Raw genomic sequence first — 72,089 nt, forward strand, 5'->3', positions numbered from 1 at the left:
TGAACAAAAATTGACTGACGATCGATAAGTGTCCGCTAAGAATTTTCCTCAATTTATGTAGTTGTAACTATCAAAGTGACGACAACACAGCATTTAACCAAATTTAATCTAAATAATTGGTCTAATTTTATTGTTTTAAAAGGTTGTGATTTTTGAATAAATATTTGGTGCCACTTATTTCATATGCAATATGTTTTAAAAAATCACTTCACCTAACTATATAACATTTCTGTTTTCAGCCACCTCTCCAATAATTTTTATTTTATTACAAAAAATTTTACATATATCTGTTTTTTTTTTTTATTAATGAACTTATTTCAAGGCATATATGTCGTGTCATCTTCGTTATCTTCTCGATCTTCGTAAAAACGTTAATACCATTCATAAGTTTGTCGTTATGGCATATGTAGGGACATCGGCAAATACATTCCTCAACATTTTGAATACTCTTTTGTACTATATGCCGTTTTTAGCACAACATTTCCATCTCTCTAATCAGACATACGGCTACACCAAAAATCGCTTTATACTCTATAAAGTACGGCTTGTCCATGAGCTCGGCAAACACAAACTAAGCATGGTAGCTGACTAATGGTTACCATGTATATTACTGAGAGTGCAACCAATAGACAATACTTTCATACATAGTTTCGACTCGATTCACAAGATACAGCTCACATATTTTCAAAATTCTTGTTACTGTTTTATTGCACTCTGCATTCGAAGTCTGTACCGAATTGTTAATAAATTTGCTAGGAAAATTATCACAATACCTAGCTTAGTGCTGCGGTATTCCATGTAAATTTATGAACTTCAAGTGCCCATGTGGTCTACGTGAAAAGAAATTCAAAGCTGAGCTTAACTCATACAAATTAATGCAGCAATAAAAGTATCTTCCACAACCACCACTTTCTAAAAAAAAAAGATAAAAAAAGATTATGTAATTTTAAAATTAAATAAAAAATGCACTTTTCCTAAATTTTATTGCTAGATATTTCTTATTGTTATTGCTATTTATATATATATATATAAATATAGATATAATTTTCACATTTATTTTAAGATTTGTGTAGTACACAAGTATGTTTATTTAAGAATAATATAGACTATGTGATAAACATATAGCCAATATGTACGAATATCTCTAATTAGTTTTTGGTTAATTATCTATACAGAGTGTTTTGTACTAAAGTGCTAGAAAGTACAAAAGAAGGCAGTTCTTGGAGGCGCGAAAGGACGAAAGAAGGGACGGGTAGGGAATAGGGAAGTATGGGCTCATATACCCTTAACATCATAAATATGGTTTATATGAATATTTTAAATTTTTACTACTTCATAAAATATTCTTTAATTTGATACATTATGTTTTCTTTTATATTAACTTTTATGTGAAAAAGTTATAATAGTTCATATATGATTTTTGATATTTTCCTAAAATATTTGTAAAAATTTTTTGTTGCTTGTTTTTCGCTTTCAACTTTTCAGAACCCTAGTATCAAGGATCTAACATAGTTCCTCTTATGTGGGTACCGGGACATGAAATATCAGACACTTTAGTAAAAGAGTACTAAATGCATGTACTTCTTTTATTGTTCCAGAGCCGTTCGGTGGGACTAAAAATAGCTTCAAAAATAAAATAATATGTGAACAGCACAAACAAAGTCTACTTAAACACTAGAGAACCCAAACGTGGACTGGAGTAGCTTGAAAGCGGCATATTGATCCCAAATCAAATAGGTGAAATCAAGCTCACAACAATTACGAGATTTTTAAATAGTTTAGAATTGTGTTACTTGGGCTTTAAGTCGCGATAGATCTTTTAGGTTGGAGTGCATTCATAGACTGTTATTTAATAATAATAATAATTATTATTATTTTCTGGCCCCTATAATATGACTTACTTCCTTGCTTTGGAATAAGTCTCAAGAAGACTAAGAAACATACCTACACGAAATGCTACGAAACCTTGGTGCAGTTGTGTTATTATTGACGTGAATAAGACTTCTAAAAATCAACTAATTGTTTGTAACTAAAATTTTTTGGAACTTTAAAAAATCAAATAATAATATGAAATAATAATAAATAAACTCTTTGATCACATGATTAGATTAGGTTGAAGTGACAGCCTTATGCACCAAAGCTCATTTAAATACATTTAATAATATGTTGTGATACCACAGATAGACACCATCTGAAGAACCATTTAAAGAAAGAAGTTCGTTGTAGCGTACAAATGGCATTCTACTTCATGTTGAATTTATAAGCTTGTCTTTAATTTTAACGGGTGACGGCTCTATATAAGAATCTTGAAAATTTTGAATTTTCTTCTAACTAATGATTAAATAACTCTAAAAAAAGCTGTTAAAAAGTAAGCCAAGCCTTCTTCTTTTTCTTATTCGTACAAATTATGTCCAGTTTGAAACATGTGAGTCTTGTGATTTGACAGAAATCTTTATTTACCCAGATTTTTATTAGCAACTCTATTAATTTTTGTTTAAAAGGATTATCCATAAATATTAAAGAGCATCGTACCCGCGTGTACAAGTTCGTCTACTTTACATTTTCCGAGAATGTTTCTGTGTCCAGGCATCTACATGACTTTAATAACATATTCTAAACTGTTAACAATGCTCTCCGAAATAAAATCCATTACGAAATATGTTACTACTTGTTTTAATATCGCTTTTAGTAGTTTTATGTAAACTTTGTGACTAACACCCTTTAATTGTGAAAGCTCTCCAAAGCACGGCCAGTGAGATCTTATCTGATTTGAACAACCCTGATTTTAGACAAGAAATTTTTTTTTCTTTACTATTTTTTTCTAGTTTTTTGAAGCCAATAAATGTTATGGTCTTTTAGCCCAAAGCAGTCTACAATAAAGAAATGTGTAAAAAATATATCAATTTGTTAGTTTGATAGCTTAGACCCAAAACATAAATTAGATTCTAGAGAACACAGAAATGAAAAAAGTGGCTTAATAGATAATATTTAATTATGGTACTTTTAGGCAGTCAATTTTAGTCATTAATTTGCAATCTATTTGGCATTAGTTTTGTGGGTGATTGTGATTTTATATTGAATCTGAAACGTATTTTTTTATATATCAAATAAAGGGTTTTTTTAAACAGTAGTGAATTACAACAACAAAAATTATTATTATATTATTTTAATTAATTGATATTGGTATTGCTAATTGGTATAGGTAATAATTGGTATTGCTAAATATCCATTATCAGTTTCAAACAGTAGTGAATTACAACAACAAAAATTATTATTATATTATTTTAATTAATTGATATTGGTATTGCTAATTGGTATAAGTAATAATTGGTATTGCTAAATATCCATTATCAGTGGTGTTGGAAATAATTCCTGTGTTTAATTATTCGTAAATAAATGTAAAAAAAAGTTATGAGTTATTGTCTTTACTTTTGATAGAGGAATAGAAGAAACGCATTCCGTTTCTTTGCTTTTGGTCTAAATGAGATATAAAGCTGGGGTCTTAATGCTAAGTAACTAGCCACTTCATTTCATAAAAATTCTTTTCAAAAATACAAAGAAAAACGAGAATAATTAATTTGTGCTCTTTTAAGAAACTCATTTGAATTCTAAAAATGTAGCCCACAAAGGCGGTGTATAGTGGTCAGCATAATATATCTTTTTTTTTGTTATTATTTTTGAAATAGAATACAAACATTGTTGGAATAACAAAACTCGTATTCACACCCGCAATAGGGCAATGGTTTTGTTGTTGCTGTTGTTATTGTTATTGTTATTGTTTCAATGTTTATTTACAGCTTTTAACTCAAAACAAACTCAAGTTGTTAAGAAAATTATTAAAAAAAAAAAAATAAAAAACAGCATTTGCTTTGAAGTCAACGGCAGTTAAAACGCATGAGATATTCGTTTTCGTTTTTATCTAAACAACTTTAAGATTTGAGCCACAATTATTACACATATTTAGATACTTGCTATGCTAACATATCTACGAGCGAACAAACGAACAAACGAACGAACGAACACTGCTACCAAGATACCAGATACAAGATACAAGCTAACATATATGATTTCCCATACACATTAGTTATGTATAAACACAAGTGTATCTTTTTATCTCAAAGTTAACGTTTTGATTTTTTGTTGTCTTATTCAGTAAATTTTTTAAATTTTTTTTTTATTTTTTATTTTTTATTTTTCATTCATTTTCAATAGCCAAGATTGTTAACTCAAAAACTCAATCATGAGCAACGCGTACGCTTAACTGCCACCAACTTTGAGTACTCGAAGCGCTGAACTCGCGGCGGTCTCAGTTCGAATTGAGCCGTGTTAATAAACGTAGCTGAAAGATACGCGACAACGAAGCAAAATCAAATTACGGATTGTTTTTTTTTTGTTTTTTTTTTTGTTGAAAATAATACATAATGAAATGATTTTAAAGCTGAAATCAAAGAAGTTTTTATGAAATATATTAAACGAGCGAAAATCGAAAAAAAAAATTTTATTCTAAATGCAAAACAAAAAATTATAAAAAATATTAAAAAAGTTTTTCAACAAATTATTAATTAGAAGTTAAGTGCGAAAACGAATAACTTTGTTTTTTTTTCCCAAAAAAAAAAAAAAATTTTTTTTTAAACCTAAAAATGTGCAGTGCTTAAGACAATTGTTTACGATTTCATACGAAATGAAAAATAAATGTAAAAGTATCTCTTCAAAGCTTGGTATGGTACTTAACAAACGAGAGTAAAAGTTACAAACATAAATAATGTTTTAATTATTTTTTTTATAAATTACACTAATTGTGTATAGAAGTCCAATCAAATTTGTATAAAACATCGAACTTTACATAAATAATATTTTATTAATTAATAATATTTTATGCCAACGAACTTGTATCTTGTATCTTGTATCTTGTGTCTACATTCAACATATAAGTTAAATATAAGAAAAAATATTCTTATACATATACAAAAATTAAGCGTGTTCGAAGCTTACGACCTTGACTTATACAAAGTATAAAAATTACTATATAAAAAAAAAAGATAAAATTAAATTAAAAGATACATTTTATAACGAAAAACATTGCAAAAATTGTGAAAAAAAATCTTAGTTTTTAAAGAAAATAAAAATAAAAATTAAATCAACAAACTACAACGCAGCCTAGTCATTTTAATCGAATTTTTTTTTATTATTATTATTATTTTTTTCTTATTTTAATAATTAAAACTTAAGTCTCAAAATCGAACAAAAATTAACCGTATCTCTCACAACGCTACGCCCCCTTTTTTGTAAATATTTATTAACTCTTATACTTAATTTGTGGGTGGATATTACGCAAAAAAGAATTTATTGAAAAAAATTTTCAAAGTTTAATAAGCAAAATTAAAATATTAAAAATATTGTTTATTAATAAATCAGTGCCATAAAAAGTTGAAAAATGCTTTTCTAATTAATAATCAAATATTTATTGTTTCCATTCTCTTAAATAATTCATGAAGCCGAAGCCTATGTGTGATCAATATTAAAATATTATAGTAATTATTATTATTATTTATTATTTATTACTTCTGATATTCTTGCTGTGATTGTTTTTAAAATATCCATGTTAAAGTCAAAATGTTTGCACCACGTAATTCATCACCCGTTGCCATGTATGGCAAGGAGGATATTGCAGCTTATGAGGTAAATACCGGATACTTGCAGAAAATAATTAAATATCTACACTCTTATATTTTATAAAAAATATTTAAAAAATTTAAATTTCTTTAAAGAAACTATAAAGCACTGTTACAAAAATTTTATTATTATTTATTAAAGAGGTTTTTCGAACAGTAGTAAACTACAACAACAAAAATTTTATTTTTTTTATATTATTTTAATTAATTGAATTTTTGGCTGACCATACAGCTGTTGCGAGTATTGCCAAATACCCATCATCAGTGGTCTTAGAAATAATTCTTTTATTTAATTATTCGTAAATAATTATTTTTGAGACTGCACGCACCAGGAATCCAATTCCTGTCCTGCCAAATGTGAAGCTCAGAATCAACGCACCTTAACCTTATTTTATTATAAATTTTATTATTTATTAATTTAAAGAAATTCGTACAGCATTTATAAAAAAAAATTACAGAATTTTTTTTTTTATAGTTTTAAAAAACTAAACGGACAAAAACATATTTGTTTTGTGTCACATTTTCATATAAAAAATATATTACTAACATTATTATTCATATAAATATTATTCAATAATTAATCTTCAGTAGTTAGTTAGTTAGTTAGTTGAAGTGAAGGGAGAATATCGCTGAATGCATTAAAGCAGAGGACCACAAAAATCTAAGCCTCGTTCTGGCCAGACCTGGACACAGACACAACCGGTGTTCTGGTATCCTTTCCTCGAGAGTTGGTTCTTTCCCCATGCGTTGCTGGAGATACCACCGGGTAGATCGAGTCTAGCTCCATGCCGTCCTATGGTTAAGTGTGCTATAAAAATAGATATTAACCTAAAAACTTAACATAAAACATTTTTCATTTAGCAAGGCTTTAACTTCTTCTTCAGACAGAAGTGCTTTATCCAAAAAAAAAGACGTCTATATTCTTCGAAAATCAGACATACACCATTAATATAATATAAATATGTATTAATATTTTTAACATCAATAATAATACAACGATTACACAAAGAACAATCACATTCAGATATATTAAATTCTCCGGTGTTCAGTTTAAAAAGTCCATCTTTACAATAAATAAGTACGCTCGTTAGATGTTGAGTGTTTTCGTAAGAAAAACTATGAATAATGTCATATTGCAGTTGTAGGTACATAACATATCATTAGTTTTCGACCTAGCGATAAAGGAATCGTGTTTACTCCATTTATATATAGTTATAATATACTGGTTATTGAAAGACCCAGTTTTAAACACATATTTTCCCAAACTTTGGCCTAATGTAATAATTCAAGATTTCTACTTCAAATATTGGTTATTATAAGACCCAGTTCTAAACACATGTTTTTCCAATCTTTGGCTCAATACATGCGTTTCTCAATCGTAAGTTCAGCTTGTATTTGAGGAAGCCTTGTGGAGGGAAGATTACAATTTTTTTTTTGTATAGGCGATATGTGTTTGTATTGTGTCTGCAAGCTACGTTGGTAAGATCGCGGAGGCTATATGCTCTACTTAAAAACGGTCTTCATAACACATTATTATACACTCTGGCATATTCTCTGATTATGTTATGCAGCAGTGACGAGCAGACTCCCTTTTTTTTATATTTGTAACAAACGATATAAGTTCCAAATTTTTTGTTCTTTATAATTTAGATTTGACAATATTTTTGGATTTTCGCTATCTTTCGTTTAAATTGGCTTTAATCTAAATGGAAAACTTATCGATTGATAAACGTCTATAATTATTTAATTGTTATATCTGTTAAACGACACAAATATATATGCAAAGCTTAGTCTATCACATATAAATAATATATGTTATATAGCATGATCCATATTTTACCTAATTTATAAAAGTCGTCTTAATTTCGGCATCTAAATCAGAGTTTATTTTTCAAACAACAGAACTTATCTGCATCTTGTATCCTTTTAAACGACTCTTTAAAATATCGGGCTTTGAAGATAAACATTTCGGCATGATAGTCACCAGATGGCGCCTTAATTTTTATTTACCCAAGATTTGTATAATCAATGTAAAAATTGTCTAGGCTAGTTGACACTATTGTGTGTACTTTTTATGTGTATAATTAACGTAGTTTATCATTTTCAAACCCGATACCTCGAGAAGATATTCGCATATAGTGTAGTGGGAATATTCAACACTCAAATCCGTTAACCAATCAGCGTTTCGATATATTTCACTGATTAATATTTGATATATATCTGTCACTACAAAATTTGTGCTATCTAATCAGGACCACGAAATTGACCTGTATTGACTGTATGCATTTATTTAAGTATTATGAAACGGAGAACTCTCCACATCGCGTCTTAGGTGGTTTTTTGTGATAATCCTAGATATTTTACTTCTTTATAAGACTTTTAATTTTTTATTTTATTCAAATACTAATCTCATTTTGTCCTATAAGTCTGTCAAAAGACCTGTGAGCATTTTAATATTCTATCTGCTGAATGCATAAACTCTATTTGTCATTTATTTAAATGGTTTAATGAATTTCTTGGTCTATTTTTGATATTTACTGTTCAGTTTATGTGTCTTCTTACTATTGTGCAGGTACAGGTCCAATAATTGACATTGGAATCGTCTTTTGTTAAGAAAATCAGACGTTTTGTTGTCTTTGTTTCTGTTATATCCCAAGACCCCTTACAAAGTAACGCAGTTGGTTTAACTTCACTTAATGTTAGTTGGTTCAGTTAATTCAAGAGCGATTGAGAATTGTTCAGCATTTTTGTATGAATTTCATAATAATTTACTGGGTTTGTTACTATACTATACATAAAGGACATTTCCTGAACTATACTGAGAAGCTTTGCTATACATAAAGGACATTTCCTGAACTATACTGAGAAGCTTTGCAAATATTTCTGTGTATATAGCATTAATGTGTAATTTATTACTTCCTAAGTCTTACAACAAATATATTGAATATTTTATATCGAAGTCAAAAGTCAAAGAGGTTTTACATTTATGTGAACAACAGTGTATGTATGTAAAAGTTTTGACTAACCATCCAGCAATTTTAGATACTGCTAAAGATTTGTTAACCGTAGTAATAAGTTATCAATTTCACGTAACTGTAACGTTTAAAATTGATAGTTTGTGTCACATCATCGTCATTTTCAAAAAAGTGGAAACCCATCAGAACTCCAAGTCCAATATTTACGTTTAAAATGATAGTTTGTGTCACATCATCGTCATTTTCAAAAAAGTGGAAACCCATCAGAACTCCAAGTCAAATATCACATAATATCACATAATTTTGTGGACGCAATAGTGATCTCTCATTGCCTCTCTGCCTAGATGCTTTAACTTTGTTTGCTGAAAATGAGCCTTACGAGTGAGAAAAATTCGATGTACATTATCTTCACAATTTTTATGCTATTTTTTGCAATTATAACACGTTCTGAGATTGTTAAACGATAAATATTATGAAATGGCAAACGTTGAACTAAGCATGTAATGGCGTAGATTACAGCTTTGTTTGATGAATTGTATAACAATTGTATAACAATTTTACCTATACATTTTTAGATAAATAGTTTCATTATTGTTAAAATCATTCAAAATATTAAGGGGATCCCTGTTAAAGCAAATATCTATGCATCTCCTCTCAATAAGTACTTAATGCTTTGTTGAAGGACAAGACACATTGAACATGTGTTTATGATAACTCTCTCGTTCCCCTGGCATATGAAAGCCTTAACGCTTCCATAATCTCTAAGTAGCTTCCACAAATGAATTGCTGTGCACATTAACTATTTATGCATATTTAATTGCATTGTTGCAATGTATCGCATGCAATATATGAATATTTCTACCTTCGTATCATCATGAATATATAAAGTAGTGCAGATATAATTTGCAAGGCAAATATACTCGTACGTTCATTAAATATTTGGCAAAACTTCCGCTTCGAATGACAAATTCGCATGCATATGTACTATACTCGTATGAAAGCACAACTCATCACTGCTGCTCTATTGTATCTTTGTATCTATAGACGAAATTTTCAGTACATTCATTTACGACTATACTTCTGCATATTTGGTCTCAGTTGGTTTGTACCACTTTCCTTTCCTTTTCTTTCAGGAAAAGAAAAATAAACTTTAATTGTTAATCTTATTTTCTTTTGAGATATACACAAAAAACTAATCACATAATTTACATATTTTTTCGTTAACAAGTGTAAATAAAAGCAAAAGATTCAAGAGTTCAAAGAAAAATATATAAAATAGTTAGAAGAAAGTGTAAAGCAGAAAACATTAAATTTACATATCAAAGTTTTTATAATTCAAGAAAAAAAACCTTCAAAAAAAATTGTAAAAATATAGCCCAGAATTTTGTGAAGTAACTGTTTTGAAAATTGACACACACTTCCAGCTCTCATTGATTATTTAAAACATTTATTTTTCTATAAAAATGAAAGGTTTTTTTATATTTAAACATTTCATTTAATTTATTTTTAAGTATTTTATTTTTTTATCTTTTTATTTCTTTAATTTATGCAAAAATGACACACTTTGCTTAGACTTTTTAGTTAAGTATCTTTTGATTAATTCCAGTAACTGTCAATACATATTTTCACTTCTAATTTTTTCCTCTTACCATAGTTCAACGATTGTATATACATATGTATTGCATTGTTGTCATATATATAGATATAATATATTACATTTCGATCTGTATATATTGTCTGTCCATCCGCCAGGGTGGTACTTTATTTCCTTAACTATTCTAAGCTTTAAATAGAATGAATATATTTCTTTCTCTCATCAAACTTAATATAAACTTAGTTATAAAACATTTCTTTGTACCCTACATTTTTCACTTTCTTAGTTATACTTATTAATATCAACTTGTATCTTCCTTTCCTTAGATCGCCTTGTGCTTTCAACTACCGATATACTTCCTTATACATTCAATATATATATTGAAACATATTTATACTATATAGATAGGTTAGGTAAGGTTGATCCAAGGATGGCGGATGGTGGACGACCGATGATCCAAGGAATCCACTTAAGTCTATAGGCCCATTGTGCTTGGACAAACCTTATAATGCTCTTAAAATTTATATATTTTCTTGGCAAAGCTTACAATGCTATTTATGGGAAAGTCTTACAATTGACCAAGATCCTCAAAACAGAAAACCCCTAAGTGGTAAGACGGCGTCTTCAATGTGCCGGCCAAGAACTTTATCGTTATCGTCATCTTTATCTCAACAACTGCGACAAGTACAATTGAAGGAGAAATTTGATTTGAGCATAATTACCTATATAAGTAAATATTTCTACATATTTCTTTTACCTTTCTTGGTCTCTTTTCTCAGTTCTCTCCTATTCCTAACAATTATTGGCAAATTCTTCTCAGTCTTTGTTCCTCTATTTTCCATAATCATCAGTCGTTTAATTTAATCATCATATTCTTTTTCAAATTACAATCATTTAAACTGATTATTACAATCAGTTTACATGAGGGACTTAAGCGAACTGGTTCTACTTGTAAAATAGGCTACTACTAGCATCTACCGTCTGCCATGTAATATCATATCATTTCTAATTTCTTCTTGATTCTCACTTTATACAATTTATCTTGGTTTCAAATAATATATGCTAAAATTCGCTTGTAATAGAAATTTCAATCAAATTTTTATTTTAATAATATACACCATCTTTCAGATGTCCTCCATGGAACACCTTAAAGTGCTGGACTTTTTAAAGATAATTAAATATCGGTTATATAAATTTCAGTTGGGTAAATCCCTTGATCTTGATAAACGTGAAATCACGCTTACATTAAATTTCTCACTTAGCAAATTTAATACCAGACAATGACAATGTAATATAGCCTTTAGCACGGTCCTGCTAAAGCTACATACCTTCCACATCAATATCTTCAAGAGATTTCGTATTTATGTGCATGTAGAACTTATAGTTGACTGTCTGTATCATACCATTTTTAGTTTTGAAAAAGTACAGATCTATCATATAGAACCTCTCTCTCTCTGATGGTAATTCTATTAAACACATCTCACTAAAACAATGCCGCCTAATCGGAGTTACGAAATGGACAACTATTTATTTTCAAAATGGTTCTTTTATGACGTCGCTATTAGAAAAATCTTCACTGCTCTACAAGAAACTTTGGTAGTGCTTGTGCACTGTGAATGTTGAGCGTTAACTACGGCAACCATAGTTCCTCAAAGCCCAGTCATTTCAACTTTTGTGGCTGGCTCAAAATTTTTGTGCATCTGCGCGGGGGTATTAAGATGTTGGTGTAGTTTGAGAATTTGAGTATACTAGTATTCGAATATTTTGATCGAATATTTGAAACAATCGGAAATATTTGAGCTGGTGAAAGTGTAAGCCTGATTTATTTTAATTTATTTCGTTTTGTTTCATGCGGAAACGTATGAAAGCAAATGCTCTAACACTACCATATATATATATATATATATGATATATGGATGGCTCACTGCACAAGGTTACTTGATCACCAAAATGCTTGAAGTCTCCAATAGCTTGAATAGTTTTTGAAGCTGTATTGGCTATCCTTTTAAACGTAACAACTTAATTACAAATGTTTACTTCCTGTTCTTTTAATTGATTCTTAAATTTTTAAAATTATAGTTTATTTAACTCTCAAACGGCTCTTCGAAATTTGTAGTTATGTTAGATGAGTTTGTTATGAACACAGAAATTTGAAGTTGCTTTTGCACCATGAAAATGTTGTAATTAAAAGTAATGCAAGTGCATTTTTAAGCTCATTTTCATGCTTGAAATTACTCCTACTTCGCATGCAATCATCAAAAACTTTTCTATTATTTTTCTTTTCAACAATTTTTTTTTCCTCAATATTTTTTCAACAATTTTTTTTCATCAATTTTTTTTTCAACAATTTTTTCAGCAATTTTTTCTAGTCATAATGAAGTAATTAAGTGTGTAAATTTATCCCATTTGAAAAAATTAAATCATACAAATGTGTTGCAATTAAGCTGATAAGAAACACAAAACGTTTTTCCAAAGAGAGATTTTTAAATTAAAAAAGAAATCTGCTATTTTAGGTTGTTTTTTTCAAGGCAGTAAGTGAAAAATACAAAATGATTTACTGAAGACGTGAATATCAATAATTAGTAGTTATACCATCTTACATTAATGATGTATTTTCTAAAAACTGCTTAGGCACAAAGCATGTGGAAAAACATTTGCAATTTAATAATCGTGTTCTACATATTGCATTTTTTTGTAAATAAAGATATTACAAGTTTTTTGCAGATACTAATTAAAATTACAGGATGCATAGACTATTAATTGTTTAGTTAGAAACTTTGGAATTAAATGTAACTAACCATACTTACAATGACACAATGATTTGGCTTAACTTAAATTTAATAATGATACATAGATCATAAGTACAATGTCTAATACGACTTCTTAGGTCGATACAATTACGATAAGATCTTCAAAACACCCAACTGTGATGAATACTTTGGACTGCTTTTTTTGCAATCTCGCTTAAAGCCTCAATTTTATAAAAAAAAAACAAAAAAAAAAAAATAAAGATACTGCTATATGTATCTTTATTTTTTAGTATAATTGTAGTATATTTAGTTATATACACGGTTGCCACTTATGGTACTTTAGTACCAAAATTGGTACTTTTTTTTTCCGTTTGGTACTCTGGTACTCATGTTCAAAAAATGGTACATTTTCGGCGACCCAACTTTATTGTGGATATTTTCAATTAATTTTTTTTATAAATGTAACTTGTATTGTTTTATACTTTTTGTACATTTTATATAATTTGTATTTTCTTATAAAAAGACAATAGAAAAATTTTGGACCTTTTTTTACAGAAATGGTACCTTTTTAAACCAATTTTGGTACAGAAAAAAATTTTCAAGTGGCAACCGTGGTTATATATTTTAAATACATATATTTAGAATACAATGTTTTATTTAAAAAAAAAAAAAAAATAAAAAGAATTATATGAAATATATTTGTAGTATCTACATTATTAAAATTACACCATTTGCTACTGGTCTAACAACTTCTACATTCCGTGCAATTTGAACTGAATGAGAATTATAATTTTATTAAATACTAACTCAACCTGAGCTTATTACTAACACTAACACATGTGCACACAATAAAAATTTTGCTTTATACATTAAGACCGAAAAGTTTTCGGAAATTCTCATTTAAAATTCGCGCGCTGTATATTTTTCGATATTTTAAGTTTATGTAGTTTGGCAGCACTGTCCTTAATTACTATGCCAAAAATGAGCGCGATCTGTCAGACAGTTCGTTTACGGCAGCTGTTGAAACCAGTTCACCTCAGTAGTGCGTTGCGAAAAAAACAATGGAAAAAAATATTGGACAAAGAGTTTGCATCAAATTTTGTGTTTCGAACGAAATTTCGTGTGCAGAATCGTTGCGAATGCTACAAAAGGCTTATGGGGAATCAGTTTTATCGAAAACTCAAGTTTATGAGTGGTACAAAGCCTTTCAGGACGGTCGTACGACCGTCGAAGACATTTCGCAACGCACTACTGAGGGGAACTGGTTTCAACAGCTGCCGTAAACGAACTGTCTGACAGATCGCGCTCATTTTTGGCATAGTAATTAAGGACAGTGCTGCCAAACTACATAAACTTAAAATATCGAAAAATATACAGCGCGCGAATTTTAAATGAGAATTTCCGAAAACTTTTCAGTCTTAATGTATGTGCAATATTGTACCATTTTAATATTGGTACAATATGTATATAACATAACAATCATTTTTAATCATAAAAATCATTTTTTAATCATAAATATTATATTTACTTATTCATACAATCGTATTACAATATACATTAAGACTGAAAAGTTTTCGGAAATTCTCATTTAAAATTCGCGCGCTGTATATTTTTCGATATTTTAAGTTTATGTAGTTTGGCAGCACTGTCCTTAATTACTATGCCAAAAATGAGCGCGATCTGTCAGACAGTTCGTTTACGGCAGCTGTTGAAACCAGTTCACCTCAGTAGTGCGTTGCGAAATGTCTTCGACGGTCGTACGACCGTCCTGAAAGGCTTTGTACCACTCATAAACTTGAGTTTTCGATAAAACTGATTCCCCATAAGCCTTTTGTAGCATTCGCAACGATTCTGCACACGAAATTTCGTTCGAAACACAAAATTTGATGCAAACTCTTTGTTCAATATTTTTTTCCATTGTTTTTTTCGCAACGCACTACTGAGGTGAACTGGTTTCAACAGCTGCCGTAAACGAACTGTCTGACAGATCGCGCTCATTTTTGGCATAGTAATTAAGGACAGTGCTGCCAAACTACATAAACTTAAAATATCGAAAAATATACAGCGCGCGAATTTTAAATGAGAATTTCCGAAAACTTTTCGGTCTTAATGTACAATCGTAGCTCTAAATAACAAAAATACAGAGGTCAATATAATCACACCAATAAAAAAAACCCTAAAAAAATAGAACTGAAAATAAACAAAATAAAACTAAATAATAATAACTCAAGTGTGAACAGGTTTGAATTGTTATCAAATAATAGTGATGATGGATCTGATGATATAGATAAAATAAGATAAAATTTTCAAGGAGCTACTAACAAATACTATTAAATACATTAAAAATATTTTTAAGGCTGCAATAATATTGAAATATTTACTTAAAGTATGGAAAGTCGCTATTATAACCGCTATACCTAAACCTGGAAAAAATGTTACTCAACCAACTTCTTATAGACCCATCAGTTTATTACCTAAACTTTGCTTTCCAAAGTTTTCAAAAAAATTATCTACACTAGACTGAAACCAAGACTTAGACAAAAATCGCTTTTGTGTCGATGTATTTCTCGATGTTGAAAAATCATTCGATAAAGTTTGACACAAAGGACTTTTACACAAGATCAAAAAAAGGTTATGGTATGACTTTAAAAAGTTATGTTACTGAGCGATGCTTCTGTGTAAGATACAAAAACGAGTACTGTACAATCAGAAAAGTTCAAGCAGGCATCCCGCAAAGAAACGTATTGGGCCCCCTACTGTATCTTCTCTATACTTCAGATATTCCTGAACCATTCAGTTAAAACTCAATGCCAGCAACTTTCGCAGATGATATAGTACTACTTACCTCACATACAAACATTGTATGTTAAATGCAACTTCAAAAATGCAATAAATAAGGGTCATGTTATTCAGAGTGTCACGGGTGCGGCAAGATTGACTCTTTTGGGCTATGACGAAAATGCATGCTATATAGAGTGTCACATCAGTATTGTCAATTTCATATTTTGACTACTTTTTGGTTGTGCCTATATTTAAAAGGAAATGCAGATATGCTCACTTTCAATTTATTACCAAAAATAACCATCATAAAAAAAGTCATAGAGGCTGTAAAAATGTGAAATTTATTATTAAATCTTTTTATAATAATTGTTTACGCCTTTCTTAAAAATCGGAAAATGTGATAAGTCGATTAAGAAAATTTTTTATTAAGTATGAAAATTCAATATCTGCGTGATACTTTTATCTCCAATTATCTCTAACTATTAATACATGAAGTCGGACAATGCAACACATTATTAAAAATAATTTTATTCGAGCATTTAGGTTTTTGAACATCCTAAATGGATCCATTAAAAATAATGATAAGGTTAGGTGAATGGAATTCACTGGGTGTTTATTGTTTACTTTTTAACTGTATTCTTTGTAAACATTTTAGCAATTTGCTATCTTTATAAAAAGAAAGAAGTTTCACTCAATCCCTTTTTACGATTATTACCTCAGAAGTCACAAGAATTTATAAACATTTATCTTATCAATATGAATCGATTTAAGTCAATTTGCTTACAAGGCAATCAATTTGAATTTTATTTAATAATGTTTCCACTTCAAAGTTGACATAGCTTTGATTTGATTTCATTTCTATTTTTATTTATGCTTTTATTTATTTTAATTTATAATTATAGAAAATTTATTTTATTAACATTTCAGTGCAAAACCTGAAAACATTTCGTAATAGTAATATATATACATTAGTATAGTAAAATTATAGTCATTATTATTATTATTCATATTATTATTATTGTTAGGGGATGTGACACTGCGACCGTCGAGTCTATTGTAACCCCTTCTAGGCTTAAAATAGTTTTCTAAGCCCTATTGCGTTCATAAAAAGTAGAATCTTTAAAATAGAATCTATAGTTTTATTACTTCTTCCGTAAGAATATACATTCGCAGAAGCTTATTCCGTATGTTTATTAGCGCAAGGCATTCTAACAGGATGTGTGTGACCGACTCCTTATTCTCTTCACAGAAACTACAGTTTGCATTCGTTTGTATATATAGTAATTATTATAGTAAAAATACATATTATTTTTTTCTTCCTTTTTTGAATAAAAATCTACTCATTTTGACTAAAATTAATAAAAAGTATGCAACAAATTACTTTATAAAGTGCCTAATTTTCGCTTAAGTAACCCAAATGCTTTGCATATTATAATTAATATTCGCTTAATTTTTTTTTTTTTAACTTTTAATTGCAATACTAAAGTAATTTAATTACGTCAAATATACGCAAAATAAAAAAAATCAGAAACATAAACGACTAATGGCTACAGCGTCTATTAACCCCAATAATTGAACTCTCACTGTACGTTGACCCCCATTTGGTGAGTCCGAGGTGCGTTAGTTAGTGTCTCTGTCGATTTGTTGTTAATGCCTCGTATTGCATTGAACTGAATTGCATATTGTTTATTTATTTGTTTTGCTATTTCTTTGATTGTTTGTATGACGAGGTCTTAATGTTAATAATTTTCAAAACATTATTTACACATCCATTACCAACATGGTTTTTATATTTACCATCATCATTATCATCATCATCTTCATCATCGATATATCAACAGCTGCACAAAACTGCTACATAGAAGCGCTATACAAGCGCATATATTAGCACCAAAAAAATGCATTATGATTTTTTCTCACAAATCTACGAAATGTATGGTATATGTTGTACGCACTTAAAACAAAGTCTTTTTTAATTACAATTACAATTTTTATTATTTTGAATTAAGAAAATTTAATTTTATTAAATTATTTTGCTTTCCTCACTAACAGATTTTTTTTTTCAGAATTAAAAATTCTTTTCTTATGACTTAAGCTTTACTATGAAGTCACAAAACTTTTTACCATTTTTTTTCATTCTTGTTTATTTTTTTTTTTTTGCAATAATGTTAAATGAACTTTTTGCCTATGGAAATAACTTTAAAATTATTTACACTCAAAGTCAAGTGATGGCTTTATCCATATATAGTCTGTGTTTCCTCAACTGACGCACAATTATGCATATGTCCAACCAAAATGGGGGACTTGCGTAGGCTGACATCTAAAAAAACAATAAAATTACAATTTTTATTAAAATATTTATTATTTCTTTAAATATAATTGGGAAAAAAAATTTGTGTATATTTATTGACAGTTGCCCCCTTTTTTATTGACTAAAATATTCTGGATACTTCCATGCGTGCATTGCCTTGCTAATTGACATTCTGCAGAAATCCACTAAAGAACTCAACACAAGTACGTATTTGTGTGTGTAACTATGCGGGCAAGTAAACAGTACCAAGTAAACAATGTGACACGAAAGACTTGAGTAAATAGTATAGGTTTATAAAGAATCTGTTGAAGAGACGAAATTCTAAGAGAAAAAATAATAGAGCATTCAGTGTGTTTTAACTCCATTACATGCTTACAAATATAGTACATATATACAGTGGTATTGGATAGGTTTCTTTCTTTAAGCATTACTAACGTATTGACTAAAAACTTCAAATCGAATTCTCGTAACGATATAATATAGAACTATCTTCTGATCCACTTAACTTATTTCACTAAGTAAGCTTTAATTGAAGCTTCTGCTAATCTCTACAAATTTTACGTTACAAAAGGTTAATTATAACGATAATAAAAAAATAAATAAACGAATCATTAAAAATATTTTTAAATTATTTTTATATATATAGTGAAAACGCTATTAATAAAAACTAGGGAATACATTATTTCACAGTTACGAGAGATGTCCGTGTAACACAGCTTCAAATGGATTTTTTTTAGTAAATTATTTGGTTTTTATATTATAGTTGAGTCTATATATGCAGTGACACCTAAGAACATTTTATATATTACATTCTATTTAAATCAACCCAATTCTTGACTACATTAGTGTTTAAAATAAATCTGTCGGAACTGCAACAATAACTGCGTTTCAACACTTTTGTGGGTTAAACTGTGCCAATACAAAACAAATAATCAAGGAGAGGTAGCGGTTGATGTACTGGGAAGATTTCTCAAAACTCAGACAAATCAAAGCACTAATAAACCCATACTCCTACAAAAACATTCTTAAATTTTCAAAAGGTAATTTAAGGTTCCTACCCGTTTTTCATTACGAGTCCTTATGGATTCAAATATCACCTATATATAGTTCGATTATCTGCTCATTCGGAATGCAGATTATGCCTCCAAGGTGAGGAAACAATTATGCATATTCTTTGTAATTGTCCAGCTTAGCAACACACAAAAGAAACTTATACCATATGGACTTTCTGTCACCAGAAGAGATTAAGAGTTCTTCTCCAGATTTAGTTCTGGACTTTGTTCACAAAGGTTTTGTGTAATTAAAAGTGAGTTTGGCACAATAAGACTCTTCTTCGCTTCAAAAGTTTCTTCCATAGTTTTAATAATTAATAATAAGTCTGTCGGTAACAAAGTCAAAAGCCCCAGATAATTGCTTCTGTATATATGCATGTTATATGAGCTGTGTTGTCTTTTAGCCCTCATTACATGTTCTGTAAGAATAATCGTAATCTATTTTTTTAAGATGATATTTGTATATTAATAGTAGTATATTATAAGATCAGTGTTGATTATTATATTTATAATATTTTACCACGGTTTAAAACAGTTTTCCCCTTATTTTGTTTAGGATTGATTAGCTTGTTTGCTTGTCGTTTTGATTTTCTAGAAATTGGTATATATTTCTTCATGTTTGGGCAGAAAACTTTTCGCACAAATTTTGTGTCTTCGAGTATTCTCTTCGGTATTCATTTCATTGCCTTGAAAGTATTTTGACAGATTTACTATATGCCTGGTTCATAATGCAATATTTATATGCGACAAAGTCCATGATAATTACCAAAGAATATAAGAATTGAGCAAAAAGAAAATCACACATCTTGACTTCTGTAATGAAAATTACTTTATTGTTTGCATTTTTCTCGCAAATATTTATATTATAGACTATGCATTAATAGACCTGCCCTTTATCACTATTATATATCTAATGGGCTTGTACTCTTGTATCTCATTACTACTAATAAGTTTTTTGCTATTACGAATTGTTTAGCAAGTTCATAACTTTGAATTTCGTTATCTCGAGAAGTCAGCTATATCCACATATAAATAAGCTAAAGAAATTGATTTTGAGCAATTTGATTTCAATAAATAGTTCTATTATATCTCAACATGGTATTAGTCTTATTTTCTTTAATTAATCTACAACTGTTCTTTTATGTTTTCTCTTATGTTTATTTAAACTAAGTTTGTAGGCTTTTACTTCCGGATCTACAAGTATGTATAAATTTCTCCACTGGGCAGTTATTATGTTAACTATCAACATACGAGCACTAATATATGTATCTATGTGTTCTTTCTTCTGTATGACAAATAACTAATGAAAGTTTCAAATGACTAAAAGTATCTTGCGAATTTTAAGAAAAACCGCAAACAACAATAATACTATGAAATCTCAAAAAGAAAAATATAAGAACATGAAATTAAATTTTAAAAAAAGAATTTAATATGAATAGTTGAAGATTTTGTTTTTTTTTAAAGTGGATTTTAAATATTTAGAATAACCGCTTTGAAATGTAAATGATTAGAAGCATATTTTGGTGATATTCTTATGACTAAATTATTTTAAACCTTATTAGTAATATAAGTGGAATGCCTTTTTTTAACGAATTTTTATAAAAAAGTAATAAACTCGAAAAAGAAGACAGCATCCTCCAAGAGTGAGCGTTTGTGACATGGAGATACGGTGGGAGGATAGCATAAAATATCTCGGTGTCACTTTTGACAAACGGTTCAATTGGCTTAAACATTTGAAATACAAACGGAATAGCTGCTCTTAGATTCTACATTTATTAAAGCCGCTATTTAATAATTATCACTTCAACTTTAAAAACAGAAAGTTACTTTATACGCAAGTAATTAGACCAGCACTACTGTACGGATGTGTTACATATAGCAAAGCCTCAAATACTACCTTAAAGCAATTACAGATAGCACAAAACCTGACTTTAAGAAGACTGTTTAAGATTCCATGGTATATTAGATCAACAGACATACATAGAGATCTTAGGATTGACTCAGTGAAAAAATATATCAGAGACAGAGCTCTAAAATTATTAGTTGATACGCTACTTAACCCTGCCCTAACAGGACGACCAGGTGTCCGTCACACACCTTAGTTCATAGGCTTCAATAGTATATGTAGAAGGAATGTCTCAAAGAATGAATAAATATAAATGTCTTACTTGACCTATGTATATGCTAAAAAAGTACTTAGTTATTTCTTTATCGTCTATGTTTTTAAAGTTTTTGCAATTCTAAGCAAAAGAAAAACCCTATTTTTCATATTGGCCATTAGGTTTTCAGCACTACCATGAGGCTGGAAAACTCGAATCTGGTAAACTAAATGGTTTGACAAGAATAGTACACGAAGATAACAAAGGTTAGCAAATCGCTTCCTCCGGGAAAATTTTTGAGGTTATTACATTGGGCAATATATGTCTCCGAGTGGAAGTGCTGATAACTGTCAGCAAGCACCTTCTCAATCTGACCTAACCTTTGACACTTCTATCTTGCATCTTCTTAGTAGAATATTCGTTCTCAATAAATTGCAAGTTGGCCTTATTAGTTTTGATTTTTCGCAGTTCAATATGGTTTTCCATTTGTACTCTGTTGCTCTTAAAAAATAATAATGAATAAGTATTGAAGTACATTTTAATGAGATCAATATATGTTCCACTAATAACGCTAGTTCAGAATTTTTTCTAGCTAGTGAATATACAATTTATTTTCGTCATATTCCTCGGAGTCGCGAAATTCATATAATATTCATAATATTGTACACTGGGTTCTCATTGACCACAGTTCAACGGAGTTCCACTGTAATTTCTTTTATAAGATAACGAAGATTTTAGATTTTGACCGAGAATTCTCTGTTTGATAAAAAGCTAGCTGAAAATCTTATAATTTTAACTGGAAGAGATAATTTTTAAGATTGACAAGGATTTCATTATGCTACACCACTATGTCAAATATGGACCATTCTGTTAGATTTCATTTAGCTGATAGTTTTTTTTTTATACTTTGGTAGACTCTTGTGAGCTATAGATCTGTGGAACAGCTTTCTTGGAAGTCACATTATTGTTTATATATTTAAGTCTTTCCAATACTATTTTTTCTGTAACTTTTTCTTTAGCTTAAAGCAATTTTATTATATATAAAAGAATATTTAATTGTCTAAAAATGAATAAACAATACAAATATAAAAATGTTGTAATATATGAACTAAATGAAAACTTAAAAAAAAAAAATTAAATAATAAGATTTACATAATTAAATTTAATTTATTTGAAATTCCCATTAATACCTAGAATATTAAAACGACATCATCGTCGTCATCATCATCATCTCTCAATGTTCTTATTACAAACTTGCAAAATCCAGAGGCAAATTTTCTGGTCGCACCAACTGTTACCAACAATTTCTGATGGTTTTAAAATTTCAAAATTCAAAAGAAAAGATCGATTATTTATTTATTCTTTTTTTCTTTATCTCAACGTTGATTGATGGCTTTATTGGAATATCCAAAATTCATCACAAAATTTATGTTTAAATAATTGATTTCGGTTTGAAGTAGTTTACGTTCACAGAATTACATTCCAACACATTTCATCTCTTCTGAGCAGTTTAATTTGCTCACTGAAGTGTATCTAACTCCAATTCTATCTAACAAATTGTGTTCTAATGATTCTGTGCTTCAATGAAATAAGCTCAATTATTGTATCTGCACAATTGTTATTAATACCGAAAACGATACACAAAACAAAATGAATTGAAATTTTTAACCTGAAATTTAATACGTAGAATGTGAGGTGAGAAGAGTCTGTATGCGACTACGTCGTTTATTGAGGAAGCGTAGCGAACAGATACATTTTATTGAAGATGAGTACTCATTCATTGAATTATATTAAATTTTTAATATTTTCTTATTTAAGGTTTAAATATATATTTTTTTTTCAAAAATTTAAACTTTTGCAATTTTAGTTTATCATTTGATATTTATACATTCAAGTGATTTTATATTTTTTATTAAATGAATTTAATATACTCGCATTTATGAACAGAATTCTGAGTATTATCACCATTTGTTGACCTGACATTATCTTGATTCACTAAAAACCCTTATGCAAATTTTGTTTTGTCTTAAAAACGAAAATACTCCTGTTCCTGAGAGCTGTTGATATCACTTGGGATAGGAATTCTGAAATACTACGTTTTTTCTATATTATTTTACAATGTAGAAGCGTAGACAAAGTCTATTTCCTCTATGAATAGACTAAGATCTTTCGAAAACGAAAATACTCCTGTTCCTGGGAGCTGTCGATATCACTTGGGATAATAATTCTAAAATACTACGTTTTTTCTATGTTATTTTACAATGTAGAAGCGTAGACAAAGTCTATTTTCTCTATAAATAGACTCAAATCATTCGAATTATAGTGCTATTGACACTTTTCACAAATTCCTTTACGCATTAATAAGAAGAAATATTGAGGATAATAAACTTATAAGAATTTTGGGCATACTTTATACCCGAAAACTACCCGATCGAAAACGCACAGTCTAAGTTAAATGAAATCTATCTCAACAACTGGCAGCGCTGAAAGCGTGGAAGCAATTTACAAAAACGAAATACATAGGAATTCATAAGTAAAACTGAATATTTAAAATCTTCTCCATTCCTGCTTTCATTCAAATAGAACACAGCAAAGAGCGTAAAAAAGAAAAATGAATATATAAAATGCTCTCCTTTCCTTCTCTCATTCCTATTTGAATGAGCGTAAAGAGCGTAAAAAAGAAAAAATAATGATAACTACTGAATCGGACGTACCGCTGTTCTTTGCTTATGCAGACAGAATTGACAAAGTGTGTGGCTGTGAGAGACGAGTCTATCGAGTCTAGAGAATCTACAACAATGAATTTATAAAAGCAAGAGATTGCTCTTTTACATAGATCAATATTACATATTGAAAAGGACTTTTGGTAAACGATTGGTAATGCAATATAATAAGTCAATTTCTTTTTTATTTGATTGTATCTCAATCAAGAAGTGTAACTAAGCATTGTTGGATTTAAGTTCGACAATTTTATAAAAATAAGTGACATATTTCTATTTTATTATTTGAAATTCAGTAAGTGTGGCAACCTTTATGAAACCCTTTCTTTTCGAATGCTTTGCGCACTACCAAAATCAGTATTTTTGATAATTATTCAACGTACTTCGTTCGAAAGTCTAATATTTTGTGTATCTTTTTTGATTTGCCGTTTAATTATTTTAGTAATGAAATGGAAAGCAAAAGTAAAGGAGGGGAAAGATAATTAAATGCGGTTTAAAAAGTTGTATAATATTTGGTTTGTTTGCTTTTTATACTTTGCTTTTTAACATTCATTGAATACATTACATAAAAATATGTATTCAAGTTGATATTCTTTATCTATTTTTAAATTGTGTTAAAATTTTGCGTAAAAAATTGCAAAGATAAAAATAATTCGGTAGGAGTAAAACACTGATAAATAAAGAAAAAAAAAAATCTAATAAAAAAATTTATTATTAATTCATTGAGAATTAAACGAAATATCGTGAATTAAAATAATTAAAACTTTGCGCTATAAACAGTCAAATAAATTAGTAAGTAAACTTATGAATAACGTTTTTATATATATAAACATATAAGATACTGAAATATAAGGTAATCCCAACAATTTGTTAGCTCCGTTTATAAGAATTGAACCGACAGGGAAAAGATTAGCTACTTTACGTTCTGTGATACTTTAAATGAAGAGGAGATATGAGTGAATCTAGAATTACCCTAGAATCTAGAATAGATGAGTAAAACTTTCCTGATAGAACAGATGAATAACACTTTCCTTTTATTACCCTGATATGCAGCTACTACAATAATCGTCGAATGGAATCCTTAATTATTCGTTGTGTCTACCAATGCGAGAATAGTTATAGTAGTAATATTCTTTATTATATACAGGTTATTTAAATTTACAATTTGAATTTTATACATTAACTATAGGTAAATAAGTATAATCTAACTATTATTATGTTGAAACTATTTGAGTCAGTGCACTTGAGCACTTTTATTCTTTCTTAACTCGAGGTATTTTCAAAACCCCACTTTACGCCTTGACTGGATTATTGTTTATCACTTCATCAGACTAAGCAATAATTGACCTCAGATTTGCATACCTCCCCGAGGAGCATGTAACCATTCTGAGATTTGATAACGCGGTGTTGGTAAGTCTGTCAGTTTTCGTAAATAATTTCAGGGCTCTATCCTGTATATATTTTTTGATGGGAACAATCTTGTGGTCATTCGTCATTCGTCCTAATGTACCATGTTACTTTGAAAAGTCTTTTTAGAGCCTGGCTTTGTGCAATTTCTAGCAGGCGAATAATAGTGTTTAAAGCTTTGCTAAACGCTACACATCCATATAGAAGTGACGAACGAATTATATATAACTGAAATATAAGATATCATATATATATAACTAATAACACTTTCCTATTCTTAGCATTGAGATTTTCATTTCTGAATAGCGGTTGGAGATAATGAAGAATTTTGGCACAGCTAATTCTTTTCAGTTGAACATGTTTAAGCCATGTGAATCGTTTGTCCAACGTGATGCGGAGATATTTATTTAACGCTATCGTCCCAGTTTATTACCATATCACCCACTCTCACTCTCGACGGATTCTGTCTCCATTTACGCGTGGAGACATTGTACGACTATGGCTTTCGCCGTCATTTGGAAGTTTGGATTCATCCTTATTCTTCTTCATTGCAGTAAATATCAGATAAATTGAACATTGAGAAATTCAACCTGTGGATATTAAAATGCTTCTAATATACATTAAGACTGAAAAGTTTTCGGAAATTCTCATTTAAAATTCGCGCGCTGTATATTTTTCGATATTTTAAGTTTATGTAGTTTGGCAGAACTGTCCATTAATTACTATGCCAAAAATGAGCGCGATCTGTCAGACAGTTCGTTTACGGCAGCTGTTGAAACCAGTTCACCTCAGTAGTGCGTTGCGAAATGTCTTCGACGGTCGTACGACCGTCCTGAAAGGCTTTGTACCACTCATAAACTTGAGTTTTCGATAAAACTGATTCCCCATAAGCCTTTTGTAGCATTCGCAACGATTCTGCACACGAAATTTCGTTCGAAACACAAAATTTGATGCAAACTCTTTGTTCAATATTTTTTTCCATTGTTTTTTCGCAACGCACTACTGAGGTGAACTGGTTTCAACAGCTGCCGTAAACGAACTGTCTGACAGATCGCGCTCATTTTTGGCATAGTAATTGTCCCTAATTGCTGCCAAACTACATAAACTTAAAATATCGAAAAATATACAGCGCGCGAATTTTAAATGAGAATTTCCGAAAACTTTTCGGTCTTAATGTAATATTCTTTCTATAACGAATTGCCATTTTCAGATAAATCACTAAGATATGCCAGTTTTCTCCATTCGACAGCCTCATTAACGCTTTCATGTCTAATATTTGTTTTCCGAAGTAGTGTACCCATAACTCCATTAAAATTGAACATTTACTAAGGAAATATATTAAAACTTTCTTTTCTCGAATGAGAAAGTGTCCTGTCGATTTTGTCGGGCATCCATGTATGTAACATATCACTTAAACTTGTTCAAGTCGTATCTGTCATTCAACTTTCAATGTTTCATTAAATTCTGAAGTTATTTTGAATGCACTTTCAGAAAGTGCAGTTCTTCACTATTTCATCTATGTAGTAGCACCATATACCCAGCGTTAACTTAGTTAACCTTTTTTTTATAGTGATGGTTTCTTTCAAGTTGGGAAAGCTAAGTTTATTTATGTTTGATTAGCCCATTAGAGCTCTTAATTTTAAAATTTTATAATACAATAGCATTACCTTCTACGGCGGTTGTAAAACTGATGTATATTCTTATAACTGACGGAAGATTTCAAAGCTATATGTTTTTATATGCAAATCGCTGAACTTAACAGATGTTTCAAAACGGAACCGATTATTTTAATAACGTTGTTACAGTTGAAAAAATTTTTTAAAAAATATTCTGTTTCTATAATTTTAGTATTATAAATTTATTTATTAACAAATTAATTACAAACAACTATTAAAAAATTACAGATAATTGAATTTGTAATGTAGATTTATGTATTTATTTATATATTTTTTATATATTTTTTTATATATTTTTTTATTATGTATGTTATATCATGTGCTTATAGAATTATTTCCTACCAATTGTGATATTGAACATATATTTAAAAAATTAATTATTTTTATCAATTGTACATACTTAAATAGCTGATGAAAATGTATCTTTTTCATTATTCAAGGCCTCATATATTAATGAGAAATATTACGGATGTGCGTTTTGAAAACATATTATGGATTTCTGAATGTTATATTTTAATAACTTTAATTTATTTGTATAAAAACAAAACATAATTTATATATTTAATCGCTTCTTATTTAGTGGCTAATCATTGTAGACAAAGAAGTGTTAGATAAAATGCGCAAAACTTGCCACAAAGACTTTACTTAGAAGTGACAATGAAGTGCGTGAATTTTATGGCAAGTGATTAACATTAAATTCAAAAGTTAAGTTACGCCCACAAACATAACGAAAATATATTTTTCAGTAACACAGATACTCGCACTCAGACTTCAATAAAAGTGCTTCAGAGTTAAAGTAAACAAAATTATTAAAATTTATACAAATGAACTGTTAAATGCGCACCGACTTCACATAAAAGTGACACATTCACTGATAAAGAAGTCAAAACTATCAATAAAAGGTATTTTATATATAATTAATGCATGGATAGGTAGACGTAGTGTGGGAGAGAAAATATACAAAGTTTTATACACCTTGCAGCTGATTTCATTCAGATAAGAAATTGCATTCAGTGCACATATAACACAATATATGAAAAATAAGATTTTTAAAATGTTTTGTAGATAAATAATCTAAGTTTATTTTATTGGAAATGAAATAATTTTTAATATTTAATATTTAAATAAAATATTTGTTCAATTTTTTTAATAAGTCCTCAATAAAAAAGTTTGTAAGGTATTAGATGTTATTTTGATACCTTTATTCGATACTCTATATAGATGGCTTAAATTAATCTTCATTGACTATTGATAAGTATTTAGTCATCAGTCTATTTCTTATTCTATTTCTATTAACCAAATATGGATATCAGAAACTGATTTTCATTGGCTTCCTTGTATTTCTTAAAGTCCAAGAAGAAGAAATATCGTTTCCTATGATATTATATGTTTCTTTGGTTGATTAGTTGGTTGCAGTGGCATGCCATTAAATAACTTCCATAAACCTCAATTAGCAATTTTTTGCCGTTTTGCTAACACATTCCTCGCAAGAACCTTTAATATAGAGGAGTAAAGAATCAATCCATTCTCTCGAATCAAGATAATTTTATAGGTCTAACGTCTACACCGATGAACAGTTTGATAAAATGTCAAACCAATATTTTCTCAAAAACCTGTTTCTTCTCGATGTCAAAACCGGACATTCACAGAGAAAATGTATTATGTTTTCTTTTTCTTGCGGGTTTCCATAACTTCTGCAGTAAGGATTATGAGAAATACGCAGCTTCTCAGCGTGGGTTACTTTACATCAATGAACAGAAACAACTCCAACAAGCCTTGCAGTGTTAACGCGGTCTCTTTTGATAAGTTCCGAGGATTTAATTTTATTATTAGTGAAAGTTGAAGAAAATAGAAGATAAGTACTTCTCTTAATTGCTTCTAGAGGAATATAAATCGGTACTGCTAGAGACACATCCAGGGAAGCACCAGAGCGGGCTAAACTGTTACCTTTCTCGTTTCCTTCGACGTTCCTATTTGTGTTGCTTCACTCTTTACTGTTTCTCCCTTTACTGTTTCTAATTAACAATTATAATCGGTATGAATTGACTTTTAGTTAAGTTTTTCACTGTCACCTTTATTATATTGTCTATGGTGTTCACACTTATATATGGTGGGACGTTGGGACGGCGCATTGTCCAACAAGTGGCCCCACTGAAGTTAAGGATTAGTCGAAGTAGACCTTGAAACTACCTGGGTCCTTTTTCGTCCTTCGCTTTTCGGATGTTGTTATTTAGTTAAAGTTGGTGTGGCTTCCGTTCGCATAACAACATCTTTTGTTAATGCAAGCAGCTCATTTCACACTTATAGTATGATAAGACTGAATTAAGTTGGAACAACTATGAGTTAGATAGACAATTGGAGTTTGAAGAGGTCAAATTTCTTCAATTAGTTAGAATGATTTTTGCTTCCCACATTCCTAGGGATTTATGGAGTATAAATGGATGTTTTAAGAAGAAATATACGTATTTATAAACTTGTAGTTTATCAACTTTGTTTCTATTATTAAGAAAGTACAGGAACTGTGATTAAGGTAGCTAGAAGTCACTCCTAACTCTCTAACTCTAACTTCAAAGTATTATTTTTACTATATATGTTAGTATTAACTCAAGAACGCTAACTGATTAAAAGTAATGAAGTGACAATAATAAAGGGAAATAACTCAACGAATAAAAAGTGTAGACATATAATAAGCTATTATATTTTTATTAAAGCATAAAAAAAAATCAGCTTACACTTGACTTATAAAGAAACATTCGTATGTAACGCTTACAATCGAATGTAAACAAACAGATACAAAATTGATTATCTTTAGATTGCGTGAGTACCTAATATTTGAAGCCATTAACAAGTGTAAAGCATGTCTGATTTTCAATCTTTTTTTTTTCCTTTATAAGCAAACATAGATGGAGAGAAATAAACACAAACAATATATACTTATTTAATAATAGTCCCCTAATAACAAAAACAGCAACAACAACAACGCAACTACTATTGACATTTTTTTTTCATATATTTTTTTTTTTTTTTTTTTTCATTTCATACACAATTAACGATAGGAAGCTAAACAATTCACAAGTCAAGATTAAAATACAAATAAATATATTTCTCTTCTTTTCAATATCAAATCAATTTTGAAAGCGAAACTGTAGACGCCACAACCGCTGATGCTCGCACACACGAGATAAAGATACAAGTTTTTCTTTGTACAACAGAGCAGAGAAGCAGGGAGGCAGAGAAACAAGATACAAAATTTGTCTGAAATATTTAGACTTGAGCTGAGATCATCTCGGCAGCGTCATAACAATTTTTACATTAAAACTTATTTATGAAAACGTTTCGCTGCCCGTGCTGAGCTCCACAAACCGCATGAGCTTGTATTTTGCATATCAAATTCTTATTGGGTTCGAGTGGAATTGACTTATTTTTTAGGAATTTTAAAATATTTAAATTAATACGAATATTATAACACATTTATAAATAGTTAAACTGGCATATTAGCTATGCTATATGACTTTATTGCTTTTATATAATGTAAATTGTGTCAAAGTTATTCAAATATTGCAATACACTGCAAAAAAAAAATCTATCTATGTGAGATAACTATAGTGCATATGGGGCATGAAGAGGATTGCTTTGTAAAGCAGTCCTTAATAGTTCGAGAAGTTCATTGACTTTCAGCAATATTTAAGTTAAGATATTAATAAAATGTTTAAATTATCAATAGGCTTAAATCTCCTTATTATTTCTAAAATACGTATTCCACTATTAAATTGGTTATAAAGTATCAACCTGTAGATTTCAGCTTCATATATATTAAAGCGTGTAACTCGATCGCAAAAAGAGTTTTAAATACTTGAAATTAAAATAATTTATCCTTTTGGCGCCACAGCAGCTTTAAGGACCAACCATTCGGATGACTTTAACGTCATGCTATACCTCCTGCCCATCGATTTTCACATCAAAAATATATTTTGTAACAGCGCTGTTAGGCTAAAAACAACAGGCATCTGGTCGAAACGAACATATGGACACAGTTGGATACTAGGTACACTTTCAAACTGTCTGTATAGGACGACATCGGATTATCTGAATCCGTGCCTAGACTTTAAAAGAAAAATGCAGACAATATTCCATTCAAGAAATGAATGAAAAAGAAAATACTTTGGATGGCTGGCGTCATCAGAATACATAAAAAAACTCTCTAAGGCTCCCTAATAAGGCCACAGCTTTTTAGACTAAAATTTTAGCAATTAGAGAAGTTTGTCGGCAAATTGCAAGTCACATCAAGAACAAATGTAGTGTTGCCAGGCAGCAATCAAAGCTCTTGAATCCTCAACCGAGTTCCTGGACATAGGAACATCGAAGGGAACGATCAAGCTGACAGTATCGCTTTATATTACCCTAGAGATCATTAAGAGAATTAACTACTTCTACTTGCTTCAACTTGTCAATAACAGATGGAAAGCACACATAAGTCATATGCAACTTCCGGGTTAACATGGCCTACTTATAATAAAATTAGTTCCTCGAAACTCATTAAAAGAAATTTCGTAAACACTGCAAGGCTTACTGGAGTTCTTTCCGATCATTGGTGTATAGGAACAAATGCGAAAGAACTGCGTATTCCACATAATCCTCGCTACAGAAGTATTAGGAACCCACAAAAACAAAAAAACATTGTAAATTTTTTCTGTAAATGCCTGACTTTGACGTCCAGAAGAAATAAGTTTTAAGGCAGATACATCGAGCCCTTTGGTTATTTGCAGTAATATATGTAAGTTGTTTGCACTCTGTATTTTGTATTTTGTATTTTGTAAATGTTTGAATGCTCAACTAACGCAGCTGTAACTATCAAATAAGTTCAAAGTAATCAAAAAATATTATTCCGATTACATGGTGAATATATACTGGGACTAAGATATACAGAGTCTGGTTTCAAATTCCACTAATTATAATCTAAGCACGCATTTTTTTTAAAAATTCTAAAAGGTTCCATCTCGGGAATAATAGAATAGTGGTGGTTTCATAATCCATTGATTTGTAGAAAAGTTGTGACATCTTACATGATGCCTACAAGGAAGTTTAGAGCCATATTGTATTGTTAGGGACTAACAACTCTTACTTTGAGTTACAAGCACTCAGAATAAACTAATGTTAATCTTGTTAAGCGGATGTTTCTAATCATTTTCGCAACTTCTTTACTGCACCCATTAGTGATAATCAATATACATATATTTTAATCAAATATGCAAGTAATTAGCATATATATATTGCAGTATGATTAAATTTCTTTTAATAGCTGATATATTTCTTAATTATTTATTTTAATTAAAGAAAGAATAATTATCTTTTCTTAAAGGAACTACTTCAAATATGAAATCAAAACTGTTTGATATAATAATTGTCTCTGAGGTTAGGTACCCAATTAAGTGCATAGTATAATAAGCCACCTCTAAAAAACTTTGTCATCATTTAATTGCAAAGCAATTTAGATAAAAAAAAAAATAAATTATTAATTTAAATAAATTATTAATTTAAATAAATTAATAATAAAATAAAGTTACTGTTTTCAATTAATTTTGCAAAAACTTTTGAATATAATTTTAAAAACAAAATAATTAAAATCAAGGTACACTTGAACTCTTAGTCCAATCCATTACCAATGTTTAGATAACGAAAATTATGAATGAGTAATGACATTTCTTTGCGCAAACTTGACTCAGATTGTTCTACAATTAAAAAAAATTATTATTGGTATATAAATCTCAAGGTAATTACCGCTGTTTACACTTATATATCACAAAAAAAAAAAACTCTATGGTTTTCTATTTTGATTGTGGGCATTTAAATAATTTTATTGGCACTTAGTAAGACAGTACGCGCCTCACGCCTGTCTACTACTTCACACCCGCAATACACGAAAAGCAACAATCCATCAATGGAGTTTTGAGCGTGATAAATTTATTTATACTTTTTTAACGAGGGTGACTTACGACTACTACTACTATTACTACTACCTGTTTGCACAAATTTTTAGCAAACATAGTTTTACACACGCCTCAAAGACCCACCTTCAATGGCATTTAATATCCAAGATCAAGGTAAATTAAAATGGTAATTACAGCTTTTATAGCAACTGCGAAATGTATGAACGTATATGTATCTGTATCTGAATCTGAATCTGTATCTGTTACTATACCTGTACCTGTATCTCATTTAAAACAAAAATAAATACTGAATGAAATCATGTGCATCCGCAGTCAAATCTCCGCATTGCTCACAACAAAAATTATTTTGCACATTTTTGTACTTCAAATAATTACACACTAATTAAAACAGTTTTGAAAAATATAAAGTTATAAAAATATAAATTTATATTCTTATATATAAATACGAATATATGTACTCGTCTCGTGTGTGAAATTAAACATTTCCAGACGCAATTTTAACTTGAAGTGTACTGATGACATCAACTCCTCCTCTTCCATAACAAAGTTTACATTACACTGAAAAAAAAACGTAAATTAACAAATCAAATTAAAATTGGCGCAAAACGGCACTGAAGTGACCTTGTAGTTAACTACATAACAAAAAAAAAAACAAAAAAAAAATTAGTAACAACAAATTACTTTTAGTTTTTTTTTTTTAATAAATTATATATTTTTTCTAACAATTTTACTTACTTTTATTTGTTTATTTGTCTCTGTAAAATTGCTAATTTTAAGGTAAATAATTTTATGAACATGAATTCTGAAAAAACCAATAATTTATCTAATATCAAAAGAACATCATAAATTAATGTTTTAATATTTTCAAATGGTACCTTAGAGACGAAATCAACTCCTTCACATGATTATAAAGAGCTTTCTTTAATTAAAATTGTAACTCTGCTTGAGTCTAACAAGCGCTTTCGGTCCATATCGCTGCCACTTCCTTGTCACCAACTGTTTGTTCAATTCCTTGATCCAATCTATTAAGTTTGAGGAAATGTAAAATTAAGGGAAGTGAAATTAAAAGTGAAGTCTTTTGATAAAATGTACAATATGACATCTATGGCAGTAATAGATCGGCACCGCTAAGAAAAACACTTCCTTGTCACCAACTGTTTGTTCAATTCCTTGATCCAATCTATTAAGTTTGAGGAAATGTAAAATTAAGGGAAGTGAAATTAAAAGCGCAGTCTTTTGATAAAATGTACAATATGACATCTATGGCAGTAATAGATCGGCACCGCTAAGAAAAACACCAAAAAGATAGTACCCTTATCAAACTGGAGAAAACTAGAGACAATTTTAGTCCAAACTAGATTAACAGTCCCAATCAATCACTGATTAAGTTGATGAACCGCTGAAAATGATGATAACTTATCTAGATTACTATTTATATTTCAGTTCAACAAATTTATTAATCACTGTTTAACCATCAAAAATAACTATAGTAGGTTTATGATTTCGTTCTAATATAAACACAGCACGTTATCCTTTATTGCCTAGTACTTATAGTCTTAAAAAATTATTTGCAAATAATTGAATACAAGAATTATTTTCAAGACCACTGAAGATGGTTAGTTAAAAATTGAATTAATTAAAATAATATAATAATAATTTTTGTTGTTGTAATTCACTACTGTTCGAAAAACCTTTCTATAAATTAAAAAATTATAAAAATACTATAATGATAATTATAAGATAAAAATATTTTTTTTACACATTTATTGTAATAATTGTTTATTCTTTACATTTCAGATAAAACTTAAAAAGGTCCTCGGTTTAACAGTTTGCAGTAATGCAGCTCTGGATGTGTCACCAATTAGCGGCTTGCTGGCTTATCCGGCAGGGTAAGTTACTTTAACTATAAAATCATTAAATCCAAAAACGTATGAGATCATTATTATGATTATACACCAACTAACATTAATAGTAAAGGTTAGGAACTATGTAGTAAAAAATTATTAAAGTGAAAATCAGTGAATTCGGTAGAGAAAAAATTTTTTTAACATAAAATATTATGATAGACCTACATATACATGTAAATATAATATTTGATACTTTTTTAGATTTGCAAATACTTTTATATGAGTAAAATACTAGATAGATAAATAGATTGATTTTGAAAGGGTTGGGAACTATATCTCCATGTCCTTACATCCTTTGAAGATTAATGTGACAAACCCATTTTTCGATGTTTTTTCCTATGCTAAAATGAATACTTTGTATTGACATCTCTTTCAGCGGGTGTTGAGTATTAATTATGCATTTTGTAATGTGAGTTTGAGTACTTTGTATCGATATTTATTTTTCAGTGAGTTCTGTGTATTATCGACACTTTTTTCGATGCCCAAAGAAAGGAACTTGGTATCGATACTTTTTGCAGTGAATTCTAAATAATGCCTATGTTTTATTCCATTTTATAAGTGAGTACTTTGTGTTTTTATTTTTGCAGTGAGTATTAAGTAATACCAATGCTTTTTTCGATACCCAGAAAAAAGAATTTAGTATATCGATGCTTTTTTCGATGTCCATACAAAATAGACTTGGTATCGATACCTTCTTTTAGTGAGTTCTAAGTGATATCTATGGTTTTTTTCTATTTTATAAATGAGTACTTTGTATCGGTACTTTTCCAGTAAGTTCTGAGTATTATCGAAATTTTTTTCGATGCCCAAAGAAAAGGAATAGATGTGGATACTTTTTCTAATGCCATAAATGAGTACTTGGTTTCTATACTTTTTCGTGTCGACGTAAAATTAACTGTTGAAATATTACCTGGTTACCAAGGTCCTTTACTCGAGATCGTGAACACCTGTAATAATATTTCCTTTATATAAATAAAGTGAATTTTGGTACTGAAGAAAAGTATTGCTATATTTTTACTACGTGAGTTTTTTTAGTTCAATAATGCAATGAGTGAAACCTTCGATCAATATATCTTATTATAAATATTATCTTAAAAATTATTTTGCTTAATCTATAAAATTTATTTTTTTTCTTTTCAATCAATATAACAATTTTTTTCTAATTTTAAAAATTGTCAACAATTTTCTGCAAAATAATTACAACTGAAGCATAACCAACCAACCAACAAAATAATCTTCTCAGCTGAGGCATGTAATTTATCAAAAACTAGGTTGCCTCACAATTTCCAACTTGTGTAATTTTAATCTACGAAATTCGACTAACACATATATTTTGGGGCCAAATTTTTCCTCCTAAAAGTGTTCAAAAATTGTTTAAGTATAAATAAATGAGGAAAAAAAGTAGATAAAAATTGTTATCACAACCGAAAGTCAAGGCAAGCACAAAGCTGTGATGACATATGCAGTAAGTGAATTTCGCAAATTTTTTAAGTCAACTTACAGCATCCACAAGTTTCACACTCCGCAGCATAGAAGTGCATGTCCCGAAAATATATGTGCACATAACGTTTTTGAATATTTAATATTAAAAAATATTAAAACGTATAAAAAAACATGAAAAATAAAAAAGCTATGTATAAAAATGTAGGAAAGTGTTGCAGCAAATGTAGACACTTCCCTTTCTCACAGTTCCTTTTTTTTAATAATTTCACAATCTAAATTATGAATTTTGCGAGCGAGCTCCTCTGTGGTTCATTTCTTCTCACTATTACGGAAGTTATTTGGCTGTCATCCTGCCTCATACATTAGACAGGGGCCTGGCTGAAATAGTTTCGGAGTTGCGGACTCGTGCTGTAGAAATTATGCAGGAAATGTGTTGCAGCAGAGACACGGATATGCACAAAACGGAACTGAAATGTTGCAAGTGTCATGTCGCAATAATTTTGGTAAAATTTATGTGTCATGACAGCAAAACTTACTCATGGTACGTCAAAATTTGCTGGAAAGTAGGAAGATGTCCTGGGATATGTTCCCGTTGCAGTTGCAGTGTTTAAAAATCATCTATCCCACTTGTCGGTGGGCCATGTAACATCGATAGATGTGTGCGCCAAATGGTTTAGGCTGTACATTAAAAATTGTATGTCCAATAGATCCTTATTACATTTTTCTACTATTTTGTGCAATTCCAATAAAAGCATATCAATTCTAATCAAAAATAATGTCAATAACTTATGTTAACTCATATTCAAGATTGATTAAGAAATGACAATAGATACTGTTTCAATAATTAAGTTCTACAAGTAGTTTAAAGTATAGACATAAAATGTGTGTGAAGATACCTATGAAGATATCTGTAGACAAAACGAAATGCTTGATTATGATAAAAAAAAAACTTATATGTTACGGTGCAGACTGACACTTTACAACAAACCCCGCAGAGCAAATCCCTGAATTGAAGAATAAATAAAAAAAATATGAAACTAAAACACAGATTATCTTAAAAAAAAAGCCGAAATTAAGCAGACTGACAAATTCGTACGATTTTGATGAAATTTTAATGTATATCTATTAGAGATCATAGAAGTACTACTGGACTTTGGGGTCCAGTAATTAGATTGAAACTACTTTATGGCTGTTAAAAACTTGAGAATAGAAAGTGTACGTTAATGGTATTTTTTGACTACGTTTTCAACTTCATCTTTACCAGAGGTCTTTTCAGGTCCGTGGATTTGGGTGTTATCCATACAATACGCAAATAGATACCATGAAACGGTTACCATTTCTCGTAGAGTTCTAGACTGTAATCTTTAAAAAAAAAATATTTTGGAATAATTTAATTTAATTTTGGATATTTAATTCCAAGAGAGGGAGTACTCTGCCTTGTAAGAATCCAAAAACCATTTTTATTTTATTGTTTACATAAAACAGTATTTTATGAAATATATAATTTCATAAACATTATATAGTTTAGAGGTAAACATTTTTTAATTGCAAAAAGCGGTCACTGATGTCATACACGATCAAATGCTTGAGATATGTCCACAAACATTGTTGAGTTATATTTTTTTTTCACTGAAATGGGGTATGTATTTCTTAAGAAATCTATGAATTCGTTTGATCGTCGATATTGCCCTTTGAACCCAAACTGGTGGTTCGGTATTATTTATTTTGTTTCTCTCATTAATGAGCACCTGTTGTGTCTGTGTTTAGATTTGGCCAGAACTAGGCTTAGGTTTTTGGGGGCCCTATTTATTAACACAGCGATATCTCCAGTATTAGCATTAGACAAACTCTCGCCTGTATAAATGTTTCTGGCTGATTCTAGTTTGACTTTTTTTGACGCATTGTTACGAGGAATTGTGGACTCAAACCGGCTAATTGAGGAAGATTCGTGCCTCCCTCCACTTTAACTAACTAACTAATTTGCAAATGAGTATAAAAGTAAAGACATAAAGTAGGTTTGGAGTAGGTTTGTTATGATAATGATAACGATTATGATTATGATTTTGAAATAGGTCTGGATATTGTTTTTAAGTATTGAAATTGTTAGCATAACACAGTGTAGAAAACGTATTAATGTATAAAATAATACTCCAACTAAATGCAAAAAATATATTGGTGATGGGGTTGCCTAGAAACTAGGCAGGTGACTACATTTAAAGATTTTTTTTGTTAAAGCGGTAATCTTATTGCTGCACACAACTGCCTTAATATATCCATATCTTTTCCATTGATCTATCGCATATAAGTTTAGGTCCTCATTTTATGAATAAATTATAATTCGCCCCTTTACACTCCCCTAACTACGTCGTTGTTCTGGTTGTTCTAAAGAAGAACATTTAATATAAAATTAAAGAACTTATTTGCAAAATCTTTAATTTAAGTTATTCTTTGTTAAAAAAAACTAGAAAAAAATTTAAAAGCCAACAAATTCCATCTAGTGAATTCATCAACATTCTCATTAATATCAAAAGCGCTGTTTTATAGCTATCCAACTACCATAAAAATGTTTTAATTTAATTTTAAACTCCTAACCTCTAACTAACATTGCATAGTGCATAGTACATAAAAAAAAAAACCAGGGACAAAAAATTCTATTATATTAAAAATTTAAAATGTCCTTGATGAGGCATGAGGCATGAGGCGGTTGGAAGCACTAAAAATAAAATGGAAGCAAAAGTAAAAATAGTGTCAACGAAATTGCAGCCAAGTTGTAATTTGCTGGCTGCTCTGCATATGCCAGAAATAAAACATAAAAATCAAGTGGCAACACCAAAGACATCAAATAGCTTCCAAATGGCGTAAGCGGAAACCAGCCATCAATGCTTGCATAGCCAGCGGGTTTTGCAGCATAAAAAATTCAACCCGGAAAAAAAACCCTTAAAAACCGAGGCGCATTTGAATGAAAACTATATATATGAAAACAATTTTCTTTGCTTTGGCAGCACAAAAGATTTCAAATGCACAAGCGTATAAAAGGACGCAGATTGGGTTCAAGTGGCGGGCACGAGGCTGCAACCTATCAGGGACAAGAATAGAATAAAGCACTTGCTTGAGCCATGAAAGTTAAAAGCAAAAATTTATCTACAAAAGCAAGAAACAAGAAATTTTTAATAAAATCCAATAAAGTCAGCAGGTTTTTGTTAAATTTAAATGTACGCAATTTTTACTTATACATTCTATGAATAGATTTCAATATAAGTGACTTACACAATGTTTTCATGGTACTCGTAACTCTATCTCACTTATTAATTATCTTATATTGATCTAACAGTCTTTCCGAAGAAGTGCCAAAAATTATAAATAACCTTAGAACTTTCTATTAGAATCAATGGAATATAGTTTCAATAATGCATTGTATAATGTGTATAATGTTATACGTATAATGTTATATCGTAGTGATATATACCAGATCTAAAAGTACTCAACTCAAAAAACAATACAAAGTATTTATTATTTCGTTCTGTAATACCTGTTTATTCAGAGCAGTCTCCATCCGCTCTAACACAACGCTGAAAGAGTTTAAAAATTTATCGAAAGGATTTCCTTTCAACGTCATTATCTATTCCAGGAGTAGTCAAAAACCGCACGAAACCAAATTATGTGAATACTCACTGTATGTTCGATAAAAATAATGGCTTTTTGGTCAAAAATTGATTGCTTTTTGCGATAATGCATTATTGTGTAAAAATATCCAACAGTTGACTCTATATATTCTAGTCGATTTCTAGGTTATAATTGTTATTGGTCTTATTGGCCTGACAAATACGTTCTGGAATTAAATCACTGTGAAAAAATATCCACTGAATCAAAAGAAACAGTCACTATGGTCTAAAGTTTTCTTCATAGAACATAATTTTCTTTATTGTTGTAATTTTGGCATTTCGGATTATTTCCATACCATGCTCTGACATATAGTAGACGGTTCGATTTTTTCAAAATAGCTTTAACATGTCTTTGGAACCCTCAAATTGGCAATGAAGTCTTTTCCACATCTAACCGAATAGAAGCTATACACCCCTTTAAATAAAGTCCAAAATGTGATTCATCACGTATGTCCTTATATCATCCAACTACAAACGTAATATTCTTCTTTTGGGTTAAATTTATACCGGATAATTACAAAAAAATGTGAATAAAGTTTCAACTGCTTACGAGCAGAGTCTATTTTTTGATGGACATATTTTGGTATGATGCCAACATAGGTTAAATTGAACTGGAAAATATCCTGTCAAGATCTTTAACTCTATTTTGACACAGTTGTAAAGATACACTAACTATTAATTTACATTGTCGCGTCAATGCCGACTTCTTCTTTTAATTTATTGGTTCTATATATTAGTGGATCAAAATTTTTTTAGGATCGTCTACCTTACCTAACTTTTAATGGTCTATATACTATATAATATTATTTCAAAGTCTCTGAAACCTACTTATATTGTCTTATTTTTAGTATTTTCTTTATTAAGAGATTTTCCATTCAAAACTGAGTTATGTGATGCGCACAGTCAAAGCTTAATGGGACACTTTAATATAATACTTAAATAATCCTTTCAATTGGGATGTGTTTATTAAAGTTATTTTCTTTTTTTTTTTTTATAGCTGCACTGTTGTACTTTTTAATGCCAAACGTCAAACCCAAGCCTATTTAGTGAACACGTCCCGCAAAGCCTTTACTTCCGTTGCATTTTCACGCTGCGGTCGTTATATTGCCACAGGTGAGTGTGGCATTAATCCAGCTATTAAAGTATGGGAACTCGAATCACCAAATGGAAATTTAGAACAAACTACCGGAGGCAATGTAGTAGCGGAATTTGTGGATCACAAATACGCAGTGACATGCGTGGTAAGTTCACGAAAGAAAAATTAATATAATGTGAGAAATCACAAATTATACACTTATAAAAGCTTCTGGTGCAATTGAAAGTGAATTTTAAATATTTATTCTTTTAGGCATTTTCCCCAACTGGCAAGTACCTGGTATCTGTGGGCTCACAACATGACATGATAGTAAATGTTTTCGATTGGAAATCGAACTTGAAAATGGCATCGAATAAAATCAGCTCTAAAGTGTCAGCTGTCAGCTTTGCAGAGGATGGCACATATTTTGTAACTGTGGGCAATCGTCATGTAAAATTTTGGTACCTAGAAGGTGGTCGGAAAGTAGGCGTAAGCAATAATTATAAAGTCAAAGAAATTAATAATCTAATAATGTACTTTTTTTTATTTTCTAGTATAAAGATCCTATACCGCTGATGGGTCGCAGTGCCATATTGGGTGATTTGCGCGATAATGATTTCTGTGCTGTTGCCTGTGGTCGTGGTGAATGTAAGAATAGTACCTATGCCATTACAAGGCAGGGGCATCTAGTTGAGTTTAGTTCGCGTCGTTTAGCTGATAAGTGGGTGCAATGTCGTACCACAAGCGCCAATTGCATATGCGTTAATAGAAACTTTATACTCGTCGGTTGTGCTGAATCCATCATACGAGTTTTCAATGCTATCACATTGGAATATGTGACCACACTGCCACGCACACATTACCTGGGCGTGGATGTTGCACAAGGTATACATATCAGTCACATAACATCAGTGCCGCCGCATGCAAAATATCCAGATTGCATTGCAATGGTTTACGATGAGCATCGTTCAAAAGTAAGTATTCCAAATTGCTTAAAACAAAAATTCAGAAATTAATTTATTTAAAATATCTTACAGGTCAGCTGTGTCTACAACGACCACTCGCTTTATATATGGGATATGCGAGATATGAAGCGCTTCGGTAAATCGCACTCCTTTCTTTATCATTCCACGTGCATTTGGGGCGTGGAAACAGTGCCATATAATATAGAGCGCGACATGTCACATACACTACCCGAGGATTGCTTTGTGACATGCTCTTCGGATGATACCATACGAGTGTGGGGTTTAGATGGCTGTACCAACAACGAAATCTATCGTAAAAATATATATTCTCAAGAACTCCTCAAAGTCGTCTACATTGATGACGAGCTTAATTTTATTAAGGATCAAGAGGCTATGGGCGAAACATATGATGGACGGAATGGTGTGCGTTGCATTAAAATAAGCCCAGAGCTACAGCATTTAGCGAGTGGTGATCGTAGCGGTAACATACGTATCTACAACTTGGCTAACTTGAAACTTATTACTACGATTGAAGCGCACGAATCGGAAGTTTTATGTTTGGAGTACTCGAATGACAAAATCGAAAGAAAGTTATTAGCCAGCGCAAGTCGTGACCGACTTATACATGTTTTTGACGTTTCTCAGGATTACTTGCTGCTACAAACGCTCGACGATCACTCCTCATCCATAACGTCCATTAAATTTGTTGGTGCTGGTTTAAGTTTTCAAATGATATCTTGCGGCGCAGATAAGTCAATAATGTTCAGAACATTTCAGGTTAGTGAGTCAGTGTTTATAAATATTTAATCATTTTTATAAAAAAAAAAATTTTAATTTGCAGGGTAACATATTTTTACGTGGCACGCACACATCTGGCAAAACTACTCTGTATGACATGGAAGTGGATTCAAATTCTAAACACATACTCACGGCTTGTCAAGATCGGAACGTACGTGTTTATGGCACACAGAACACCAAGCATACAAAGACATTTAAAGGTTCACATTCAGACGAGGGCAGTCTTATTAAATTGAGTCTTGATCCGAGTGGCATTTATGTCGCCACATCGTGTACTGACAAAACGCTTGCTGTATACGATTACTATTCCAATGAATGCATGGCACGTATGTACGGTCATAGCGAACTAGTAACAGGCCTTAAATTTACCAACGATTGTCGTCATTTAATATCTGCAAGCGGTGACGGTTGTATATTTATTTGGCAAGTGCCACATGATATGATTGTTACAATGCAAGCACGCCTCTCTCAGCAACGTCTGCGTTCTGGACACGCACCTATACCACGTTCAGTGTCTGTCGTTACGCCACTTGAGGGTGTAATAGTTGAATCACCTACACATGAATTTGAGCAATTAGCAATGACACAAAAGTACTCAGTATCGCCTAATTTGTTTGCTGATGAAACACCATTAACGCCAGGTTACAAACTATCTGATGTAGGACAATTACCACAATGGGCAAAACGAAAGACAGCTGCTGCAAATGAACAAGACAATGGCAATACCAATAGTATAGGTATCGCCATACCAACTACTACATCTTCCACTCTAGTGAATGCTTCTTCCATATCAAATTTAAGCTCATCTCCTAGTCAAACAGGTTTAGGTGGTGTACCGCGTGCACGTGGACGCTGGGCACAGCGTGGACAAATCGATCCAGATGCACTTACCGATTTACGTTCAAATTCAGAAAGCCCATTAGGTACCGCGTCTTCTACAGGTGGTGTTAGTACTGTTAGCGGTTTAGGTAATACACAGACATCGGACTATAATAGTGCTTCCTCAAAGGACATAATGTACAATCAAACTTATTTAAGCGAAGACTCCTCCATTGACTCGGGCATGGAGACTCGTCGCGAGCTTAAGTTTATTGGCAGCAATAATAACGGCACACTAAATCCAACCACAATTAACAACGGCGCTATGACAAGACTGCTGCCGGATAAGCGGAAATCCGGCTTAAGTTTTGATGTGCAATCCAATGACCACGATGGCGATATCGAAGACATATCTGACGGAGAACGCACAAGTTCTGATCATGGCATGTTCTACAACAATATAGCACCTAGCACACCTACGTAAATATACATTACAATATGCTATAGGGAATATGTCTGTCTTCATTTTTAATATTTTTATTTTTTTGTCCTTAGTGACTTTAAAGTAACTGCTATGAATGAAGAGGAATTACGGAAATCAGTGCGAAGGCAGAAATTTGAAAAAGCAGGCCTAACGATCAGTGGAAATGGTAGCTCTCACACAGCTAGCACTGGTACTGGTACTGGCACCTCAGATACAGAAGATGAAGGCTCCACACCAAGTGCGGAAAATGCCGAACGTTCGTTAGCCTCCACACTGGGTGGTAGCTCGGAGAGTATACCACAAACAACAAGCAGCTTTCTGCAAGCTGCATTACCGGATGGACCTGGCATTGTTTTAGAACGTGGTAGTACCAGTAAGTTTTATTACTTTCAGTTACTTTTTCAAATTTTCCATATGATGACTATATGTAAAAATCGTAAATATCGAATTTCCAGATCGTCGTAGCATTAGTGCCAAACATAATACAGAAAATGGCAAAGGCGTCTCAGCACCTCCGACAATAACGAAATCTTACACCAGCACAAAGAAAGAGGAACTTCTTAAAGTTATTAACGAAGCTAAACAAAAACTAGAAAACGTAAATATACAAAATATGTTACAAAATTAATGTATTAATATTTATATTATTATATTATATATATTCCGTTAATATTTATTTTATTATTGATTTTCGTTTTGTTTCTGTACAATGTTTTATTTTATGTTTTTATTTTAAATATTTTTTTTATTATATTTTTTATTTTGGGTTTTGTGTTCGCCACGTTTCCGTTTCTTTAGGGCACACGTTTGAACGGAATTAAAAAGTTAAATGCTATACCCGAGGTGAGAATTTACAAAAACTCTATAAAAAAAACATTCAGTCGTTTTAAAAATTTACTCCTATAATTTGCGACTACATACTTAACCAGGAGCTCACAAAATGTAATCTCATCTTACAAAGCTTCCTACGTGGCTTTAAATTGTTTATTAAACGGCGTATTTCTCAAACTAATTTTATTTTTTAATTATTTTTTCTTTTTTTTTTTATATATATATTTTTTTAATTTTTGTTATTCAGTTTTTTTAGCTTAATAAATGCATTTACAATTTAATATACTTATATTCATTTAGCTCATTATTTTCTTTTTAATAATTAATCTAATAATAAATATCCGATATTTTTAAATTATTCGATTAATTATATTTACTTAATAACGCTATATATAAATTATATTGTTATAATTTATTTTATTTTATATATTAAATAGTAATCAATTTGTATATTTTATTTTTTTAGATGGTTTCAATATTATTTTATTATATACCACATACTAACATTATTATACATAATGTAATATGGATGATATAATACTATAATAATAATATTAACATAAATATAATAATATTATATTAACTTGAATATAATAATATTATATTAGCATGAAAATAATATTATATTAACATGAATATAATAATATTATATTAAAATAAATATATTAATATATTAACATGAATATAACAATATTATATTAAAATAAATATAATAATATTATATTTTATATTATATTATATTATTATATGTTATATATGTTATATGTTATATTATATTAACATGAATATAATAGTATTATATTAAAATATATAATGTTCATGTTAATATAATATAATAATATTATATTAACAAGAATATAATAATATTATATTAAAATGAACATAATAATATTATATTATAAATATTTATATAATTTATTGTATATATTTTATTATAATTTAGATAAATAAGTATGTTAAGTACTAATTAAACCAAAAAAAAAAATGTTTAGCATATTTTTTTAAAGTTTAAAAATTCTAGTCCGATTATATGTATATAATATAATATATATATGTGTATATATAATATATATAATATAATATATATATGTGTATATATATAATTGTTAATATATAAATATATTAAATTTGAAAATTATAATATTATTATTTTTATTTAACTAAAAAATGCTTTATATACATTTAAATTAATTATTTTAATTATTAAAATTTTTTTTAAATGATTAAATTTTAATTATGTATTAAAATTTTAATAAATAATTATTTAAAATATTAATTATAAAAATTTATTAGCTTTCCGAAATGCTGTATAATTTGTAAATATTTTTATCTCACTTTTAATTCTAATGAATGTTTTAACAATATTGTTTAACTAATTATTATATATAATTTAAAATAATTTTTAATATTTGAATTTTTGAGGCGCTTAACTTTTTAATTCAGAATTAAGCATTAAACTAATAATTCATACTTCATTCATTTTAATTACTAACAAATTATATTAATTTCATTTGTTTTTTTTTATTTCATATTTATTAATATAATAATTAAGAATCTTTTTACTATAATATATTTTGTACTATTTTAGGTTGGCTATCGCTCACTACGTGGCAGTCACAGCATATCAGATTTAAGTTTAGCCGGTAATTTGGATGGGTCAAGATCAGCAGCAGCTACTAGTCGTTATGCAAAAACAGGTAAGAACAATAATAAAAAAAATTTTAATTTAATTTAACAGTAACTAAAATTTTATAAATATATAAAATTCAGTTAATTTAAAAAGTGTATAACAAAATTGTAAATCAAATTCAAAATAAATGTTATATTGATAATTATTATTTATATTTATCAATATAATATATACATATATTCTATAAATATGTATTATTTTATAGTATTTATATTTCAAAAATAATAAATTTTGTAGAATAGTTTGTTAGCTAATTTAAGTCTTCTGCTCAATTAGATATTTATGACAACATTAAAATAAACTTTAAATTAGGAAAAATCAAGCCATAGAAATATAAAATCTTATGTATAAATTTTTTTAATAAATCAATTACAGTGAAAGCTCTGTTAAATAGACATCTCTTTGCTTTGCGCAATTCGCAGGTCCCAATTTTTTTTATATATATATAAAGTACGCTCCTTTAAAGAGACAGTTGTCTTAATCCGACAGAATTGTTAATTGCGTCAGTGTTTGCTTAAGAGAGTTTTCAGTGTTTAATATATCGTAACTATATACCCTGACTAGACTATGTCACTTAAGTATAATAAAGATATTTATAGTATAAGTTGTATGATTAATTTTTTAAAAAGTATTTTTTATTATTCAAAACTAATAAAATATATACAAATTTCTCACTTTTCTTCTCTTTTGCCTTCTTCTTACTCTCTAATTATTTGCATACCTGATGAATATTTAAAAATTCGTAAAAATATTATAATAAAATATTACCAATTACCTTTATATGACAAATAAATTCGAAACTATTACTAATTAAAAGCTCCTTCCAATGAACAGTATTCTAGTCCATATCAGCAACAAAGCCTATCGCCTTTATCTACGCCAAATCCTTACGCACAACCTCAATATCAACAACAATCATATTACGCCCATCAACAACCTCAACAACAGCCTTATTATCCGCAACAAACAACAGTTCCACAACAGCACTTTTTCAATTGTGCAGCACCAAAATCGGTGCTACAACAAAATTGTCAAGCTATGCGTCAAGTACAACAACACTATCCACCTTATCCACATCATGTAGGCGTGCATCAAATCCATCCGCCGCCGGGTGTCCCCTTTATGCCGCCAAGTACTGTACGCTCCAATCAAACAGCAGCCAACAGCAGATCAACGCCTTTTAATAGTTCCACTTTACCGGCTAATAACCAGCGAGCCGTTAAACGTAATCCTGCTGGGAACTCGCGCCGAACACCTAGCATACTCAAGCATTATAAATCATGCCCTGTCTCTCCAGTGCATGAAGAAGTTGAATGGTCAGCAGATAACAAAAGCATCATTATTACTGAACCGAAGCGACATTCGGTCTATGCTGAAGATGCGCGCACTATACTAGACATGATACATGCTGATACCGAAAAAATGATCGAAGAAATCACACGCAAATATGGTGATCTGGATGATATTGGTGTAGATGTTTATGATGGCCAATCTGCACCCCGACATCCACAAATTGTAGCTTCACATTCAGTACCTGCAAATTTGTCACAACCTTCTTTTGCTAATAGAGCAGCTTTGCTCCCAATGCCTGCTACGAAAGACAATAACCGTTACTCATCAGTCTACGCATCTCAAGCCGATATGGGTGCAATACCTAAACGCGCCGTATCGGAGTATTACATATATCAGGAATTTTATCAATGTCATCGTAATGTCTCTTTATCAGATATATTAAATGATAATCCCGAGACCAATGCAGAAGCTCGACGTTTAGAAGAAGCAAGATTTCTTGAGACACAACGACATTCAAGTGCCAGTTTCTTTCTTACCTCACAATACCCTGAACGTAAAAGTCAAGAATCTCTATTATCTGAAGAATTTCTTGACGATGGTAGTTACTGTAATAGCATGGAGAGCATATTATCAGATGAAAGTGACTGTAAGAGTGCTCCATTAGAAATGATAGTCGACAAACAAATGCAACGGCATGCAGGCATACGTAATTTCATTCTGCATGGCCCTGCAGCTGCAACACAGCTTGTATCGAAATCATATGGCTCCAGTCCAAATGCCTATAGTAGTTTTGATTATTATATGCAACAACGCAACTATCAAACTTCCACGCCACCATATGAAAGTTTTGACATGTCCAGTTATAATTTGGACCATTTAAATCCAACAACTAATGAAAATTTACGCAGTAAAGCAATTTCAGGTGGCACACTAAAACCACTACCAACCTCCAAAACATATCCCAAAATAGCACCGAAATCTAGTGCAAAGCAAACACAAACCGAAGATATTCCAACACTTAGCACTAAGAACAAACAATACAGTTCTGGTGTTAATAAGAGTCTTAGTCAGGATTTCGCACAACAACGCCAACACCGCAACTCCAATCCTATGAAAACCGATAGAACTGCATACGAAGATATGCTTTTTGCCAAAAAGGTTATCAAATCAAAGCCACCGATACCAGCCAAACCACAAAATTTAGTTTCAACACTTACTTCCACTGTGGAAACCACAAAAGAGTCTCTCAAAAAGTCCTGTTCATTTGGTATGTCTGCATCAGACGGTCAATGCAGTTCACGTACCGCAAGTGTTGTGCGAAAGTTCGAGCAAAATTTACAGAAATTCGAACGAGAAAAACAAGCTGAATTGCACGTTAAGAAAGGCGGTATGCGTCCATCTGTCAGTAGTGGTGCACTGACTACACACAGTTGCCTTAAAAAGGTGTCGAAATTTGATAACACCGATAAAAGTACTACAGCAGCATCTCGACGTGCCACTAGCATGCGTACGCGTGCTCGACCCAAAATTTCAGTCCGTTTCAATACCGTCTCTCAAATAAAATACACACCCAGCGAGAAACGTTCGTCATCATGTAGCAGCGGGGCATCCGGTTATTCGTCCACCACAACTTGTCCACTGAACGATATAAATCGAAATCTAACATCGCCCATCTCTGTTGTGGCTGAGAGCCTGCCAAGCGATTACGGCGAAAGGACCTTTGAAATGTACATTGCGGAAAACGGCAACGAACATGAAAATATGAATATGGACAGTCTAAAGCTCTATACGAAGCCGGAGCTGCAAGCAGTTGTTGATGAAATACAGCATGAACGTGCACGCAATACGAAGCACAAGAAGAATTTGGCCAATGAAGAGAAAACACAATCCACCGATACCTCGACCTCCAATCAATGCAAAAATATCGCACAGAAAATCGACATCATACAGAAACTTATCGAAATGGAAGAACGTAAACTGGAGCAAATACGTATGGCCACCGAGTCACGTATGCGTCCATTCGAGTGCAACTCCAAACAGAAGGGTTATGTGAAGAGTTTGACAATGAATTTTGATATGCTCGCCAAAGGTATTGAAAAAGATATTGAAAACGAGCAAAGACGCATACGGGCGGATAATTCAGACGCAGACTTGTGCGCCTATGCACGACACATGAAACGAAATGTCAGTTTACCGGATGTTTTGGAAAGCACAGATTTGCACGCATGTCTGTTCGTTAAAGCCGCACAGGCTGCTGCAGATGACGTTGAGTTAGCCCGAGAAGTTAAAGCCGATTCGGACATTGATGCCGACGTCGACATAGCTGAAGAGCTAACAATAGAACATGATAGCGAAAAGATTCGCATTGACTGCGATGAAAAGGATCAAGGTTTGATTAAATGGATTTGATGTTTTTCTTTTCTGTTGCACTTATGTTGTTGACACGATTTTTCATCATTTATATTTATTGTTGTTATTGTTGTTATCTTAAGTTCTACCCAAAATGATTTTGTTGCACTAGGAGTGGTGTTTAAGTTCTTATTATGAAATATAAGTTTATTTGAATTTACACAAATCGTCATGTCATATAAGCAACACAAACACACACACGCACACCGCCCAAACATTGGTAAATATATAAGTGCCATATATATTTCCAGTGTTCATTACTGTTTGGATGTCAAAAAATCTATTAAGTTTTTTATGATTATCTTTATTTATTTTAAGATTTAATTTCAAATATGTTCTTTATAATATCCTTTTTATCAACTTTTATTTATATCATATTTTTATAGCTCCATATCTTCGGGATTTCACATTATAGTAGTCTCTAAATGTTTTGTTTCTTTTTTATTTGTAGGTAATCTAAAAAGTTTGCTGCCCATGCCAATTGAAGAATCGTCTATTAGACGCGCTTGCTCACTCAGTGACCTGCATATGGGTAATATGGGTAAAGGTAAATGTTTTCTTATATATAAGGTTTATTTAATTTTGCTAATATCTTTTTCTATACTTCATATAGGGAAACCCAATAATAATACTTTGCAGAAACCTAGTGTCACGTATCGAAATAGCTCTGCTTCACGTTCAACGACGAAAAGGAATAGTTTACAATTGAAAGGTTCCACTAGCACTCTTGGCGCTCCAAGTACATCAATGGGTGTGCTAAATCAAGCGGTAAGTGATAAACTTACACGTCCAACTCGCTTAGTATTATAGAAGAGTTGAATAGAAAAGCGAATCCTTAGTTCAGGTTTTTTTTTCAATTATTTTTGAAAAAAAATATTATTCAATTAAATTTCAAATAATTGAAAAATGTTCAATTATTTTTCCGGAAAAACTTACTTTTTTACAAAAATTTTTAAAATTTTATTGCCTCGCGAACGAATTTTTTTATTATCAGTAACTGTTTAATATCAATCTATGATCAACCTTCGACCTACAAAAAAATGATGCCTGATAGAAGAAAACTTTTTTAAATGAAATATTCTGAAATTAACTACAAAATATAAATTTTTTATAAATTTTGATTTGTTTTTTTCAGAGTGATTCTGAAACTGAAGATGCAGTACGAGGACGTTCTTTAGGTGCCAATCAGGGCAGAACAAATGGTCCAACTGGTAAATAAATATAATTTAACATATTGAAAAATAAAATAATAAAATAATGTATAATAATAAGAAGAAAATCTAAAAATCAAAATTAATAATAAATAAAAATAATTTATGAAAATAACATATCAAAAAATAAACAACAAAATAATAATTATTAATTAAAAATTAAAATCTTATAAAAATAAGATTATTTAATAACATTTAAACAAAATAAAATACATTAATTACAATAAATGAAACAACAAAATAAAATCAAATATAATCAAATTTCCCAATTAAAATAGAGCATATTTTTGATATTCAACTAAAAAGTTTAGTACCACACTTTTGAAACTGGAATGTTAAATCTGTACCGAGTATATAGTGTTCATTTAGTAGCAACTGCAATTGAATTACTGCCTTATAGTCCAATAAGAAACTTAACACAATATAGGTTATACGCTAGAAATTATTCCAAAAGCTGGCAGTGGTCACATTGCCAAATAGATAAGGAAACGAAAGAATAACTTGGATAGCGCTGTCTTAGAGTATAATGAAAAGAAATGAAAAAACAACAACAAAAATTTTAATTAATTTATTGAAATTTGGCTGACCACACAACACTGTTTCGAGTATTGTCAAGTTCCCATCATCAGTGGTCTTAGTATATAATTTTTTATTTTTTATAAAATAATTTATCGTTCGTATATAATTTATTTGGACTGCAAGTGTCAGGCTTAGAACTCGTACCTGTCATATTAGAAAGGATGACTTGTCGTGTTTTTCCATAAGTAGTCACGGCTGCGCAAACTATCGATGCTTAAGTTTTAAACTTTTTGTCAATTTATTTTTTAAAAAACCCTTGCTGTGCTATAGAACCCTGCGAATGCTCTAAATAATTTCTTATCGTTATAAGATGCTTTACTTTTAGCAAAAAAAAATAACATTAAATAATTAATTAAATTTAAAATTAAATTAATTAAGCAGATATGACTTTTTTTAATTTTCAAATTCTGAAATGCATTTTTTAATTTATGATTTCTTGACACTTTAGCTGCCATTCGCCAGTATGGAAACAAAACTTCCAATACAAACAACAATCGGCGAAAGGGACTGCAGACCAGTTTTAGCAATGGTAAGTTTAAAATCTTTAGAAGAAACTTTTTTTTCCCCAATATATTAATTTGTATTCATATTAACTGTTATCTCCCCATTATAGCTGTGCCACAAGACGATTCCAGCTCGGAAGAAACCCAACTTGGTTCATCGAGCAGTAAACCAATTGTGCCACCACGCCCACGTAATTTGGTATTTGATCATAAGTCCAAAATTACTAATTCTTCAAATGCAACAAAGACACGAGGCGTATTCGAATCACCTGAGTTTAGAGAAATTGATTGCAATGATCGTAAGTAACTCATTTTAAAATAAATATTCAATATACTATATATATCTTTCTTTTTTTCTTAGCTAAATTCCAAGTGCATAATGTTATTAATGACTTATATACAACAACTAAAACAGTTATGCAGCTACATGCCAACTTGAAAAATGGTGAAGATTCATTGATGCTGAAAGAATTGGAGAACGCTGTGATCATGACACAAAACATGTTAACAAATATAACACAAAATAAGTAAGTAAAGTACAGCATATAGACGAGTTTATATATTAACTAAAGCGGTTATACATAACATGGTTACCCCATATAGCTCTTCTTTTTAGTTGATAATCGGAGTTATTTATTTACAATTGTTAGCAATATTCAATCATAGATTTTTCTTTATTGAACTTTATTGTTCATGACATGGTTTCTTCTTGACTTTTCAAATTTTTTATAATTTAAAAGATTTGGGCTTATTTGCTTTTTAGAGTCCAAGTTTCCATAGCAGGATGATCTACATATATCATTTTACAAAAAGATTTTAAGCTTTGAGAATAAAATTCTGAAAGATTTCCTTTCCTTTCCTACTGCTCTTATTGATTTATTTTATATATTTTATACATATATATATATATCTTATGTATTTATTTGTTTATCTTTTTAAATCGATTTTTAATATTCGTTTTGACGAATGAGACTTAATATGAATTATGGTATATTTGTCAATAAAGAGATTTTTATGGAACAGTAGAGAAATTGCAACAACAAAAATTTTTTATTATTATTTTTAACGAATCAAATTTTTGGCTGTCCATGCTTATCTTATTTCTTGCCAAAATAAATATACATTTGGCTATTCGCTAATCGGAAAAGATCTGTTCTTTCTATTACTGTTCATAGATCAGGCTCATCGCTTTAAAAATTTTAATAATTTCTTTATTGAGTAATTATTAAAGGACTTAGGGTATCATTCATTTTAACATATGGGTCAAGTCTATAAATCAAGTCTTTACAATTTAATATATAATAATTCCAATAGAGTTCCAATAAATAGAGTTGAATAACAGAGACGACAACATGCCCCTCTGGCTCTTTTCCGTCAGATACATATTACTTCGGTCATGTCAAAAATTAGAACACTGAATAATATAAAAGACACATCCAACTACTGGTTTTGAGCATAATAATTGAGGTGTTATGATGTAATTATAGAAATGAAATCTCAAAAGAAGTTTAAGAAAATGTATAGAGCACTGAGATAGGGAAATTTTTAATTACAATTAGTATACAACTATAAAAGATATACTATTAGGCCATTTCATTGAATTAATTGATTGTAAGAATAAAGTAATATATTTGAATTCATTTTTTATAAAAAGTATATTAAAGACAAATACTCTTTCTAGTTTTCCATGAGGTCTAATACAGTAATTCTTTTAAGCCATCATTATTAAGCAAAAACCTGTTGTTATTGTAGCCTGCAGGGATCTGAAAAGCAGATAACATGGATTACAAGAAAAATTCATGAGTGGGGATGTGTATGGGTGGCGTTTGGTGTAGTGCAAGGGAGAAAATGGAGAGAAAGGAGGATAAGCAAAACCCTGATGCATTATAGTTAACATCACATAAAAATCGGTGTTTATAAGCTTTGAGATATTCTTCTTTCTATATTGGTAACAATTGGAATGACATATTATATAATATCTCCACGAATATAATATGATGTATTCATTATATATATTACAATCTTGTGATGTATCAGTATAGCATCAAATACACTTTTGAGATGATGCTAGCAGATGAGGATCTTTCATTGTTGCATCATAAGAGGAAATTTCATAAATTTTAAGTTAAACAATTAACGATTAAAAAAATTAATTATTAAAAAACATTAAAAAGATATTAAATTATGTTAAACTGATTATATTGTTTAGAAGAGGCACATCTCCTTGCACAACCCCTTGTAATGTGAGGGATATATATTGTTCGTACTCCAGATTTGACCATAAACAATAGAATACTAAAATTATTAGCGAAAATACAGCGCTCATTTCAAAGTTTAAAAAATTGGAAAACAACCAATCTATCCCAAAGATTTTTAATTTTCTAATGGTGACATATTGTGATTGACTGATATACAGTTTTCTCAACCTCTACAGATCTCTAAAGCTGTAGAGACCTATATTATATATCTATTAATATATATTATTTTCTTATTTACAGAAACGATAAAACCAGCTCACAACATAACCACAATTATAGCAGTACCGAACAGGTTAATCTAGACAATGGCGACTATCTAATGATGGTGAATAATTGCGCCGATTTATTGAGTAATTTCCGCATGAAGCACAAACCCGATGACTGTGAGAATAACTCCTAGTTTTGTAGTAGTTAGAAATTAGCTTTTTAAATTAAATTTTTCAAAATTCAAAATATACAAAATAATATTAAAGTAATTAAAAAAAATATTAATTATATTAATTATCTACAATAATTTTATGAATATAAGTAATAAATAATTTTAATATAATTATGATTATAATTAAATAAAAATTGGTAATGATATTTGATTAGCATATATACAAATGTGGAGTGCTTGTGAAAGGTTGGTGATGTGAAATGTTATAATGGATAGTTTTTTTCATGGGTATGTTAACGATGTAATGATATTGGAATGCCGCAACGGATGTAGGGCGTCATGACACAATGCACGCCTATTAAATTATTTGTAAAGAAAAAGCCTTTCTCTTATTAAATTATTTTGTTAGTGATTTATGTGGCATTTTATAATTTAAAGTTTTTCTTTCAAAGTTACGCATTCTAAATGTTTTTTTGCTCTATATGCTTTTCAAATTAGCTCTTAAGTAAATCAAATTTTATTAATTGGGGTTTTGGGGGGACTAACATAATTTTTTTTGCGTTACATACACATATCTATATATATTTATATATATTAGAATGTAATTTTGTCATCTATTTTTTGAATGTTAAGTGTTAAGTTTCAATACTTAAAATTTGTTAAATGTTAGTTTAAATTTTTTTCTATATATAATTAACAATTAAATTTTTATAATGACAATTTTTTTTCTCATTAATATTTGCTGAATGTGAAATGTATGCAGTTAGGAGACAGTAGCTAAAATCATTAATTAAACTACAATTATACACTAAAATATATATATATAAATATGTATACATATATATATATGTGAACATTGATTTTAGCTATTTGATTGTGCGCTTTAAAAAAGATTTATTACTAAATTTTAAATATTAGTGTTGTTTAAAGACGTTAAGAAAAGATACAGCATCCAAATAAGTTGTTTAATTGAAAATATATTATTATTAAGTATGCATTTTTGTAAATGTATTTGTTTTGCTTTTTTTTTATACGTATACACATAACTAAATATATATAATTTTAGTATAACAATAATATAATTTTATTGCTTATGGGTAATTGACCTGTAACTGCAACAGCCTAGTATAATAATGCTTTACATATACTAAATGAATTTAGCCTTATTTATTATTTAATATCATAAATATAATTAAGCGATATACGAAAACAAATATTTGCCAAATTTTTTTCTTTGCTAAATTAAATAATGTTAACGACAAATTGTGTGGCAAACTAATATATATAAAAAATTTATTTTTAAAAATTATAATCAATGTAAATTAATAATTTTCAAAGGAAATAATTATTTAATACTATGTTGATAAGAAGTTGAAAGAAGTCTTTGAATTATGTACGAAATTATACATATAATAGTAAAGAAGAAGAGTTAAGCTTATCTACACAAATTAATCCAATTCGGTCCTAATACACTGGAGAGATTTTAACAAGATTTTTACATACACTCACAATATTTCACTAACACTACAAGTTTTTGTTAGCAGTCCAAGAATCAGACGTAATCCGTAGTTACGTTCCAAAATAAAAACCTTCACCAATGTCTATTCAGTGTAGAAACCGAATAATATTTCATATATTATTTTGGTTGAGCATTTCAATTTTCGAATATTTGAGCTATCCAAACCATTTCAGACATCATATTGCATTCGAGTTGTTATTCATACTTGAGACTCTTCAAGCGATACGCAAGGGACATCTGTGAATATCGTAATCATTGTCAAGTAGCTCTTACATCTTTGAGTAACTGAAATATCCCCAAGTAGCTCAAATATTTTTAATTAGCTCAAACGTCTTCGAGTATTTCAGATATATTTGAGTAATCAGATCAAACATGATTAGTTAACGCAAATAATGTTTGAGCTGCTCAAATTTGTTTGAGTTTCTCAAATATGTTTGAGCTGCTCAAATATGTTTGAGTTTCTCAAATATGTTTGAGGTGCTCAAATATGTTTGAGTTTCTCAAATATGCTTGAGTCGCTCAAATATGTTTGAGCTGCTCAAATATGCTTGAGTCGCTCAAATATGCTTGAGTCGCTCAAATATGTTTGAGCTGCTCAAATATGCTTGAGTCGCTCAAATATGTTTGAGCTGCTCAAATATGTTTGAGCTGCTCAAATATGTTTGAGCTGCTCAAATATGTTTGAGCTGCTCAAATATGTTTGAGCTGCTCAAATATGTTTGAGCTGCTCAAATATGCTTGAGTCGCTCAAATATGTATGGTAATGTCCGAAGCATTAATATTGAAGCATTACTGGTAACAAAAATTTAAAACTTTTACGTAGCAATTATAAGATTTTTGGTTTTGCTGTGTAACAAATAAATAAATTTGGATTAATTGCTAAACTCTTCTCTCTTAGATTGAAATTTATTTTTAATTTACCATATAAATGACTTCATATACAAAAAATATAAAAACTGTAAGCTTTTAAGTAAAATTACACCTATCAGGTTTTGGCCTATGCCAACCTTTGTACTAATAATAAGTAGCAAAAAAAAAAAAAAACAAAAAAATATTTAAGTAAATTTTATACTAATGGGTTTCCAATTTAAGTGTAATAAGAAGCAATGAGCCAAAATATTTTAATGGCAGCTTAAATAATTTGATTTCTTTTTGTAATTATGATTATAGAAAAAAATATATACCTAATTGTAACCTTCAATATAAAGAAAACTTATTTAAATGAAGTTTCGAAACCGTAACCTTACTAAACACAAAGTTTGCAACAAACTAAAATCATCAAATCCAATATTAAGCAATTTCCATTTATTATAAAAATATTTATTTAAATATTAATGAAACTTAATGTAACTTACTTTATAATCAACTAACTCTAAAATCTAACTAGTAAACGTATTATTTACTAAGCAACTACTGAGTTATTTCCTTGTTAAATAACTTCTTTATCTTAATTAACAACAAACCAATAAAAAAAAATCTATATAAATAATTTTAAACTATTGTAATAATTGTATGAGCAACTAAAAATCAATAAAAAAAAGTAATTATTTAATTAAAACAAATTTTACTAAGCAAAGTTTGAGATATGAAAAGAAACGCAATTAAATGTATAAATGAGCGTTACAACAACTATGAAAAAACAAAAATAATAATTAAAAATATTAAGTATAAATAAAAAAGAATTTTTTTTGCAAAATCATAAAATATCTTCTTTCTAATTTTTATTAACTAAACATTTAACCCAAATTTTATCGGGCTTATGTTCATAACTAATTTCATTGAACTTAACTATTCCGCAATAAGGTCCGGTTCACACTAACGCTGGGAGCCGGGATATACGCATATAACAAAACAGATAACTGCGCGACTCTAAGAAATCTTTTGTGATTCAATAGATCCTAACAGAACAAAAAGTATTCAGTGAGTGCCAGTATGTCGTCTTCAACTGAAGAGGTTTTAATAGCAAGTTCAGTGACACCTTTTACCTCGAGGATAAAACTGACCTGTATAGCAATTGTACCAACGTATCTCTGGATATAATGAAGAGTTAGTGTTTATTTTGAACATTTACCGTTTTAAAAGATGTCAAAAAGTCGTATATTTGAAAATGTCATTAATCGATAAAGTTTCTCAGGAACGGTTCATCCAAACAATTCTATTAATGTCCTTCAATTTGATCAATTACGTCTTTGTACTTAAGTAGTTGAAAAGTTATGGCTTTTCAAAGCTGATTTTTTGAAAAATTTTTAGTGATTTTTATGGATTCATTTATTTAATTTAATAAATGGTTTTATTAAAATTTAAATGATTTTCATTCTTCTCAATATTTTCGCAAAATTTTCAATTTATTTTTTCTATATTCAGTTAATATTCACAACCTTTTTTTTTTACAGTAACTGAATTATTATATGAATCTAATAGCAAGACGTGACTACTTTCTAAAATCAGTTCAAAAATACACAAATGTATATATGCATTTATATATAAAAATATAAATGACCTGAACGCTAATATTAGATCCTGAAGTAATGTCTGATTGCACAAGAAAGTAATGACATTTACAGAATCAATTGACAATTAGGTGGTAATCTTCGTTTTTCTGGATAAAGTTTATAATCGAGGACAGTTGCCCAAACAATAGGAACAATAGTGCGGTAAGGGACTTTCTCCCGGTAAGAAGATATAGGCACAAAACTATTTATATTCAGTAAATGTTTATATAGAAAATCGAATATATTGTTCGTTTGAGTAAATTAGGACTACGAAAAAAAAAAACATTTTCGAAAACCTGACTAAAAACAGGAGAGTTCATTTTTTTAATGCAGGGTCATTATTTTACTTCAATAGAGTCTTACGTTAAATACCACTTGGTCTGTAAGTTCTAGCGCGTAGTTAAGTATTTTGCATAAGCAAATTGCATGGTTTGTTCTAAAACTTATATTTAAATATTTAATTCTCCGTGGCTCCATTTTATTTCAAAACACAGCTTAACGCTAACCATGCGTTTGCTACTGATTAGTCAAACAAGAGATTGGATTTCAGCATGGACTATTTCCTGCTTTGAATATTAATTTTGTCGAGTTCCATTACACTACAATTCTAAAAGATCCAGACATTCCATATGTTGACTTCTTGATGATTTCTTCCATATGTTGTAGTTGTGAAAAACGTATAGACCTTTCACTTGAATAGTTTCTTTTTTTATGTGCGACTATATCCCTTCACTACAATCTCCAATTGCATTTTGACGAAGGAGAAAATAAGTGTAACATTTGTTGGTCTTCCCCACTAGAGCATAATATGTATTCCATTCATTGGTGTTGTATATTCGTGCTACTTATGAGGTATTTCTTCGAATCGTACAGAACGAATGTATTCCATCTTTAGTTACAGAAACCATAAGTGGAAATACCATTTAGTTATTGTTATAAATTACTAAATAAAACTATAAAGTCTATAATTATATTTCTCCAGAAAGATATGGCATAAACATAAAACTTTGTTCGATGTTGGTACGAGATCGGGTACATCATTAGACCGAACTGCTGTATGTGGAATGCCAAATATGCAAATATAATTATTATTATTTTAGATTTTATAATTCCAAAAAATTTAAGAAAATGCATAGTTAATAATATTTAGAGATATCTATTTAGATAGAGAAGTGAATCTATTTACTTTCATATGTATAGAAGCCCTATGTTCCAACAGAAGTTAAAGGAAAACATTATTTAAGTTTTTGCAAATTTTAGCTAAAATATTGAATTTAGCAAAAATATTGCATTTTTTTATAACAACTATTTTTTTACATTCTTATTATTGAGTATTTAAATTAAAATAACAATTAATAAAGGATCAAAAAATTGAAGTACCAAGTCAGATAGATTGTACAGGCATGTATATATACATCCATTTTTGTATTATTATTTAATAGATAATTTCTTGAAAAATATTTAAAAAAAAGTTTTTGAAAGACTTTGAAATACATTGCAAATATTTTTTTTTATTATTATTTGAATATTTATTATTACGGATATTAAAAGGTACATCCAAAATAGTATTCAAACATTTTTGTTCATTTAAAAGATATTACATTTTCAAGATATTATGACATCTTATCCAATATTTTTTATACTTTTTAGACAACTCTTTCAATATTTAATAATAATTTAATGTCTTAACGTTTAAATTTTATAAATAGGTATTTAGATATTTATACGGGCTAATTAGTCAATGTTAAATAATAAAGAAATGATAGGTGTTAATTTTTTTTATCGAAAGTGCCGCGACTAATGACAAAACGGAACTATTTAAGAGTTAGAAGAGTTTGAATAGAAATAAAAATACAACAACAAAAATTATAGTTATTTTATTGAAGTTTGGCTGACCATACAACGCTGTAACTTGTTTGGAGTGCATTGAAAGATACGATGTACCTTATTGTATGAAAATACTTTATTGACAATTCTTAACGATCGGAACCATATACGCGATTAGAAGGCATATACTTGGATCTTTGCGGTGTAATCCTTTTTAAATGACCACTTAATATCACTATAGGTTTTATTAATATAATTGCAAATACATTGCAAAAACTGTTAAGTACAGTGCTCCCTCGAGAATATAGTCTTAGTATGCCAACTAAATATTTTTCATGCTTAAGAACTCTGTTCACATTATAGAGTATTAAATGGAAGAAAAAAGCGTTCGAGTGAATCCTGTATTTAAAAGTATTTGTAACATTTACGATATGTTCACAATGAATTTTAAATATATCTTTAAAATATCATAAACTTCCATATCATAAACTTAAAAATAATAGTAACAAATTAATGAAAATTAGTAATTAAAATGCATTATATTTTTTTTAATAATATTGTAAAAAGTTGCAAAATTTAAAAAAATATTATTCAGTTTATATAAATCAAGCTTATATAGAAAAAAATTAATTAATTTTTACATAATTAAATCAGTTAATAATTTTTAATGTTTACTTTAAACGACTTTAAATAAATTCAAATTAAATTAAATTTTAAAGGCTTCAACTAAGATATCATATAATACATTAATCATTTATAATCTTTTTCAGTTGTTAATGATTTATTATAACATAATTTATTATATATATTATACAATATATACTAAATGTAAATAGTTAAACACATGAATATATTAATGAAACATACAAGAAATTAATTTAATTATTAATTGAATTAATTTTAAACTAAATCTGTATTTGCTTGTAAATGTTATTAATTTAAAAAAAAAATAAAAATTTTTTTAGAAATTAAAAAAGAATTTATTTAAAGTAATTCAAAAACACATTCAAATGAAATTAACAATATGTTTCAAAAAAAAATTAAATGTAGATGAAAAATAATAAAAAAAAAAAAAACTGATTAAAGGTGATTTTATAAAAAATTCAATTGGAATTAAAAATATATTTTAAAAAGAAATTAAATATATTTCCAAAAATATTTACAGCTAATTTAAAAATAAATTAGAAATTTTAAAAATTGAAATGCAAAAATAATTAGAAATAATCTGAAAATGAAGTATATATTAATTAATAAAAGAAAAGTTAAAAATAAATAAATCATGCATCGATAAAAGCAATGACCTTTGTAGCCATTGCATTTTATTATTAATTAAAAAAATTTATTTTTAAGTTTTAATTAATAAAAACAATTTAGTATATATAATTGGAAATACCAATTTAAATTTATTATACAAATTTTTTTATTTTAAAAAAACAAATCAATTTAATTGATACATAAAAAATATATGAAATTTTTATTAATTACTTATATGCAATCATACATATAATATATTTAAGATTAGATAATCAAAAAAAAAAAAAAATAATTAATCTAAACAAATTATTTAATTAACATACAGCAAATGTCTTAATTAATTTGTAATGAATCTTTAAGTAAACTTCTTGTTTTAATTTTGTTTATGTAAATACATAATTCAAATAAATACGAAAAAATATTAATATTATATTTAAAGAATTAATCATTAAAAAATATATATATATTTTTCATATTTCTATGAATTTTTTTCTATGAATTTGTGTGTTGTTTTCTACACGAATTGAGTTTGCTTTGAAGTGAGAACCTAGTCTAATTGAAATAAATTATACATCTATTTTTTTTTTTTGATACAGACCTTCCTTGTTCTATTGGACCTTTATATAAACTTTCCATTCCGTTCTCTCGAAACAACATAGAATCGTCTAGTTTTCAGGAGTGACTTTTCAAATCTAAATTCACTTTTATTGTAATATTCATTTTCGATTAATAACTCTCGAGCAAAATACATAACACTTGAGATTAATTTATAACACTCTAGATACTTTGCCAGCGTAGCAAAATTATCTTAAAATAAACAGCTGTTCAATATGACTTATGATAAATAAAAATGCTTCCTAATAAAACTACAAAATTGTTAGATTAATCTAAAAACGTTCGATTGAACAGCCAAATTCGAAATCTACATTGATTCCAGATCTCCCAATCGAAAAAGGCCAAAACCACCATGTGAGAGCTATATTTCAAAGGTAAAAGTGGAAGTTACGTCGCAAAGGGTCAAAAAACATATAATGCTTTTAGAGACCTACAACTTAAATAGCTTCAATAATTCCATAAAACAAACAAAGAATAACCCTAGAACTATCACTAACCGGGATTACTAACCGCACACTATAGATTGAATAATCCCCTAAAAAAGTTAAGAATCCATTTCATCTCGGACTAAGTGCTAGGAGAATGTCCGGCACTGATGCACAACCAGAAGAAGCACCTTACAGGCTATTTCATGGAACATAAGCATTCAAGACTAAGAAACATAGCACTTACACTGTCTTTCATTAAAGAAATCGGACTTGGAAAAACACTCTAAACTGACTAAGGGCATAATGGATCTTTTAGGTCACAGTGTACTATAAATATTTGATAATTTCACGTGTTAAGATAATAGTGAAACAGTTATGTCGACATAGTCGAACTTTGATAAAGATTCATTATTTAATATTTTTTTTTTATTTGATCTTTTTACGGTCATTCTTTTTCAAAACTTTTAGGCATAACAGAGAATTAGTTTTTTACTGATTTTCTCATTTTTCGAATTTTTAATATCGCTTTTGTTCGTAAAATTATACTCTTCATTTTTTGTTCATTTCTGATGCTGTTAACTAATACTTAAACCTTTGTTTCTTTTTTTACATGTATCAATTAAATATATTTAACATTATTAACTGAATTGAATGAATTTATTTAGTCATTGAAATGAATTAAGGCACATTCAAATAGATACGGTATAGTACAATACTATCTCTTACGTTCTGCAGTAACGATATAAACGAAGAAACATAAACTCGGTACAGTACGGTACTATCTCATACCTTATCCGGTAAAGTTATATTTAGATGCAGATACGGTACGGTATGATAAATTATTTTTGCAACTTTAATTAGTTTATTCATATTTAGTAGATTTTTTACATACAGTCATCTTTAAGCTCTTTTTAACAAAAAGACTATCAGCTAACGTGCGGTCATTTGTTTTAAATGTAATATTGCTGCGGTGCGATTTAATATCGTAGAATACTTAGAATATCGTAGAGTACGTAGAGTACTATTCTTTATCTATTTTTTCATTTCATATACCATAACGGTTATATGTACCGCATATACTACTATCCCTATGGAGTGGATAGTATGGATAGTAGCACATCTCATCTGTTTGAATTATTCCATATACCATAACTGTTATATGTGACGCATATACTACTATCTCTATGGCACTATCGTACCACATTTCATCTGTTTAAATTATCCCTTATACCATAACGGTTATATCTACCGCATATACTTCTATGCCTACGGTACTACAGTATCACAAATCATCTTTTTGAATTATTCCATATACCATAACGTTTATATGTACCGCATATACTACTATGCCTATAATACTGTCGTACCACACTTCATCTGTTTGAATTATTCCATATACCATAACGGTTATATGTACCGCATCTCATCCATACCGTAACACGTTCGTTTGGACATAACCTTAAATTTAGGAAAGCAATTCATATAGAATGTGATATTTTCATTGTCTAACATAATTGCTTTAATAAATTATATTGGGGGTTTCCAAGAAATAATGAAATTCCAATTTAGGTTGACAATACAAGTAATAGGACTTTCAATTTATATTTATTGGTCGTTAAATTTTTTTGTTATTTTTTTTTTTTTGAGAAGTGGTTTTCGCCATTTTATTTTTATTTTTGTTACCATAACGCCAAAAATTTTCTTTATTATTGATAAATTTATATCTATTTTGATGAAATTATTTAATAATTTCAGACTTCGTAGGGCGTTGCTTCGTAGGATTTTTAATATTTTTGTTTTCTTTTTATTATTGCGAAATTACTAAATAAATTGTTTATGTCTTGTAAACAAGAAAAATTACATGGAAAATGAAATGTTATGTCATTTGAGTTAAGATGAGTTGAAAAAGATAATGTTTTTGTTAAATAAATTTATAAAAATGTAACTTTGCATATATAAGAAAATAACATTTGTTATCGAGAGTTCTTATCGATGTATACACATCAAGAGTTCTATGAAAAAAAATATTTGAACTGGTACTTAACGATGACATGCATGTCAAAGTGCTTAAGAACCTTAATAACTACTTCGAACTGTTGAGGGAAACTATAGGTAATATATGTAAAAGCACATATGTATATATATACGCGAGCAGAAGAAATTATTTATGAAAAGATATCACAGTAAGATACTTTTAACCGCTTAATGAAATGCACAAAATAATGCCATCACTGAATTTACACCAAGAAAAGAAGCAAAAAAATGCAACTTAACAAATGGTTTTAATCCAATCCTATTGTTTGGAAAAATTATTAAGATTTTTCTCAGCAATCAAAAACAAAATAAAAAAAAAACGAAAGAAAGAATAAATACTTCATATAGATAACAGCACATTAAAGAAGGCATAATCGTTATCACCTCCACGTACCATAATCTCACTCAATCAAAGTACAAAAGATACAAATGCCCCGATTCGTGCAGTGCACAAAATTACCAAAGCACAGCACATTTAATTGTGCTCCTGCGTCCATACTCAGCACACCCTTAACACTGCAGCACTGTCGCATCCATAGGCTCAGCCTCAGCCTCAGCCAAATCCACATCCACAGCGATAGCAATTGCAACAGCAAGAGAAGTAGCAGCCTTGTCCATTGGAAGGTTGTTGTACCGCTTCTCTAAACCACTTCAATAACATTGCAACAACAGCGGCAATGTTATCAACAACATTAATTGTATCTGCAACAACAAGAACAACAACAACCACACCACCACCATCACCACCACCAACGGCAACAACAATAGCAAAGCAACCAAATGAGTTGCAAGCATTCAGGCGTTAAGTATAATGTAATCTCTTCCGGATACGATACACTCATTCAGAATAATAACCATAAGGATATATGCATTCCGCGTACGTAGAAATATAAACTGCTTAAGCCGCCGTTGTTTCTGCATTGACAGACGATAAGGAGCGCTGCTCTACTCCGAGGTTTTATGGAATTTACGAGTTTATAGCACATTTCAGATCTCAGACAGCAAATCACTCTTAAACTGTTTCTTACGCTGGCACAACAACATTATCCTTGCCGTGATCCTTGTACGGAACAACAATAGTTTCAATTCAGCGTTTTTTGCTGATGTTGATGTGAGTGCACTGAATGCTGTGACCTATCTTCATAATTATATCTTGTATCTTTTTTGTGTGTATTGTATGATGATAATTTTTTAAAAAGCTAAAGTGTTTGCTGTTTAAGCATAAAAATAAGGCAAAAAAATACAAAGAGTAATAAAAAGGAATAAGAAAGGAAAACTGAAGGAAAATAATAATAATGAAAAAATAAAAAAAATATGCATAAAAAATTGGAAAGAAAAATAGTTAAAAAGAATTGAAAATCCTGCATTTTTCTTTTTAATTATTTTGCAATCAGGAGAAATTTTTTCCTTCATTCACAATTTTTTTCATACAACTTTTTAGATATTGTTTTTTTTTTAACACGTCTCCTTACCGACTATCCTTTGCACTTTAATGCTGCGAAACAATGCCACTAAATGGGGACGCGTTCAGTGGAAACAGCGTTATGTCATTAATTGTTATATTTCGTAATCTTTCAGAAGCGGTACAGGACTTTTGCCCCAAAAGCAACGACTGCAGCAGTTACAATGGCATTAGCAAGACTCAGAGATACAGGATGTCTATTAACAAATTATATAAAAATTGGTTTACAACTTTTCCTTCTCATATCCTTGGTGCACATGTATTGCTGGAACCTTTCCAAAATTAACCTCTAGTGCGTTTGAATTAACTCTTCTCTAGACAGAGTTCAAAGCATATCCTGTAGTTATAGAGAGATTTTGATAAATCGGAACAAAGGCAGGTTTTAAAATAGTTAAAGTTAAATTCTTAAAAAAAAGAGACATAAACCATAAAAAAAGAAAGGAGAAAAAATAAAGAAGAAAAAAGTATGAAGAAAAAAGAAAGAAGAAAAAACAAGAAGAAAAACAGAAGGAGAAAAAATAAAAAAGAAAAAAGTAAGAAGAAAAAAGTAATAAGTGAAAAGTAAGAAGTAAAAAGTAAGAAGAAAAAAAGAAAGGAGAAAAAATAAAGAAGAAAAATGTAAGAAGAAAAAAGTAATAAGTGAAAAGTAAGAAGAAAAAAGTAAGAAGAAAAAACGAAAGAAGAAAAAAAAAAGAAGAAAATTGTAATAAGTGAAAAGTAAAAAGAAAAAAGTAAGAAGAAAAAACGAAAGAAGAAAAAAAAAAGAAGAAAAATGTTAAAAGAAAAAAGTATGAAAAAAGTAAATAAAAATGAAAGAAAAAATACAAAAAAAAATAAAAAAAAGAAACAAAAAGAAAAAGCAAGAACAAAAAAATTAGAAGAGAAAAATAAAAAGAAAAAAGAAAGACCAAAAAATGATAAGAAGAAAGTAAGAAGAAAATATAAGAAGAAAAAAATAAGAAAAAATGTAAAGAAAAATGGGAAGAAAACAAAAAGCAAAAAAAGACAAGAAAAAAGTATCAAGTAAAAAGTAAGAAGAAAAAAGTAAGAAGAAAAAAATAAAGAAGAAAAAAAGTAAGAGGAAAAAATGAGAAGAAAAAATAAGAAGAAAAAAGTAAGAAAAAAAAAGTAAATAAAAAATACAAAAAAAAAATAAGAAGAAAGAAAGAAAAATGTAAGAAGAAAAATGTAAGAAGAAAAAGGTAAGAAAAAAAGTAAATAAAAATGAAAACAAAAAACACAAAAAAAAAATAAAAAAAAATAAACAAAAAGAAAAAGTAAGAATAAAAAAATTAGAAGACAAAAATAAAAAGAAAAAAGAAAGACCAAAAAATGATAAGAAGAAAGTAAGAAGAAAATATAAGAAGAAAAAAATAAGAAAAAATGTACAGAAAAATGACAAGAAAACAAACAGCAAAAAAAGACAAGAAAAAAGTAACAAGTAAAAAGTAAGAAGAAAAAAGTAAGAAGAAAAAAATAAAAAAGAAAGAATAAAGAAGAAAAAAAGTAAGAGGAAAAAATGAGAAGAAAAAATAAGAAGAAAAAAGTAAAAAAAAAAGTAAATAAAAACGAAAAAAATAAGAAGAAAAAATACAAAAAAAAATAAGATGAAAGAAAGAAAAAGAAAAAGTAAGAACAAAGAAGATAAAAATAAATGGAAAAAATAAAAAGTGATATAGAAAAGTAAGAAAAAAAAATGTGAAGAAAAATTAGAAGAAAAGAAAAGAAAAAAAAAGACTGAAAAAGAAAGCAAGAAGAAAGAAATAAGAAGAAAAAAGTAAGAAAAAAAAGTAAAAAGAAAAAAGTAAGAAGAAAAAGAAGAAAAACGGTAGTAAATAAAAATTAAAAGAAAAAAATAAGAAGAAAAAAGACAAAAAAAATAAGAAGAAAGAAAGAAAAAGAAAAAGTAAGAACAAAGAAGAAGATAAAAATAAATGGAAAAAAAAAGAAAAAAAAAGTGATAAAAAGAAAGTAAGAAAAAAAAATAAGAAGAAAAAAATAAGAAAAAAAATGTAAAGAAAAATTAGAAGAAAAAAAAAAGAAAAAAAAGACAGAAAATGAAAGCAAGAAGAAAGAAATAAGAAGAAAAAAGTAAGAAAAAAAAGTAAAAAAAAAAGTAAGAAGAAAAAAAAGAAAGGAGAAGAAATAAAAAAGACAAAATAAAGAAGAAAAAAGTAAGAAGAATAAATAAGAAGAAAAAAGTAAGAAGAAAAACGGTAGTAAATTAAAATTAAAAAAATTAAAAGAAAAAAATAAGAAAAAAGACAAAAAAAATAAGAAGAAAGAAACATCTATTCGAATTCGACAGATGCAAATCCGATGCATCAACTTCATCTGAGCCATTTTGGAGAGCAAAATGAGAACTACAAAATATGCCCGTATGGATACGCTGAATAAAGCTATTGTTCTGGAATGGGTTAAAAACTTATTTGTTGCAGTTTGAAGGGTATAGTCAAGATAATAGCTTGAACTAAAATCAATTAAAAATAATTTCACACGAAAAAGATATAGTCACTTGAATAGGTAACATTCAATCGCTTAACTCTGTATATATGAACAATGCAACTGATTTATAATATACTTAAACAAACACAACAAAACTATTTAAAGTCTCTTTTACTTTTTCCAATAATTACAAATAATTACAAAGTCGGTTCTACACATCCGAAATTGTGTAGAGATAGAGTATCTTCATATTATTGTCATTTGGTTAAGACGATTTAAAAAAAATAAAAAAATTAAGGGTCCGCCATAAAATAATGTCCTTACCGTTGTAATAATAGATCTAATTTCTAATTTAGCTATGGCGTGCCGATCTGAGTCTAAGTAAGATTATTTGTTATAAAACAGGGGCTTCCAAAAGCAACCATGTTTCTTTTAAAATATACTTGTTTTTACTTGTGAGTACTACTTTCTCTATCTCAGATATAATAACTTCCATATTTTAATTAAAGGCAAGATTTTTAGTATTTGATTTTTCAATTTTTTTATTCAGTGTCTAATGAAACCCAATGATCGATCACACGTAAAATTCATGTTTTGAACACCTACATGGACGTATAAATTTTATATCTGGCACTACTCGATAAAAAAATTTCCCTGCGAGAGCAAGACAGTTATGTTTGGCGCAATTTAAAAACTCAGCTTGAGCTATGTCCACTTTAGGATCCCAACCAGACCAAACTAATCCTGGAGACTCTAACAAAGCACGTCCAAATAGAAATGAAGTATGCCAGGGCTTAATTAAATCTGGATTGCTTACAGCATTTAACATTTCGGTAGCATCTATGGGTGTTTCATGTTCAGTTATTAAAACCATACCACCTAATCGTGGGCTAAGGGAACGTATTAAAAGTTTGAAAGTATATATTGCCCTTTCTTGTGGGCTTGTCACAGTTTTGCATTTGTTTCCTTCACCAAAAATGTCTATTCCAAATATCACACCTTCCATGAAGACTCTGTGATGGATGAATGAATGTTGTAAAATTCCCAAAACCGAAAGCAATTTATTTCCGCAAAATTTTAGATCATAATCACCATTTCTGTCGTATGTTATAACCACTATTGGTACTATATGGTTTTCATGGCACATCGTTGAAAATATGGAAAGCATCATAGCATTTCTATCGATAGCGCGGAAGCCGGGTCTTTCCTTGTCGATAAGAATGTTATAAGTCACTTTCAAGAATTGACAACCTTTCTCTTTGTAAAATTCGAAACGTGTATTTATATTATCCAAACCGAGTAATAAAATATTTTCTTCAAAATCTCCTTCACCCAACGGGTACGATGGAAAATCTAAACGTGCTCCAATCATAATACCCTCATTCTGTAGCATGGTTCTGCAGAGTTTACCGTTTTTGGTTTTATGTTCCAGCCCTTCGTCGTTTAACACGACACCAGATATAAATTCATTTATATTAGGTGTCGTAAGGAATAATTCACGATATCGGTTTCTATTTTCATTTGTATCGAACTGATATAAATGATCTAATAACATTGCGAATGAAGATGGTTGAGGATCAAAAAGTAGAATGCCTTTGTTTTCTGATAATAGTTTTGCTAAATTCATTTTAACAAGCTTCTTTGTCTCCGGTGCTAATTCAACGGAAATTTTCCTTTCCGTTTCAAGCTTGTGTACGATGGCATAAATGTACTTCCCGAATTTCAAGCAAGGGTCGCTCTCCATTGTTCCGAAAGATACCAAAACTGACTTTTGAATGATACACTAAAATTTTGCAACTGAATTTTTATTTATATGCGAAAATTAAATTTAGAAATTTAGCATTTCGGAGCAGACGTTGAATTTTTATTTTATTTATTTAATATTTTCTTTTACATTTTATTAACAATTTTTTTTCTAGTGTGTGATTTTTTTAAATATTGAAATTTTAATTAATGGTAACTTGTATCACTATATTTTTATTGGAAAAATTAAAAAAATAAACTTTCCTATGAAATATGTTTACAGGGAAAAGAATACTTTTTGGGCAATCTTCGATTCACCTTCAGTGGTCGACAGATACTCTGTAATCGCGCAGATTAACATTGAACCATGAATACATGGAATAAGAAACCAATTTGAGCTTGCAATTGACGGTTATAATATATTTATAGAATCTAGAATTATTGACATAAGGCAGATATTGCAAAATCGTCAAGTTTCTATATTTTTTACTTAATGCTGAAATTAATTTTATTTTAAATAAAATTAAATTTTAAAACCGGACATATGCTTTCTTTATTTTAAAATTGAAACATTTAAAAGAAAGCTCTGATCTTAGAGAACTCTAAATAATGAAGACTTGGTGTTAGGTAATAACAGTGGAAAGGAATCTGAGACTGAATAACTAAATAATGGGTAACCTTTGAAACAAATTCATAAATTTTCTTTTTGTTCTTACTAACGGAATTAAAAAAAAATTACAATGAAACTCCAAACAAAAATGTGCGAATATAAAAGTCAAGTACGGCTTTGGGTCAGTTTGTTAAGGAGTGCTGACTTTGAGCTTCTTACTTGGCAGGGCACGATTTCCATTATTCGGTTTTAAAAAATCAGTTTGCAAAACAATAAACAACAACTCAATCCAGATAAGCAGTTCTTGAACATTCACTTGTGTCGTGTGAATAAGCCATAATGCTACTATCTTATAAAAGTTGAGCAGTT

At 29.4% G+C, this 72,089-nt stretch overlaps 2 protein-coding genes across 5 annotated transcripts; one reads left to right on the plus strand and one right to left on the minus strand.

The window, feature by feature from the left end:
* The first annotated feature begins 5,564 nt into the window (after window positions 1–5,564).
* On the plus strand, window positions 5,565–55,376 carry LOC119687164 (mitogen-activated protein kinase-binding protein 1). 4 transcript variants are annotated; one of them, XM_038101374.1, is made up of 18 exons: window positions 5,565–5,679; window positions 34,783–34,874; window positions 40,995–41,238; window positions 41,346–41,555; window positions 41,627–42,046; window positions 42,110–42,814; window positions 42,879–44,134; window positions 44,210–44,511; window positions 44,594–44,736; window positions 44,937–44,981; window positions 46,558–46,666; window positions 50,813–50,908; window positions 50,975–51,129; window positions 51,497–51,572; window positions 52,600–52,680; window positions 52,765–52,953; window positions 53,016–53,181; window positions 55,153–55,312. In XM_038101374.1, exons 1-18 carry the CDS (start codon window positions 5,614–5,616, stop codon window positions 55,310–55,312), a joined length of 4,515 nt encoding a protein of 1,504 aa, XP_037957302.1. In that variant the 5' UTR covers window positions 5,565–5,613. The 4 variants fall into 4 exon arrangements, with proteins under 4 accessions (XP_037957302.1, XP_037957300.1, XP_037957303.1 ...); XM_038101372.1 differs by having other exon boundaries at window positions 5,566–5,679; window positions 41,346–41,561; window positions 55,153–55,376; XM_038101375.1 differs by lacking the exon at window positions 44,937–44,981 and having other exon boundaries at window positions 5,566–5,679; window positions 41,346–41,561.
* A 14,565-nt stretch (window positions 55,377–69,941) lies between these two features.
* LOC119688274 (fructose-bisphosphate aldolase-like) lies at window positions 69,942–71,111 on the minus strand. The gene has a single exon (XM_038102955.1). The coding sequence runs from the start codon at window positions 71,109–71,111 to the stop codon at window positions 69,942–69,944; it is 1,170 nt and encodes a 389-aa protein (XP_037958883.1).
* Between the last annotated feature and the right edge of the window lie 978 nt (window positions 71,112–72,089).

Source organism: Teleopsis dalmanni, chromosome X, assembly GCF_002237135.1.
Source record: "Teleopsis dalmanni isolate 2A chromosome X, ASM223713v2, whole genome shotgun sequence".
Lineage (NCBI taxonomy): Eukaryota > Metazoa > Arthropoda > Insecta > Diptera > Diopsidae > Teleopsis > Teleopsis dalmanni.

Excerpts from the sequence above, each read along its gene's own strand:
- LOC119687164 (XM_038101372.1), top strand. The coding sequence starts at position 5,614 with ATGTTTGCACCACGTAATTCATCACCCGTTGCCATGTATGGCAAGGAG. Across the intron at positions 41,562-41,626 it reads AAGGTGGTCGGAAAGTAGGC|TATAAAGATCCTATACCGCT; the intron begins GTAAGCAATAAT and ends TTTATTTTCTAG. Across the intron at positions 51,130-51,496 it reads TGGGTGTGCTAAATCAAGCG|AGTGATTCTGAAACTGAAGA; the intron begins GTAAGTGATAAA and ends TGTTTTTTTCAG.
- LOC119688274 (XM_038102955.1), bottom strand. The coding sequence starts at position 71,111 with ATGGAGAGCGACCCTTGCTTGAAATTCGGGAAGTACATTTATGCCATC.